At 44.4% G+C, this 68,703-nt stretch overlaps 1 long non-coding RNA gene and 1 pseudogene across 1 annotated transcript; one reads left to right on the top strand and one right to left on the bottom strand.

Moving 5' to 3' along the window:
- The first annotated feature begins 24,347 nt into the window (after window positions 1–24,347).
- LOC106724470 lies at window positions 24,348–37,154 on the top strand. The gene is made up of 3 exons (XR_001360274.1): window positions 24,348–24,357; window positions 25,821–25,825; window positions 37,123–37,154. It is a non-coding gene; the product is annotated as an uncharacterized LOC106724470 (long non-coding RNA).
- A 418-nt stretch (window positions 37,155–37,572) lies between these two features.
- LOC106724469 lies at window positions 37,573–38,105 on the bottom strand (annotated as a pseudogene).
- Between the last annotated feature and the right edge of the window lie 30,598 nt (window positions 38,106–68,703).

Raw genomic sequence — 68,703 nt, 5'->3', positions numbered from 1 at the left:
CGTGCGGCCGGAGCTGGGCACAGCGCCCTCCGGCGCCACCCTCGCTGGGCCAGATCCAAGCTTGGCCAGTGTCATCGCAGAGGCGACTGCTTTCGCGGTACATGCCATTAGGCATGCTCTGTGTGATGGGAACACTTCATATCGCCACTTCCAATAAAGGCAGCTGAGCCTGTGTCCGCAGAAAAGGCAGAAGTAGACATACTTGTCTATGTATAATGAATAAAAATACCCACATTGCCATGATCTCCAGAATATTTACTAACGTAGTTGCGCGCATATGCGTGGAATATCTCTGGAACGTCACAAAAGAAATCGGTTACAGGACTTCCCCTGGTGACCTAAGAGCCCCGTGTGCCTAGGGGACAGTGTGAGGTGGTGGTGATTCTTTGTACCTTTGTGCCATTTGCACCTATTTCCTGTTCAAAACGAAAGCGTTTACATTTAAAGATATATCTAATAAAAAGCCTCTGTGGCATGTATTGTGTGTAAATGTTGCTGGAGCCAAAGATAAGTACACAGTTGAAAATTCCAGGTCCCAGAGGGCAGGAATTCCAGGTCCCAGGGTACACAGACAAGCCAGAAAGTCACAGCATCAGAATTAACCCACCTTTCCGGTGATGCTTGGTGGGGCGGGGGTTTTCCCAGCTTGAAGGACCCTGTTCAGCAGGCGAGGCTCCTGCAAGATGTGACTGCTGTTCTCACTTTGTTGACCAAACTCCTTACACGGCTTTGCCTCAGAAAATGCTGGCCCAGAGCACTGACCCCTGGCTTACTTTAGAGGGCAGGAGTCTACTGAAGCTCTTAGAAATGACGCTCCATCTCCTTCCAAGCTGATCTTCTCTCCTCAGCATCCAACCCCATCTTCTAGCGTGGATTCCAACAAATTTCACCTACAGCAGCGGTTCTCAACCTGTGGGTCGCGACCCCTTTGGGGGGTTGAACGACCCATTCACAGGGGCCTAAGACCATTGGAAAACACATATATAATTACACATTGTTTTTGTGATTAATCACTATGCTTTAATTATGTTCAATTTGTAACAATGAAATTGGGGGTCACCACAACATGAGGAACTGTATTAAATGGTCGAGGCATTGGGAAGGTTGAGAACCACTGACCTACAAGGCCACTTACCAAGTTAGAATTGGGTACAGTTAACCGACTTCTAACCCCCACAGCCGTGACTCTGTGACATGTTTGCAGAATTGGGCTTTGTGAGATGGCCCCAGTCGTGCCTGACCCGGAGAGCATTACACCTGGCCGAGGAGCCGAGGCATGGGCACGGAAGCAGGGGAGCGCCTGCAGGCAGGGACCACACCAGCCACCGTCCTTGTGATGCCGGGGCGTGGCTCCGCTGCGTTGAACTGAACTTGAAACTTGTTCTTTACTTCCCCTGGGAGTGCTCTGCGGGGTCACAGACAATAAAGGGACGGGAAGATCGGGATGATTGCGGTTGGGCTGGATAGAGTATGGACAGCAGGGCAGGCCTTGGGGCCAAGAAGACTGAGTCTGCATGCTGCCTGGGCACAGCTGGAGTCCTGAGCAGGGAGAAGAGGGAGCCTGGGAAGAGAGAACCGGGGCTGGAAGGGCGTGGCCTTCGGAGGAAGAGGGGAGTGAGTGTGTGCATGCACGGCGTGAGTGTGTGTGTGTGTGTGTGTGTGTGCGTGCGTGCACGCGCTGAGCGTGCATATGTGGCTGGGTCTGGGCAGTGAGCACTCAGGAAGCCTGGTGGAGCCGATGGTCTGATTTGGGGAGCAGGTGAGTGAGAGCTTCTTGGAGTCGCAGCCTCTACTACTTTATTTCCATCCCCCAAATTCAAGTTCCTCCGTCCTTCTCCTGGAGCTCTGACAAACCTCTGAAGCACAGGCGGGAGGGACAGCGAGATCATGACCAGCGTTTCCTTCACAGTAAGAGAAGAAGGCACTACGGGGGTATCCAAGAACAGCATGAGGCATGAGGGGGTTAGCTGGTTCTCCTGTTCTCTCTTTGGAACTCAGGGTGGTGCATCCTTCCACAATCCCTGCTCCTGCCACTAGGTCTCTCTTGCTCCTGCCTTGGTCCTGCTTCCCGTGGGGTAGACAAGAGGAATCAGTCACAGCAAGGAGCCCACTGCCTGAAAAATCTGCCCAGCCGACCAGTATGTACTTACATCCTAAGGAAACCTTTGGAGCAGCAGTCGCCAACCGGTGGTCCGTGGACCACTGGTGGTCCATGAGGTCCAAAAGGTTGGCGGCCGCTGTAATCTAAACCATCACTCGGGAAAGGGGACCCAGTCGACATGCAGTGGACAGATTTTGTGTCCATTTCTTGGTACCTACTCAGTGTCCTGCACGGTGCGAGTGCTTGCAGGTGGGGATTCATCTTCCATTTTGTTTTCTTGGGAGCCTTGTGACATAGCAAGGGTGACAGTCGACCCCACTCTCTATAGTGCCAGCATTGCCACAGCACGATCAGTGTTTGGATGGACGGTATCCCTAGAAATTGCTTAGTGGTCAGGTCTTCGGCCGTGGTAAGTGGTTAAGATGCCTCTTGCCTCAACTGAGGCTGACTGGACCATGTCAGGAGCCGGCGACATCCTCCAGCTTCCTAACCAGGCCCAGACCCCCTTTCCTTCTCTCCTCTCAGAAACAGGCGGTTGTGCGGGGCTCCGTGAGGAAGACCTGGGCCTCCCTGCCTGTCTTTCCATTGGGGCAGCCCTTTGCCCTCTCAGAGGGGGAGCCATGAGGCTTACAGGCCTTGCTGTGCGCTCCCCGTGGGCTCCTGGCTCGGGGGAGGCAGAGGTTGGTGAGAATTAATTGTAAAGTGCATTGAGAGGCACAAATGGAAACCGGTCCCGTGGCGGGGAGATTATTACTGTGGCAATTTGGGTTTTCTGAAATAGCTCTTAGGATATGACAGTGGCAGCCCAAACCCCAGAGGTGAGCTCAAGGCTGATAGATTTTCAGAGTGGCCCCATTTTGCTACAGGCTTCACGCTTCCCCTCCCTTCAGAGTGGGGGTGAGCAAGACCGAGAGGGGCCTGGGCTGGGGAACCGTGTCCCCTCCAAAGGCCGCAGATGCGAGGGCAGCTGAAGGCTGACCCCCATGTTCTTGAGAGAGGGTCCCCAGACTTCCCAGAATAATCTCCTTCTCACTTCACTGTTCCCTTCCCTGTCTGAGATGGCAGGTGACCCAGGTGGGAGCGGTGTGCAAATTGATTTGGAGGCGATCAATGGCTCGGGGCGCGGCCCGGCTCGCTGCCGTGTCACTGATCCTCTCCAAATCGATTCACACGCCGTTCCTTCTCAGCACACCTGCCATGTCGGATGGAGAGGGATGAGTGAAGTGAGAAGAAAATTACACATTCGTTAAGCCGCCGAAGCCGCCACCGCCACCGGCCCTTCTCCTCCCCTCTCTCCACCACATTTCAGGCCACTGCCACTTGTCTCCGAAATGTGAAGAGTCCTTTTCCACCCTCGCGGAGAAAGAACCGGGATGCGATGGAGCTACAAGGACCCTCGAGTTGGCACCATCGCATTGAGGTCTAAACCAGGTGACTAAGAAGTTCGTCCTCTCCCACACACATGGCTTCTACGGTGTTTGTTCAGAGCTTGTTAATGTGTTCACTCCTTTAAAGACCATTGTGGACCAACTTGTAAACAGGCCACTTACTTGGTAGGCCCAGAGTCATTCAATATTTGAATTCAACTAATTTGAATCCATTCATTCATTCATTCATTCATCCATTCATCAACTCACCCAGTCATTCGGCAAGCCTCAGTGGAACCCACACCATGTGTCCAGCACTGACCAGAGACCAGGCCTGCTCCTCAGTATTCTTAGTTATCACCAAGGTGATCTGCTTTGGAGAAGAAAAAATATGCTCACAGGAGCACCCAAGAATAGCCCAAGCCAAAGGAAATAAAGAGAACAAATAAAATAATGGAAAGATTCCTGTAGCTGTGTAGGACAGACCTCATCAAATTACTGCAGTTCCATCAGTCTCCTGCTACTGGTTTGCTAGGAGCTTGGACCAGCATGTACTAGTAAACAGACTGTGTCATTAAGCACAGTTTTTTCATAGCAAGACTTTCTCAATGAAGGAAGTAGTGCAATTTTACATTCCGGTGCAACCTGTTCTTAGATCAGCACTTTGAGTCAAGACCAATTTATCCATCAGTCACAGGAGGCACAGTGTCTCAGACCCACAGTACTTTCAGGGACACCAAGGTGTCCACATTCTAATTCCCAGACCCCACAGCAAAAGGAACTTTGCAGATATGATTACATTAAGGATCTTGAGATGGAGAGTTTATCCTGGATTATCTGGGTGGGCCAATGTAATCACAGGGGTCCTTATACTAGTAAGAGGGAGGCAGGAGGGGAAGGGTCAGAGAAGGAGATCCGATAGTGGAAGCAGTGTTCAGAGAGTCCGAGGTTTGAAGATGTTAATCCACTGACTTTGAAGATGGAAGAAGGGGCCACAAGCAAAGGAATGTGGGCAGCCTCCAGAAGCTCAAAAAGGTGGAACTGGAGTCTCCTTTAGAGCCTCCAGCATGAACCAGACCTTGAGATGGATTTTGGACTTCTGAACTTCAGAATTGTAAGATAATAAATCTGTGTTGTTTTAAGGGGCTAATTTGTGATAATTTGTTACAGCATTGAAAGGAAACTATCACGAGGCCCACAAAAATGCTTTCATTTCATTTGGGGGGCAAGGGAGGGAATGAACTTTTAGGTTAATAAAAATGTTTTAACATCGTAATATAGTTATTTTTATGTTAATGCAGTTGTAAATTAGGATTTTTTTTTTTTTGATGGAGGAAGGGGCCCAGTAAGGCAAAAGTACCAAGGTCCCACAAAAGTCACAGTGAAACCCTGCTTCAAGTAGTAATGATCATGAGGCCCTCCCCTCCTTTAACAATTCTAGAAGGATCAGAAAGCACAGATCCTGGGAAGGGCAGATATGGGGTGGAGGGGGGGTGGTCAATGAGGGGGGAAAACACAAAAAAGGGGACATCTGTAATACTTTCAACAATAAAGATAAAAACATTTTAAAGGCACATATCTGATGTAGAACTAAGCAATCCATTTGAACACCCATCTTGAAGCAGCCTTTCTGACTGCTTATTTTGAATCCTTCAAAAACCAATATTTTAAAATAGGACTTAAAGGTGTACTAAATGTATTTGTCAACATCCATCCAGTGACTTATTTATAAGGGAGGCTGGGTCTGCCTTCTTCTCTCTCATGCAGTCTTCTGTAGTGCAGAGATGTACGTCCCTGAAAATCAGTGATGTTTCCACATTTATAAGTAAGGATTCCTTTTTTGTTTGAAAAGCCTCTTTGCAGATTTCTGGGTTACATGGAAGTTAAACAAAACTAAAAGTTTTTAATCCTGCTTCTGCCTGTTCTTGAGCCACTGAGATCGAGATTCTCCGGCAGGCATAGAACCAAAGTGATTCCTTTCAGCAAACTCTTTGACTTCCTGTCCAGGTTCTGACACATTCCTTTGCCAACAGCAAAATAAGTGAGAACGCTTCCAATGAGCAGTGACACTTCTTCTTGTTTGTAGAAGGGAGTGTCAGCCTGAAAATAGTGGCCAAGTGTTTTGACGCAAAAAGCAAGGATTTCAGGCCAACGGCAGCCAAGTGGGCTATTCTTAGATGTGCATTGGAGGCTGAGAGGTCTCCGTGTGGGTTGCTGGAAAATGGTTAGGGATTTGTGACTTTTAAGTGGCTCTGGAAACTATTTGGAGATGAATAAGCCCCTGCAGGTTCCATTAATGGCAGATGTTTTATTCCATCTGATCCTCAAAGTCCTTCTTGGATATCAACTAGTTTCTGAGGTCTTCCCAGTAACTCAAGGATCAATGTGGTCTGATCCCTCCTGACCACCAAGGATCAATGTGGATTGACCCCTTTATTCAGTACTGAATATGTGGATGATGTCTTAGTCTATTCAGGCTGCTATCACAAAATGCTGCAAACTGGAAAGCCCATAAACAACAGAAACTTACTTCTCACTGTTCTGGAGGTACCAGCATGGTTGCCTTCTGATGAAGTCTGTCTTCCTAGTTCATAGCTGGTGCCTCCTCTCTGTCCTCACATGGTGGAAGGACGTAGGGATCTTCCTGGAGCCTCTTTTGTCAGGCACTAATCTCATTCACAAGGGCACCACTTCATGACTTAAGTACCTCCCACAGGCCCCACTTCCTAACACCATCATCTTTGGGGGTCTGGATTTCAACATATGAGTTTGGGGGGGACATAAACATTCAGACCACAGCCGATGCCGTCCTAAGTAGCACTTGGTTGTTACCTTTGCAGAGTCATGTTAACACCATCTTGGGTTTTCAGAGATGTTTCATGTGGTTGCCCACTTCCCCCTCCTTTCTTCCCTAGACCTCTGTGCCCCCAAACTTCCCACATTTTCCTCCTACCTCACTGGCTTCTTCTCATTCTCCTTTGCTGATTCCTCATTCTCTAACAAACCTATAAATGTTGAAGTACTTCAGGGCTCTCTCTTTTTTCCTCTTCATCCTCTATCCGCATTATCTCCCCCAGAGGATCTTACCCACCTCCATGGCTTTATGAACCATGAGTACCAAATGCCTGCCTCCAGCCTGGACTTCTTCCTGGAGTTCCAGACTCATATTTCAAACCACTCAATAGCTCCATGTGTATGTCGTGGTGGCTTTGTAACGGGTCATCTAGACTAGACAGAGCCACAGTTTTCAGGACTCAGAGTGGGCCTCAGACGAAGTTCCTGGAAAGAAGCAATGCCTGGGTTTCGCTCACAGGTATTGTTGCTGATCTGCTGACTCACTTCTTGGCGTGAAGCAACAGCAGGGCCTGCAGCTGCTTTACCTTCCCCTGGATCTTCCTTCATCTTCTCTGAATCCTGAGTCAGGTACGTGTTTAGCTCCATGAAAAAGGCCACAGCTTTTGCAGGGTACCCACACTAGAATATACATACATGTACGTGTGTATATTCTAGTGGTTCTGCTTCTCTGGTTAAACTCTGAGTAATATAGATGTCTAAAAGTCACCTCAAATATCATGTGACCCAACCCGAATAGTTCTATGATCCCTCCTTCATTTGCTCCCCGAAATTGCCCCATCCAAATCAATAGCAAAAGGGAAATCACAAAACGAATTCATCAGTTGGTCCTATTAGCTCTATTTCCAAACTACCTTGCCAGTCTGATTGCTTCTTACATACTCACTGCTAAAACCCTGGTTCTAGCCACCTCCACATCTCACCTACAACAGTTCCAAGATCCACTCATTGCAGTCCATCCTCCACACAGTAACCAGAAAATCTTCCTACAGCTGAAATCTTTTCCCTCCTTAAAAACCCCAACAGCTTCCCATCACAATCAAAATATAAATCCCCAATCCTACAAGACCCTACATATTTTGGCCCCTGATGCCCCTTGGGCCTCATTTCCCCATACTCACCCACTTGTCCTCTATCTTTAGGTGCACACCACTCTTGGACATGCTGGTGCACACCCTCCAAGCCTTGGCACCAGCTCTTCCTCCTGCTTGGAACGTTCTTTCCCCATATCCTCACATGGCTTCCTCCTTCTCACTGTTATGTCACCTTCACAGAGAGATCCTCTCCACCCCCACTCTACCACATTACCCTTGTCTGTCTTCATGGGACTTCTCTGTACATGGAAGTATCTTGTTGATGTATTGCTGTCTGTGTATTCTGGAGGACCCCTTCACCCCTCCATCCCCTGCAATGTAAGACCTCTGAAGACTGGCATGCTGTCTGGTTCACTGATGCACTGAGATTCAGAAGTAGACCTCACAGAGGAGCATAATAAATACCTGTTGGCTGACTATATCTTATGTTGTTCTCTAACTGGTTCAATCTTTTTACCTCCCCAATGGGAATCAGAGTCATCTTCAGTGTCCTCCACAGTGCCTAGCACAGGGCTGGGAACATGGGTAGTAGGTTCTCAAAAAAAGTTCATCATAGAAAGAGCTGGGGTAACAACAGAAATTATTGTTGGTGGCCCTCTCCACCCCATGCTTTCATGTAGTTCTTTCTTTTCTGTTGGCTTTGCCCTCCTGGCTTTTTAAGAGTGCCTAAGAATGAAAGGCCAGAAGGACTCTAGGCTGAGCTCTATTGCTAACTAGCTGTATAATTCTGGGCTAGTGGCCTTTTGTGGAGCTCAGTTCCTGTAACTCTAAAATGGGCAGGGGCTATTTGGAGCATTTAGATGTGAGAAGAGGCCTGGTATAAATCAACAAGATATGAAGAGGACCAGTGGACTCCAGAGACCTCCAGTGTGCTCAACTTCCTTTATACGATCTCTAACATCCATTCAGGCTTTTATTTCCTTCTCTCCTTCTGCTTTAACTAGACAGAGCCCTTTTGCCATTTCACACTTTAGTTATCTCCTCCAGCAAGATTCTGCCAGCCCCACTTCCTCCCTCATGTTCTCAGGAACGGCTGGAACCTTCAGTTAATGCCTATTCCTGTGAACAGTGCCAGCACCTGATGTCTGGGCCACCCTTTTGAACACCTGCTTTTCTACTCCCCTGTAATGCTCTTGTGTTCTGGTTTATAAAAAGGCAACAGAGGGTGGAGAGCTGAGGACTTGGGAACTCTCCAGACAACTCAGGGCAAAAGCACTATTATTTCTGACTTAAACTTCTCAAATAATTACTCAACTACATACTTCAGAATGTAACAGCAGGAGTGTTTTGTCTTACATCCTTCAAGACATGGCTATGAGATCATCGCGGCTCAAAGCCCTTCAAAACACTATTTGCTGAGTGCAGGCGGCAAGCTGAGCAGATTAGGGGTGGGGGGAAGAGCTGCTACTCTATTTTGGGAACCCCCATGTTCACAAAGAACCGGTCTCTGAGGCACAGCTGTAGATCTGATGCCCCGATGCCTCTGACACCTGAGCAGGAGCTGTTGGAGCCCTATCAAACCAAAGAGTCACTTGAAAAAAGGCCTCATGGTTTAGAGAGATTGTGCTTCCTTTCACAAGTACTTTCAGCCTGTCTGAGGCTCATGTTGGCATAAGGGCTATCAAGACCCCTGAAGGCATTTTTTTCATCATCTCCTGGGGTCAGTCCCTGGCAGACTAAGCAGAGAGAAGAGGTAAGCAAATAAGCATAGCGAGCAGCAACCAAGCGGCTGGTTGATGTCTCAACCAAGTTGCTCATCATTCTATTCTGGAAACTGTCTCTTTGGACAGGCTGGGTAGAGCCAAGGCAACATCCTTTTTGTGACGGGGGTCATTGAGTAATTCTAAAATATCATAATTCCTGTAATTATGCAGACTAATTCATACTATGAAGTTCATGTATGTTTACAGTAACATAAGGACAGGAAGATGAGCCTGGTAAGGATGGCCCATGACATTCCATGAGGTCTTTGTCACGCTGATCTGCCAGAGACTGTGTAGACCAGCTGCAACTGAAATTCTCATTTCCTCATCACTTCCTCTGAAATTGAACTGAACTCAAAAGGAATGAGTTGCCCAAAAGAAGTGTCCAGAGATGTGGCTGGTGTGAGAAGAAACTCAGGAGAAATCCATATTGGATCTGAATCTACATTGGGGTCAACAAAGACCAACATTCCCTTTCTTTTTTATTAGGACTATAGAATGTTAGGGCTCACAAGAGCATAGGAAATGGTTGTTATGGGTTGAATTGTACCCTCCTCCCCCAATTTACATGAAGTCCTAACTTCCAGTACCTCAGAATATAACCTTAGTTGGAAATAGGGTCACTGTGGATGTAATTAATTCCAAATACACTGGAATAGGGTGGGTTCCCTAATCTAATATGACAAATGTCTTTATAAAAAGGGGAGATGTGGACACAGACATGCACACAGGGAGAATGCCATGTGAATTCCAGCCAAGGAATGTCAAAGATTGCCAGCAAACCACCAGAAACCAGGAGAGAAACATCAAATAGAGGTTTTCTCAGAGCCCCCAGAAGGAACAAGTCTGCTGATACCTCAATCTTGGTCTTCTAGAAGCCGCCAGAGCTGTGAGACAATGAATTTCTACTGCTTAAGCCCCCAGTTCATGTCACTTTGTTATGGCAGCCCCAGCAAATAAATACAGATGGCCTGGTTCAACTCCTCAGGTTAGAGCAGTAGTTCTCAACAAGGGAGTTCAGACCCCACCAAGGAGCATCTGGCAATGTCTGGAGACATGTTTTGTTGTAGCATCTGATACATAGTACAGGCATCTGACATAAGAAGCCATGGATGCTGCTAAACATTCTGCAATAAACAGTCCCCACCCCACAACAAAGAATTATGTGGCTCAAAAGGTCAATAGTGCTGAAATGGAAATGGAGAACCCCTCTTTTAACGATACAGAAGCTGAAGCTCAGAGTGTTCGAGTAATTCACAAGATCACCAAGAACAGTAGGGCAAAACTGGAACCAGGATCCAAGCTATTGTCCCAGAGAGTGAGAAAGAAGAGATTATGCCTAGGAGACAGGCAGAAGAGGCAAAGAGGGAGGGAGGTGCTGGAAAGGAAAGAGGAGACTACAGAGGATGTCATCTCCAAGGCTAGCAGCAGAAGAGGGGCCTCACTAGGGAGATGTTGCACAAGGGGCCTGAGCAAGAGCTGTGCACAGGGCTCACGGAACTTAGTGACAAGGATGTTACTGAGAGCACTAAGGGCTCAGAGCTTTGCTTCCATGCTGTCCTGCCTCCCACTGCCTCCTCAGGATGGGTTCTTGGCCTTTTGCTCTCTCATCCCCACCCAGAAATGGCTGCCCTGCTCAGAGGGAGTGAGTGAGAGGGCATTGGCACGGGGAGAGTCAGGGGTGGGGCCCACACTCGAGTGCCTATGAGGGTCTGCATGCTCCCTGCACCAGTCCCCATGCTCAAGGGTGCACAGTGTTAAATAATAAATTAAAAAACCATCATGGGTTGAGAGAGAAGAAGAAAGGGAATGGCTTTTTTCCTGCTTTTTCAACAAGGGGCCCTCATTTTCATTTTGCACTGGGCCCACAAAATAGGTAGCTGTCCCTGATCACTAGTATAAAAGAAGCTGAGAGAACTAAGAGGCAGACTTTCCATCATTATTTATCTAACTATTAGTTATCAAGCACCTCACTGACCCTGGGGATAAATGGCTAAAGAGACACAGTTCCTGATTTCAGTACGCTTAGACTGGTGAGGGCCAACTGGGCTTATATGAGAGTAGATCATTGCGGTGCAGTGTGGCATACGAGGAAGTTAGCCAGGGTCTGTGGGAGCACCTCAACTTGCCTTTGGGAGGTCAGGAAAGGCTTCTCGGAGAGCATCTCTTTTGAGCAGAGTCCTGAGTGAGGATTATTCAGAGGAAGAAAAGGAGGCTGCTCCTCTGAGGAGGCATGGAATTCCCGGAAGCTGCCAGTTGTTCCAGGAATACCAGGAAGAGAGGAGCTCAGAGAAGTCAGCAGGACCAGACCACAAAGGGCCTTGTCATCCCTGCTCAGGCATTCCGGCTTTATCCCAAAGACTGGGGAAGCCACTGAGAGACTGACCTACTCAGATCTGTGCCTTAGAAAGATGGTGCCAGGACTGTATGCTGAATGGCTAAAAGGAACCCAGTGGGAGCCAGAGAGAACATTGAAGTTTGTGTTTCAATCCTAAATGCAGGCAAAGGTGATAAGGGCCTGAACCAAGGAGGTAGCAGTAGGAATGAAGAGAAGGGGCCCCCAGTTGTAGGACCTGGAGAAATATTTAGGAAGTGGACTAGAAATGGTAAGGTATGGTGATGGATTTGCTGAGGTGGGGAGTTAGGTGAAGGAGTAAAGGGCAAATCTTGTAATTTTAATGTGGTCCAATGGGAGAATGGTGTTGGGAACACTATTCACGGAGAAAATAAATTCACAGGAAGTGTAGTAGGCAGTTTTCTAAGATGGTCCCTAATGAACACTTTCGTACTCATGCCCTAGTGTAATCCCCTCTTCTTGAGGGTGGGCTGGACTTTTGGCTTGTTTCTAATAAATAAAATATGGCAGAAGTTACGGGGTGTCACTTCTAGTGTTAGGTTATAAAAGACTGTGACTCTAGCCTTATTGTCGCTCACTGTCTCTCTCTTTCCCTCTCACTCACTCAGATGGATGTCAGCTGTGATGATGTAAGTTGCCCTAGAGCAGTGGTTCTCAACCTTCTGGCCCTTTAAATATAGTTCCTCATGTTGTGACCCAACCATAAAATTATTTTTGTTGCTACTTAATAACTGTACTGTTGCTACTGTTATGAATCGTAATGTAAATATCTGATATGCAGGATGGTCTTAGACGACCCCTGTGAAAGGGTCGTTCGACCGCCAAAGGGGTCGCAACCCACAGGTTGAGAACCGCTGCCCTAGAGAAAGCCTACATGCCAAGGTACCAAGGGAGCAACTGAATCCTACCAACAATCACCTGCGTGGACTTGCCAACATACCCGCCCCAATGAAGCCTTAAAATGATTTTAGCCCCGGCCAAGACCCTGCATTCTGTGAGAGACTAGAGCTGGAAGCCCCTAGCCACGCCCAGATTCCTGCTGCACAGAGATTGTGAGATAATAAATGCTGCTGCTCCAAGCCACTCCATTTCGTGTAATTTGTTACACAGCAATAGCCAACCAATTCAATAAACAAGATAGGCTTATGGTCACAAAGAATAAGAGAAGAAAATTTTCAAGTACATGTGAAGAACTTCTGGAGCACTCATTTATAAACATGGATTTGCTAAGTATCACATATTTATGTATTGCCAGGTTCCTTAAGATCCTCTACTAGATTAGATTCTTATTTGTATATATTCTCTACTCCTATTATAACACTTCTCAGACAATGTGATGACTTATTTCTTCAGATGTCTGTCTCCACATTAAGCTCCAAGATCTTTGGAGACAGAAATCTTCCATTCGACTTAGTATTCCTAACAGTGTGACATGTAGAGCCAGTGGTGACAAAGTGTTGGTTGAATGAGATTTCAGTTATTGAATATTTTCAAGATGTCTACCATTCACACTTTTGTTTAATTCAAACATGCCATCATTAATTTAGTTCTACTCCCAGGAGGAATCTTGACATAAATTGAGTCCTGGTAAACTGAGACTAGCAAAGGCAGAAAGATTAATAAGAAAATCTTTACTTCCTCCAGTGCTATTATTTGAGATTTGTTAGAAGTAGGAGAGTATAGTTTCTTTATTTGCCTAGATATGGACTGTTTAAAATATGGGAAGTATAAAAATACCTAGACATTTTAAGGGAACTTGGAAGGTATACAAATATCTTTCTTCTAACTGCCACAGAAATTGCACAGATTTATGAATTAATTTATTTAGCAGGTGACTCCCTGTTCTGACTTTTCTTATGGGACCTTGGACAAACTGCTTCTCACCTTTGTAAAATAAGAGGAAAGTTGGTCAGATTATAAGGTTTCTAACTTCTACTTCATGGCTCACGTTCTATGAGTTCTATGAAATGTACTGAGAAGTTGTGTACATTTAGACCGAGGGCAGACCTGGGTTTGAATCTCAATTCTGCTTCCCCGTGATCTTGAGTAACTAACTCGGTTTGGTTCTGTGAATTTCAGTATCTCTAAGTATAAAAAGGGGTTGTTGGTAAAAATTAGAAATAAAACATGTAAAGTATCTGCTTTAAAAAAAAAAAAAGTAGCCTTGACCATGTGTCATGCACTAATGGGAAAATACAAAAGAAAAATGTAGGGCATTGGATCAACTTTCTAGAACTTTCCAGTCCAGCAGGGGGCCACTACTGTCTACAATGATCTTTTTAAATATCCCAGGTCTGCTATAATCTAATCTGGATTAACCATGAACATTTTTCATTAGCATGAAATTTTCCCAAAGCTTTTGAGAATCAGCCAGTATACCTTATTCTAACATTAAATTCCCCAGCCTCAATACCTGCGGAAAGCAGTGGTTTCTCTTTTCATTTCGCTTACATTCACTGCCCTGTAATTTGATTCTTCCTCTTCATTCCTGGACTCTGTCCTTTCTTCTCAAACAAGAGGGCCGCCTTTGGTTTTGACCAAGCCCTTCATCTTCCTGAATTTTTCAGCTAAACCATTTCTAACGCTTCCCTTTTTCCAACATAAATAGTCCTGTTCGCTCATTGTCCCACCCTGCCTCACCTCTGGCTCCAATTAGAGCAATATTTATTTTTCCTTTTTAAGAATCTCTCTAGCCTCTACTCTTCAGAAATGAGGCAACCCAGCTCGTGTTAAAAGCCCTTTATTATGGTCACAGCAAATCTGCTCTGACAAGATCCACCTCGACAAGATTGTATTCCTGGAGACCCCTCCCTCATTTCATCTGTCATCTCACTTTCTAGGTCACATCATTTCCTAGCATCGAAAGTGTTGTCTGTTTATATATATATTAAATAAACGGAGGAGTGGAATGTAGAGTGAGTGCCTGTGCTGCAGGAATGTAGAGAAGTCTGCTAAGGTCAATGTAGAGCACTCTGCCATTTTCCAGAGAAGGAAGAGGGAAAAAAAACACACACACATAACCTTTTCTCCAATGAATCAGTCAGTTTTGAAGGGGATTTTAGTTCTCTGAGACATACAGTGACAGCCCAAACCCAAACATAGACTCGGGTTTGCTAAAGCTAAGACTCAAATCAAATCTTCAGGGAAGTGAATGTGAATATATACATATATTTTGGAATCTTCTGGAAGCACAGACAGCATTGAGGGGCTTGGGCCATGAGAACTCCAGGTTGACCCTACAGGTCCCACTCGAAATAGCCAGTCACATAGTGAGTCAGCTTGCACCGGCCTGGCACAATACCGTCATACCAAGTCTTGTTTCTCAGTCCATTCTGTCACTTCCCTTTTAGTAATAATGTCATCTATGTATTGATTTCTCAATAGCTACCTGCGCTGCATTAAGCATGTAACAAGTGCTAGCACATGCGTTCTTTACAACCACCCTATAAAGAAGGTTCTGTTATTACCATTCCCATTTACAATGAGGAAAATGAGGCCCAGTGAGCTTAAATAACTTGCCTACAGGTACAAAGTGGGTAAAGAGCAGAGTTAGGATGTGTACTCAGGCAGTGGGACTCAGAGTCCAGGATCTTAGCTCAGCTTGGTTGGTATTACGGGTTGAAAAGATATGTGGGAGTTCACCATTAGTATCTCAGAATGTGACCTTTTTTGGGAGATGGGGTCTTTACATAGATCACCAAGTTAAAGTGAGTTCATTAGGGTGGGCCCTAATTCAATATGACTGATATCCTCATAAAAAAGGAGAAATTTGGACACAGACATGCACAAAGGGAAGATGATATGGAGACACAAGGAGAATATGGCCATCTACAAGCCAAGGAAAAAAGCCTGGAACAGATTCTTTCTCACAGTCCTCAGAGGGAACCAATCCTTGCCAACCCCTTAATTTCAGAATTCTGGCCTCCAGAACTGTAAGACAATCAATATCTGTTGTTGAAGCCTCCCAGGTTGTGGCACTGTCACGGTAGTCCTAACAAAATAATACAGTCACTGGTCCTCATTGTAAAACAAAGACACTCTAACATTCACTAAGGCTTTGAGTGTTGGTCTTCCACAAAATACCGACTTCTGCGCATGGGCCACGAACTTTCAATTGCACTGTACGTGCATGCCCGCACCTGGTATTTTGTGGTATTTTGTGGAAGAGCCACACTCAAGGGGCCAAAGAGCCGCATGTGGCTCGCGAGCCGCAGTTTGCCGACCACGGCACTAAGCCAAAACTCTTGGTTTCTTTTTCAATATGATCATTTAAACATGGCTGAGGGTCATTCAAATACTCTTAAACCCTAAGTATCCAAGGGCTAAACTAACAGGGGTTAGAGTAGTCTTCCACAGGAGTGAGTAGCATGCACCCAGATTCTGTGCATCAGCACACAGGGTCCAGCATGAGCCTGGGATTCCACTGAGACTGGGTGGAGGGCTGCCGAGGCCCCCAGAACACACTCACCAGCAGAGTCAAGTCACTCAAGTTTGCATAAAGGAGAATAATTTTGTGCAACTTCAGAGTCAGCACCCAGAAGGACACTCAAATTTTCCTCCTGCCTACCAGACTTGACTGTGTGAACAATGTAAGAGTGGCTTACATATGGTATCTTAGTAGTATGCTGCTTACAAATAAATCCCGAACTACTCAAACATATGACTATCATGGTCCAGTGTTTCCAACAGAATGTATGTTCCATCAGCTGAGGATTCAGGGCCAAATTCTTAGATGAGCTCATTGAGCCTTAACACTTTAACAAAGCAATATCTGATATCCTCTGATTAAACATTGTTGGCCAACTAGATACTTGTTCTTTCTCTAGCCTTCTTTCCTTCTTTCCTTTCTTATTTGTCTATCTATTCAGGGTACATTATTTGCATATTTTCATCCTGATATGCATATATTCACAAGAAAGTAAATTAATGAGGGCTGCCATTACATATTACCACAAACTTGGTGGCTTAAAACAATAGGAATTTATTCACTTGCAGTTCTGGAGGCCAGAAGTCCTAAATCAAGGTGTCAGTAGGGTTGGTTCCTTCTTGGAGGCTCAGAGGGAGCATCTGTTCAATGTCTCTCTCACAGCTTCAGGTGGTTGCCAGCAAATCCCCGGCATTTCTTTGGCATCATTCAAATCTCTCCCGTACTGTCACATGGCATTCTTCTTGCGTGTATCTGTGTCCAAATGTCCCTCTTCTTATAAGGACATCAGTCATATTGGATTTAGGGCCCAACCTAATCCGGGATGACCTCATCTTAACTTGATTACATCTGTAAAGACTATTTCTAAATAAGGTTACATTCACAGGCTCCAGGTAGACATGAACTAACTTTTGGGGGGACACTATTCAACCCAGTGCCAAAGATGACTACCAGCAAGCATGTAGCCAGTCCCCCTTCTCATTGCCATGGGCTCCCTTCAGAGTCCTTCCAGATCAAAACCAGTGTCAAGGTCAGAGCAGGCAGCAGGGCCAACTGGCATCCAGATTACTTGATTCCACAACTCAGAACCAACTGGTACCTGAGTTAGGCATTCAAGTCCCCAGACAATAACGAAATTTTGAGTCTGCTTAAGAAGTAATCTCACCATCTTGTCACCCTCGGATATCACTAGACTTCCAGGGGACACTTGAGCCTGCCCCAATGTATATGAGCCATTCGGATGCTCCTACAGACCAACTGCCCTCTTTTTGCATGGGGGCTGATTACCAAGTCAGCTCACAGAACCCGAATGTTATTGATTTTGCTCTCTTTAGCAATACTGAGTCATGTGATAGGAATCAAGAGGAGAATGACCTGCTGAATTTGTGAGCAATACTGAGTCATGTGATAGGAATCAAGAGGAGAATTGAATTTGTGGCATTCATTTTCAAGACTGGTTGAGTTCAACAAATATCCAGTATAGTTCATATTCATTTTTGTTCTTACTTTTAAAAATATATATATAGATTTATAGCTATTAACATAGAAAGCTGAAAGGTATTATGGTAAAAAAAAAATAATAATAAGTGGCAAAAGAGTAAAACTTGATCCCAATTGTGTGGAAAATAAATATGAAGATATTTTTAGAAGTAATAACAACAACAATAATAAGCAAATATTGAACACTTTATGCTACCCTGTGATAAGCATCTTACAAGTTTTAATCCTTACAACAGCCCGGCTGAGGTCCTATTTGTATCCTTACTTTACCACTTTCAATAGAGTTGGCTAATCTACTACATATTAAGTGTGATAATATTTACATCACAAATCATAGGGGAAAGGGAAGACTTTTGTTTAAATTAAAAAAATAGAAATTAAATCTTGTGAACCTACAGAATATCATAAATATAAGTTTTAAATATGTGTTTTGGCTTTATTGAATTTGGGATTTTGAGGGGCTTGCTTCTTCCCCAATTATAAACTATTTTCTTTTGGAAAGTTCCCTAGTTTTAGAACTCATTACTATCCTTTGATTCATTCAGTTTTTGGCTATTCTCTCATCAGCTTAAAAAAAATCTCTTGGGGGGAGAGAGGTTAAGAGTTACTCAGAGTTTTGTGGGGAACGGCCAACTTCTTCATTTCCAAGATCTGCCGTGTACTTCCTGCTGCTCTCACTTGGGGCAAATAAAAAACAGGAGATTTAAGAGACAAATTATCCCTGAGAAAGCCCCCTAGAACAGAGTAAAAATAATTGAAAAATGATAACAAGTGGCTGAAATGTTTGGAGAGATAAATGTGATTTATCATATAGCACATAAGCACAGACGTGACATTGTAACTGCAGACTTCCTTTAACATCTGCGTGACCTTCAGAGCATCCATAAAACTTCCACCACACGCAAAAACCCATGTATTTCTGGTCGGATATGAACCCTGGTTTGTGTTTCACTTTCTCAGGTGCACCTTAATTTTTCTTGCTTTGTATTTTAATCCATCTTGAGAGGCATTTCATAAGAACTTAAGAGAAAACTGAAAACAAAAGCGATTCCGAGTCATATGCTGTGAAGTCAAGGCTGTCTACATTGTCGAGTCTTCGTGTATGGAGATGCGAACGGTTGTTTTATGTAAGACATGTTTTCTTCTCAACATATTTGCTAAAGAAAGAGCAGGGGAGAGAACATATGCTTATTGCTTCGTTGTTATCAGTGAGTTAGTTTTAAGTTTCTGCCGTGGCAGTACTTTCTCTTCTTATAGCTGATTTTCTCACCATTCTGTGACAAAATATGAGACCAGCACTGCCCCTAAAGAGATAAAGGTTTCTGAGAGGAGCCTAATGCTCTTTGGTATAGAAATGGGGGTGGGGGCACGCTTCTTTGAGTTGTTGGGGTGTTTGTGTGTGTGTGTGTGTGTGTTGTTTTTTTTTAGTTTTGCAGCCAAGAATTCAAGAGGTAAGGCTGATAAAACTGCATTAAGATTATCTCACCTGCCCAAGTGTGGGAGAAAACCTGAGTCCAGAATAAATTGCTTTTCTCAAAATAGAAAGACTTTTCTGGTTTTATTTGGCCTGGGAACAAAGCTGAAAGGTAGGCGGGGCTTCCCCGCTCCGACATCTGCTTCTTGGATTGCTGGGAGCTCAGAAACTGGAAATCCCCCAAGCACCTTTATGGATGAAGCGAAAACTTGGGCCCCCCAAAGAGCAGAGGGCAAGAGATGGGCAAAGGCAGCGTCTGGGCTGCTCCTGCATCCCTGGATGCTCAGACAGACTCACATAACATCCAAAACCTTAATTTAAGACCTGGCACTTTGTCTCAAACAAAATAGGGCCCCAATCAATAAACAGCTGCTGAATTACAACCTGACACATCTATCTGTAGGTGTTTTAAAGACATCATACTTCCCACAAACAAAAATATTCTTTAGGTAAAACCAACACAAACCCTAACGAGTGTGCTAAGTGTGCATGTTACATGTAGTACTTTATAACCAAATGCTGTTGTCCCCATTGCAATTCATACTTCATGTGTGTGCTGTGGGAGACATGTTACTAACATGTAGTGCTGATCCTGCTATCATGTAGCCCCTCCAAACCCAACCGCTGATAGAACTCTTTGGGTTGTTCTTATCCAAGTCGGCATCTTTAAATTCCCTAACTCTGCTGGTCAACCAATTTCTCGGCTTCCAAACTCACCATCTTCCCAAATCAGGCCCATTCACCAGAAATCAGTTCTGAAACATTGCTTGTTTAAAATTTTAAATTACCATTTAACAGCACATGCCATGGGATCATGGACCAAAAGCCCAAATGGAGAATAATAATTTTTTTAAAACAGCTCTGGGTAAGAATGACCTTGTGGAAATGTGTTTTGCACATGTTCCATTGGTGAATTTTTGTTGTCCTCTCCCTCTCCTTTTGTTTAATAGGAAGCCGCTGTTTTAGGAGATAATACAGTAACCCCCGTTAATTTGTATGCCGCTGTTCAACTGCAGTCTGAAAGCTGAAGGCCACGAGGTTGTGCTGTAATGGAAAAAAGCTTTTTAACTAAAAGCCAGGAGCCCTGGGTTCCAATATCAGCTGTGCTGCTGCCTCACTGTGCGACAGTGGGCAAGTCGCTTAACCTGCCTGTGTCTCAGTCCCTTCATCTCTAAAATGGGGATACTAGCCCTGTCCTTGCACACCCGGGCTTCTTGTGAAGATGAAAAGCAGTGCTGGCACTAGAAGCCCATTGTGAATTAGGAGCACGGTGTATCTGCCCTGTGTTTGCCATTTTATGGTTTTTATCCACGCCGCCTTCAGACACCAGGCAGCCTGGCTTTGCTTCAGGGCACTTCAAAGTGGCTCTGTGTAGGGCTTGTAAGCCTGGGCATTGAGTCTGACCAGCCTGACACCTGAATCCTGGCTTCACTATTTACAAGCTGAGTGACCTGGGGCAACGACATAACTTCTGAACCTCAGTAGCTGCATCTATAAAATGGGCAAAATGATATCTATCTCTTTGGGTTGTCATGAGGCCTAAACCAGCCATGGAGACTAAGTTCACACAGTGAGGGTTAATAAAGTCATCATCATACTTCTAGGGCAAGGCACTGAAGAAGATAGGCTTCTACAGAATTAAACTCAGTCGTTATCATGTCCCAAGCTTTCTGGTCCCTGATTGTGTTTCAGTCGCTCACCTCTGAGTTAAGTTTAAAATAACTGGAAACCAGAATGTCAACTGTTTCGTGATCATGTTATCCAAAGAATTCAGATAGTATTCAACTTGGGAAGTACCCACGTCCCTCCAAAGCCAGAGGTTCCTCAGGAGAGATGGACAGGACAGCAGGCAGGGGAATCGCAGGGCGTGCACACACTAGAACGAACTCCTCAGTCCCAGCACTGAGCAAGTCTGTGCAGTTCAACTGAAAAATGGAAGCATCCAGAGCCACCCAAATAGTTTTTAATAGACTCTGGAAACAAAACACAAATATAGAAAGTTTGAAAACAGAAAAACTTGACACTTCCTTGCAATTGCTTTAAAAGTCTGAATATAGTAAAGTATTCAGATTTTTAGTAAGTACATATATTCTTATTTTAATACTTATACTTATTTGTAGTATATACAGGGTGGGGCAAAGTAGGTTTACAGTTGTTTGTATGGAAAACATTACAATAACTAATAAATATAATACAAGAATAAACTCTATATTTCGCATACTCACAACTGTAAACCTAGGTTGCCCCACCGTATATTTTATAGACTACTAATATATACACTAATAATATACCTACATACTTATTTTAATAAGATATACATTCAGATTCAATAAACATTAAATGTAATTCAATGTTCCAACTGTCTCCTGCATGCAGTTAGTTCTCAGATTTCCATTTAAATCTCCAACCTAGTGTTCTCCATCAAGTTCCAGAGCAACAGGCCCAACTCAGTGCTAGAAAAGGTATCACAAATGTATGCGGCCAATATATATTGAGGACATACGTGTGCCAGGCAAGCACACAGGGAGCTTGCATTGCTGTGAAAGACTCAGAAAGATGAATGGGTAATTATGGTCTGAGCAGAACCACAAGGCACTTGGGAACAGTTGCAGGGGCTACCCACCCTGCCTTGGGAAGTAGCGGGAAGCCCTCTGGAGGAAGTGAGGTCTAAGCTGACATGGGTGGGGCAAGTCAACCAGGTGTGCAGAGGAGATTTAAAGGAACAGTCCAACAGAAGCAACATCCTGCGTAGTGACTTTGAGGCGAGAGCAGGCATGTTGAAGTGACTGGAGAACCAGTCGTTTAAGGTGGGACGCCATGATCAGATTTCATCTTTCCAGAAACTATTAGTATTTGAAGGAGGCGAGACTGGAGGTAGGGAGACCAGGTAGGAGGCTGTGAGGTAATCCAGGCAGGAGATGATGGATGGTGCTGGTTAGTGAGAAGTTTCCGTTTACTATTAAGCTCTCAAATAAGCACATCAATTTCTCTGTATTCTTTTCACTTATTCAGGTGTTGGAATTTTCTTAGATCCCAGAGAATTTCTTCATAGAGATACTTGGACCAGGCCTTCCAGGAAGCAGTCTAGGATACCAATGTGTACAGGGCACTTCAACATCACAGAATAATCTGTACATATGATGTCAGCTAACTCAGATTTTACTCAAGACTCGCCATATCTTGAGAGAATATAAATTAGTCCTCGTTATGTATCACCCCCCCCCCTCATTTATATGAGTCCTAACTTAATTGGAGTTAGGGTCGTTAAAGAGGTAACCAAGTTAAAATGAGGTCATTAGAGTAAATCTATTAGGGTAAATTTTAATCCAATATTATTGCTGTTCTTATAAAATGGGGACATCAGGACATGGATATGCACAAAGGGAGAATGTCATGTGAAAATGAAAGCAGAAATTGGGTGATGTGTTTACAAGCCAAGGAACACCAAAGATGGCTGCAACCCACCAGAAGCTGGGAGAGAGCCATGGAGCAGACTCTCCCTCCCAGCCCTCAAACGGGACCAGGCCAGCTGACACTCTGTTGGTGTTGTTGTTAATCCTCACCTGAGGACATTTTTCATTGATTTTTTAGAGAGAGAGAGAGGGAGGAAGGGAGGGAGGGAGGGGAAGAGAAAGAGAGAGAAACATCAATGTGAGAGATACATTGGTTGGTTGCCTCCCGCAAGCACCCCAACCAGGGCCATGGATGGAACCTGCAACCCAGGTATGTGCCCTTGACCAGAAATCAACCTGAGCCCCTTTGGTGCTCGAGCCGACACTCTAACCACTGAGAAACGCCAGGGCACGCACCTGCTGACACTTTGATCTTGGACTTCCAGCCTCCAAAACCATGAATCTGTAAATTCCTGTTGTTTAAGCCACACAGTTTGTGGCACTTTGTTAAGGCAGCCCTAGCAAATGAATACAGTATCTTGATTGCAGTGGTGGTTACACAAATCTATACATGGAATAAAATTGCGAATAAAATTGCACACAGACACACACACACACACACACACACACACACACACATGCAAATAAGTGTAGATTTTGAAAAAATTGTGAGAACTAAAAGTCTGTGTCTAGTTAACAAAAATATACCAAAGTCAGTTTCCTGGTTTTGATATTCTACTTACAGCTACTAATGCATAACATGTCACCTTTGGAAAAAGCTGGGTAAAGGGTACACAGGAAGCTTTTATGGCTTTTGTAAATTCTTATGAGTCTCCAATTATTTCAAAATAAGAAGTTTTGGGAAAATGCCATTCCTGATCAATGCTGCCCTCCTGATATTGAGTATTTCTGCACTGCTCCCCGACGAGCTACACACCAGCAGAGACACACGGAGGTCAGCCAGCTGATGGGGGCAGCCAGGGAAATGCCAAAGTAAACAATAGCACTTAGTAGTACAGTACTGCTATCAGGGACAAGTGATGTGTTTTATCTAAATTTCAAACACTCTACTACTCCTCCAGAACATGGGCAGTTTCAGAAAATCGCTACAGAAGGAACAGAAAAAAGGACAAGAACAGAAGGGTAGAAAACATTACGTTGGATTCCTTTCAGAACACTGATCCTACTTCAGCCAGTAGAAGTGAATCAGTAAGAAAACTGGCCAATGACTACAATTTTTATTTCTAGAAAAATCAGTGCCTTTCACATCCTCTTAAATTCCAGGTAAGCAATTTCTTTTTAAAATATTGATTCGAAGGGAAGTCAAATTACTGACATGCCTGGGGTGCTTTCATGCTTCTAAACCCAGCACTAGACCTACTTAGAGGCTTTCAAAACAACATGTCTTCAATAAAACAAGTTGGATGTGGGTGCAAAGGCACATGAGGATAAGACTGTTGAGAGAGCCTGGCTCCTCGCGGCTCCCTCATCCCAGTGCTGTCTCTTAGCTACCCCTTTCTTACTTGCTCCTGGGGCTGTGTCTTTAGTCAAAGGTAGCCATTATCTTGGGACGATTAACTCCAGTGTCTTCACTGAAAACAGGTTCTTCTCCAGTTGTCTGATGGAAAAATGAAATTCTTCCATTTCCAAAAATGGCAGTTACTCAGAATACTTTTACCCAACAAAGTGATTTTCTTTCTAACCTCCTGGGTCTGGAGGTTGCACGAGCTGCCTCATGGGGTAGCCGGTTCAGTGGGGAGAAATCGCTCATCTGTACCTTTGTTGCTTTCACACTTGGTGCTTTGTCTCTTGGGGGCCTTTGATAGAAACAGGGCCATTGTGATTTCGGTGTAGATAGATTTATTTTTTCCTTTGCTGAATTAATTTATCATGAATGGTCTCCGCAAAAACACGGTGTTTGTTGTGGCTGCACCTTTTTACAGAGCTATACACCTTCCTAACTATGAGAACGGAAAACAATGGTTCAAAGTAGTTATTTCATACAGGAACAACTGTAACAATAAAGAGAGCTTTAGCAAATATATACCAAAGTATATCAGCTTAATTCCTGCCTTCACAAGCTTTGTCTCTGTCCCTAGCCTGACGACATGTGTTACATATCACCCAAGTCCTTATTAGTTTCTTAACATAGCCCTCCTGGTTGAGACACCAACATTCATTTTGACTTGGCATAGTATGTTTCTGCAGCCAGTGTGGGCTTCCAGATTTAGCCTAAATTTGGAGTCCTGACCTTGCTGTTAACCTACTGTGTGACCTTGAATAAGTCACTTAGCATCTTTAGGCCTTTACTCAACAAACACTTATGGAGCACCTTATACCAAGAACCATGATAGTGAAAAAGGCCCCTATCCTAAAAAAGCTTCAAATTTATTAGGAGAAAATTTAAGGAAGGGAGGGAAAGAGGAAGAAAGAGAAGAAGGAAAGAAAAAGGGAACAGGGATAAGTTAAGCTTTGAGAAGGAGACAGGATATAGTTCCTTAATCATGTTGTATCAACCAAAAGGAAGACACAAAGTAGACTCTGCTGTCCCATGTCCCATGTCCCAGACCAGTCTCTGCTTTCCATGTCTGGGAACCTTCCTCCTCATCTCCCAGGGAAGCATTTGAGCATTGGAGTCAGCTAGAACTGGAAACTGAGGCAGAGGGAATGGCTGGGTAATACCCAAAACACTTCAGGAGGTAAGTTAATAAAATGCATACATAGCAAATCCATGATATGTTATTTTTATGAGTATTATTTATGCGTATTATTTTGTTTTATGTGAGTACTATTTTTCTTTTTAATATCCCTTACTTCTTTTTATGAAAAGAACAATTTATGTTTCTTAGAGAAAGAGAGGACAAGTAAAGAAGAAATCAGAAGGCATTCATGATCCCATGTACCAGACAACTGTTATCAACACCATTTTTGGTGTCGATACCTTCCCACATTTTAAACACAAATGCAATTGTTTCAATTTAAAAAAGTGGGATTATACTGTTCTTACTGTTCTGACACTTATTTCATCCTATATAGAAAAACAAAATTTATATTTTAGACACATTGATAAAAAATAGTCTTTTGTGTTGACTTTTATAAATCATTGTTTTAATTATTCTCAATGACCAATCTTGCAAAGCATGCAAGTGTCTATTTCATTGGATGATACATTTTGCTCCTACCTTCAAGGAAATGTATTTAGAAAACTAAAAGATCCTAATATATGGTGACAGGAGAAGATTTGACTTTGGGTGGTGGGCACACGGTGTAATATACAGCTCTTGTAACATAGAAACACATACCTGAAACCTATATGATCATGTCGACCAATGCCACCCCAATAAGTTTAACTTAAAAAGAAAAATTAATATGGAAAAGCTACAGTATAGTGTATGCATTTGCTTTAGTGTCACAGTTCCACGAATCATGGTCCTCACTGCATTGGTTCTTATTCAGTTTTGAGGGTCAGGAAAAAAAAAGACTTTATGAACTAAGAAGATGTTTAATGATTACAAAAACTGTATCTGTTTGCTTTGTAAGTTCATCACCTTGAGAAATTGTTTCCAACCTTTTGAATTAAGGGTATAAAGAAATTTGTTCTCATCAGGCATGAGCTTTCACTGAGTAAAAATACATACTTCAGATTTTCAAAAGATGTTAAAAAGTTCTTCATTCTATGAGTGGCAAAAGCACACCTCATACAAAAAACGTCTCTCCAAACTGACATGAAAATGCACTGCTTTGCCTACTTTTCACTTGTGACAATCAGGAAACATTGTCTGGCCTTCAAAGACCTGACCTTGGAACATGCCAGCTCTCTGTTCTCTTGCATTTATATTTGAAGAAATAAGAGAAACTTTTGAGATTTTCCAGAAATATTTCAGTTTAGTTCCATCACGGTACCTTGGTTTCTCTTCTGAAAAGGAAGACTTAAAGGGGCCACAATCTGAGGCCCTCTTAAGGGTCCCATGATTCTCTTTTGCTTATGTGCCTTTGGGTAAAGGAATTTATCTTCACATCCCCTGACATTTCTATCTCATTCGTTAGTTGGAAAACAGAAGTAACACTTTGTAGGCAGGTCTTGCCCAGTCTCAAACCTGGTGGCCTCTGTAACCTGCATGGGAATGTTGGTGATTAAAAAAAAAAAAGAAAAGATGTAATTCAGAACGCCATTTACACACATTGTAGTTGAAGACAGCTCCAAGTTGATCTTGTCTGTTTTCTGTCTCTTTAATTTTACAGAAGTTGGACCCTCTGGATGGGGTTATCCTTCCCTCTGATATTTAAGCTCAATTTAATTCCTCTGTCCATCTGTTTTCGTGCAACTACTCTTTCTCTAGAATATCCAACATCATACCGCCACCTCACTATGGCTTACGCTTCCATCTAAGGAAAACAAACCATGGGAGGCTTGTTTAAAAAGGATTCAGGCCAGCCTGGCTGGTGGGGCTCAGGGGTTGAGCGCCGGCCTATGAACCAGGAGGTCATGGTTGGAGGTCAGGGCACATGCCCAGGTTGCAGGGCATGCAATGATGATTCTCTCTCAACATTGATGTTTCTATCTCTCTTTCCCTCTTCCTTCCTCTCTGAAATCAATAAAAATAATTTTTATTAAATAAATAAATAAATAAACAAACTCAGGCCAGGGACAGAAATGAAACATCTCTCTACTTGATGCTGGAAAGCCGCTGTCCTTGGGGACTCTCTCATGCCCTTCCCAACAGTACAAGTGCAGGTGCCTCTAGTCAGGGCTCCTTCTGGGATACACTGAGTCTGATCTAGAAGTCAAAAGAGCTCAGGAGGTTATAAAGACAGCTCCAATTGCACAAAAACAGTCCTTGTTTTTGATAGACAGATGCAGAGAGCTTGGATTTATGCTCATTCCAGGAAGCTGGCATTTACCTGGCTAAGCATTTCTCACCTGCCTCCTCAAGCCTGGTCCTAGGGTTGCTCACCGGCCTGTCTTCCCCTATTCCTCAATGTTCTGGGAACATATACCATGTCGTTCCCATTGTTAAGTATTTGTAACATAGGTCAAATGCTAAACATGATCCATATGCTGCTCGCCAGACTCTTACTACTATTTGTTCAATGGAAGAAGAAATGTCAAGGCCTCATTAGAGCAGATAAAGAAGTGTGAACAATGGGCAATGCGACCGTCCAACAGTCAAGGTTTCGTTATGCATGCTTCACACAGATGCAGCTTCTGTTACCTACTATCGTACCTACTAGTCTGTCACTGAGACTACACCTACTAGTAAGTGTAGGATTGCCAAGGTAGTTAAGCAATAGATTACTACCTTTACTCCCTTTTTTTATTTGCCAGGGCTTATGATATCCATTCATTCAACAAATATGAATCAACATCATAAGACACTGAGCACCTCCAAGGTGCTAGGTGCCTCCTGCACGCCCTCCACTGGGGATGTGCCCGCAACCAAGGCACATGCCCTTGACCGGAATCGAACCCGGGACCCTTAAGTCCGCAGGCCGACGCTCTATCCGCTGGGCCAACCGGTTAGGGCTTTACTCCCTTTTTATATTTGCCAGGGCTTATGATATCCATTCATTCAACAAATATGAATCAACATCATAAGACACTGAGCACCTCCAAGGTGCTAGGCACTGTGTTTAGCATTGAGAATAAGCTCTAAAAAGACAGACTTGCTGTTCTGGAGGGACATGTGCTATTGACTATGAAAGCTGATTATTACATGTAAGAAAAAAAAAAAGAAGAATAGGTACATTTTGGAAAGGAAACCCCTCACGGTCTTTCAATTGAAAAACTAGCCCTCTGAGATCATGCCTAGAGTTTTGGGGTCCAGTGGTCATCCATTTTATGCAAATGACTCTAACCTCACTCATCTTTTTGAAACACTCTTTTCTATTCTGGTCAGGCTTTAAGAGATTTGGTTTTTTCTTTTCCTGGCTGTCTCATCCTGTCTTTTAAACCATGACAGAAAAGGATTAATAGCCAGGAGAACAGAGGGCCTGACAACTCAATTCTGTCACCCACGAGTACTTATTAAGCTGCCACCTGTACATAGCCCTGTGCAGGACGCTCTTGCTAATCACATGTGTGTGTCTCTTCTCCCGGCAGGACCTTGGCACACACCAAACTTAACAGGAAACTGCAGCTCGAAGGCTCATGGTGAGTGTGAGGTCAGGGCCTGGGATGAGACGTGAAGTGTGTGGAAAAAAGAGGCAGATACATGTCTAAGGTTAATTACATCCCAGGGAACTCAACACTCACGGAGACATGGTGGGGAGGGGCTGCCTGGTGACCACATGAAGGTTAATGGCACCATTATATATTGAAAGAGTCTATATTGTATCAATAAAGAGACAGACTTCGTTTCAACAGTGATATAATTGACCATAACCACTCCTCTGGTGCACTGACATAGAGCAGTGAAAACGCGGGTCGTTATGAGGAGACACATACACTTACACCCACACACGTGTGCACACCCCAAGCACTGTACCAAGGAGACTCACTCCACTGTATATGAGCTCTCAAATGACCGTGGCATCAGTTAAAATCAGAAGGACTTAATTATTCTTTTTTCATTATTGGGTGACCCCAAAATGCTGAAGCTTAACATGGAGAAAGTTTGATTTTCTTAGAGCAGGATTTTTAAGGAGACAATACTTTCTGAACTGGACCTGGGGAAGGCTTGAGAGTTCAACGGGGCAGGCTTGAAAACTGTCCACCTCACCATGTCCTGGGTGTGGAGTACATACTGTGTGGATACTTGCTAAATGATGACTCTTCGAATCTAAGAAAGGTGGGCAAGGCCGCTCTCCATTGCCCTGAGGGCAGGATGAGAGGAGAGTGAAGACAGGAAACTACTGTTTTCAGCCTCAGTTTTCTTCTCTCTAAAATGGGACTACTGCTATAATTTTGAGGATTATATGGGACAATAACTCTGAAAATACTCTTTAATTATTAAGGGGATAATCAATGTAAAAAATCATTTTGTTAATAGGTTAGCTATTTGTTTAAATGTTTCAACTTATTGAGGGTAAGAGTGGACTGCTTTAAAAGATGTTCTTGGTCTGAAAATTCAGTGACGCTCAGCTCACCGAGGTAACTTACGTGGGGTTTAAGGAGGGCAAAGGCAGGAGAGGTCTTAGGGTCACCATTCACGCCAGTTTCCCGGGATGCAGGACTTTCAATGCTAAACCCGGGACCGATCTGGGAAAACTGGGCTGAGTCCGTTGCCCTAGTCCCTCCTGTCCAACCGTCTAAATTTCATGACCTCTAATTTTAGTCCTCTCATTTATAACAGAATTTTAATAAACCTATGAAAATAAGGGTAATATCCTTTAACTGAGTGGAAGCAAAGCTGTCCCCATGTTTTTTTGTGACATTTTAAGAGTGTCAGGGGAAGAGAAGGAAAAAATATTCTATTTCATTCCATCCATTCCATTCACTCTCCCCACCTCTGAAAGGAGCTGCGAGTTGAACAATGCACACCCAGCACTGCCCACCTGAAATCAGTCACCGTGTGACTGCCAGGCTTCTCCAGCCACAAATGTGCAGGAATAATGTTTCCAGCGTGTCGGCGGATAACGTAAGTTCCACCGAGCACAAACTTGGAGGGCAAGTAATCAAGGTGTTTACCTGATGAATGAGGAGGGGGGAGAAGGCAGTATCATTTCAAACAGAACTAGCATTTTCCCATTAAGCCACGAAACTTGCAGGTATTCATCATCAAAATGAATGCGCCCTGCCTTTAGGTGCGTGCAGCCTTGCATGAGAGAAACCACCAGTATAGCACTTCCTTTCATCAAATTACCGAAGATGAAATGAATTTGGAAACAATATCCCAGGTGAATTAGACGTGAGGCTACTTAAGAGGAGGCTTTGCTAGGACCCTCGTTTATTATTTTGAGAAGTTAAGTCAGTTCCTGCCAATAATTCAGTACCGTCCCGCTCTCATCTCCATTATTTCACGGGCAGGAGATTCCGTGGCTAATGGCCAGAACCTATTGTATCTTGAGTTTGGCTTTGGAAATGGTTCTGAGAGTTTCCCACCGAGCCAAGAGTCAAGTTAGAGATCTCCTGTGCAGAAAAGGGTGGGCAGGCCATTATTCTGCAATATAGCAGAATAAAATAAGTAGGATTTCATTTAAGCTGTGTTTCTCTTTCAGATTAGGTTAAATGGCCAAGATGCTAAAAGCCTCTATCTTGTACAAATCGAGTGCCGCTGTCTGCGGGCTCTGACCATTCCGGCTGTAAGTCATATTCTGAAAAGCTTTTGATAAGCGTCTTGAGTGTAGGGAGACATCTCATGTGTCTTGCTAAGTAAGAACAGGCGCATTTTTATATCGAAAAGGTACCGCTCCTTCTGTAAGTGTCTTTCTCCCTTCAGGGGTATTTTAAAGGCAAGATTGAGACTTTTAAACCAAACTGTAAATCTGAGTTTCAAACATTAGTCCCCAGTTTCTTTGGGGGGAGGGGGTGTTTAGAGGAAAAATCAAAATATCAATATTTCAACTTGTACCCCCTAGAAAAATACCTGTTTAGGAAGGGAGTTCTTGAAGCAGAAAAAGCTCATTTCCAGTAAAAAAAACCAAAACAAAACAAAAAACAACAACAAAAAAACAAACACACAACATGGAAAAGGAAAAAGCACTATTGGGTGTCTATCTGCTACCAAATCTCCCTCCACTCACCTCTGGTCTAACCGTGGCCACTGTGGACACCCCTCCTCTCCTATCAAGGCCGGACGGAGGGTCCCTCTGGCAGCAGGCAATCCTCTTTTACCCACTGGTTGATGCTTACAATTCTACTATTAGGACTTAATCCCTTTAGTTTCAGCTTTGATCCCAGTTAAAATGCAAATACCATTGGGTGGGGTGATACTGCTAAACTGTTATCAGCCCTGTACAGTCCACTGAGAAGGCAGGCGCAGGGCACATTTTGCTAGGGGTGCGAGGGCAAGACCTGGAGGCCAAAGAGCAACGGAGGAGGAAGTATGAACACAGAACAAGGGCTCCCAAGCCCTGTAATCAACCCGCCTCTCCCAACCCCCCATTCCTGACAGAATCTGAAAACAGAAATTTTATTCTGACCCATCAGGACAGTATAAGTTTATGTAGCGATTCCCCCACCAAAGAGTCTGAGAAAAGTATTAGCTGAACAATGGAACAAGCTACCTTTCTACTAAAAGATAATTCAAAGGTTGGGGCCCATTCTGGGATAAACCATAATGGTTAATCCTTAGGGTTCAGCCTTTCTGTTCTAACTTTAACTAAGGAAAAAAGTTTAGCCCTGTTCAAGCCATTATCTGTTCCTAAACTGCATAGTATATAAAATGTAAATGTGATCACACTACTCTTAAATTATTATAACAATACGCCGTTCTGTTTTCTTCCCCTTGACATTTACAAAATTCATTTGGAAGAGTGGGATCTACCTCACAGAGATTAGTGATAAATCATGTATTTTTAATGAATATCAATAGAAGAAACCCCATGACATAGCCCACCATCTAATTTGATTAAACTGTGCTTAAGGCAACACTACCTCTCTGGCTAGGGAATAGCTCCATAATGACTTTGTGAGCATTATTGCAGGCTGTTTTAATGATTTAATGAACTGCCTCTATATTTAGTTCAATAGCCTTAAAATGATTAGTGTTTAAGAAAAATTAGCTCACTTTGATTTGATTCTATTTGATGGTAAGTTTAAATAACCTAACCCTTCAAAACACAGTGGGGGAAAAAAAATCCTAGAATCACAGCCAGCTAACTGCTAGAAAACATTATGACCATCATTAATAACCGTTCATTTATGTTTAGCTACAGTATCCAGCCTGACGGGCTCGCGGAGGAGCCGGGCTGTAGGAACAAGGGCTAATGCTGCATTTCATCTTCCCTTTCTACAAATGGGAAGGGGAGGGAGAGGGAGGAGATGAGAGAAGCATGAAAGAGTCTTCAATTTCACGTGTTGGGGTATAAGGAATTTTCTCTAGTTCAGGTCTAAAGTGGGTATCTGTCTACACTGGGGAGAAGTTGCAGGTTTCCAGAGGAGGAGGAGGGGAAAATTGGTGTGAGGTTTTGCGCCAGCCCCTCCTGCTGTGATGTGGGCAGCCGGCCTGGTTAGGTTTGAGCAGTGTGGTCAGGAACACCCTGGGACACCCTGATGGGATTCGGGGAGGCTTTCTGCGAAGGGGGCTGAGGCAGATGGCATTTGTTAACAAGGGTAAGTGATCTGAGAGTTGGTGTGACACAGCGGGGACCAGAGCCAGCTCCTTGCCACAAAATAAAGAGGGTCACAGCGCGCACACAGAGGTCTGCTCTGTATCCCCGTGGGTCACCACGCCATGTCCTCACCCCAACACGTGGACAGTAACTGCAGTACTGGGGAGCCGAGTACTGCACGTCATCTGCAAACACTTCTGCCAATTGTCCTCTGTGCGGAATACAGTGGGGCCTTGACTTACGAGTTTAATTCGTTCCGTGACGGAGCTCGTAACTCAAATTACTCGTATGTCAAATCAAAAGTGAACGAGTGAGACACGTGATGCTGGGCTGATGTTGTGGCGTTCACTGTGACGTTCGCTGCGCCAACTAGCGGTGGGGTATCTGAAGCTGCTCGCAATCCGAATTTTAGCTCGCAACTCAAAGCAAAAAATCGGCCGAGAGACGGCTCGTATCTCGAAAAACTCGTTAGTCGGGACACTCGTAAGTCAAGGCCCCACTGTACAACGTTAAGAAACCATCTTAGAAGAAAGTCCTACATTGGAAAGTCCATTTCGCTTTGAACTTCGATACAATGATAGAGAACGTGGATTGAGCACACACCCAATGCCAGGCACTGTTTACTCTTCTCATAAACTCGGAGAGGCTTATGACTATCCCCGCTTGCAGCAAAAGAAGCCGAAGCTCAGAGAGATGAAGCGGCCTGCCCAAGGTCCCGCAGCGAAGGCAGCGGGAGGGAGGGACGACCTGATCCCAAGACTGAATCAGCTCCAACGTCCTTCACCACAGTGTCATGTTCCTTTCACTTCTCCACCGGTGCCATGTGATGTGCTGAGCATATTCTAGTTAGAAACAGTCCGATTTAAGGAAAATGGATGTCAGAGGAGGGTTGGTGAGCATCCAATGATTCACTAAATGCGGCTGCTCCCCCCAGCCTTCATTACTCAGAGCTGTCACTGTGGCTTCCTGGGCCTTGGGGGCAAGAATGCAATCCACTAACCATCAGCACGCCTCGTCCTTGCAAAGAGAGGGGAAATATTTCTAAATGAACCATTGTCATCCGAAGACAAAGCTCTGTATTTCTTGGCGTGTATTATATAACCCCAAGATGCCTTTCTCCTCTCTCCGTCTTCCTGTTAATGTCCACTGCCCCATCCTGCCCGGTCCCACACTCAGGCATGTACACACCCATGTGCATACACACACACACACACACGCACACGCACACACATGCACACGCACACAGGTACACCTTTCAGTCCCACTTCAAGGCCATTGACTGAGCCCCTGGTATGGGCCTCTCTATAACACAGAGATGAATGAAACAGGACCCCTTCCCACGGTCTGTACTTGAGGAAGCCCAGTCTCCTGAGGAGACGGGACTAGTTCATATCGTCACATACAATGTCTGTGGCCATCACATCTCCCTTGGCAGCATCCCAGACATCCCAGTACTTTTTCAGAGTCCTCTTTGTAAAGGTGTCAGCCTCTTCCTGTATCACCTTCCCTGGGTCTCAGAGCCACCTCTTGTCTTTGCTACCCTCACTCCAGACCTTGACCTTCCTCCCCCATCACCTCACCAAAAAAACCTACCCCATGCCTCATGACTCATTTTCTCAAGGCCAACTGTTCTGACACACTCGTTCTGGACTTGCACATAAAAAGCTGAGAGTAACGTGTGTCTTTTCCCCTCCTGCAGAATCTGGAAGCGTTTGTCTTATGCTGTGGAAGAGTATCAGGCTGTTTTGTGTAGAACGTTTCTTGGTGGTGAAGTGGCAAATTCTTGTAATATGGAGCAGGAAATGTACATGAATGGAGCTAGCTGTCTGGGGACTGGCAAGCTGGAGATCCATGTCCCATCCAAAGGGGGCAGCACCCTTCAGCGACGGCCCAGGGTCACCACGCAGGGATGCCAGTGTTGCCAAAGCACCGACTTTTCAAGAAAACCACAAAATCCTGATTTTTGTATGAAACATTCTAATATTTTATAGTTGGCTCATTAAAAAATAAGTACATGAGCGAATACTGTGCATGCTAAATAAGACACACCTGCAGCTCAAATACAGCCCACAGCTGGCTGTTTGCAACTTTGGCCCCACAGTCACGCAGCAGCATGGACAGACCCAGCTAAGCGAGGACCAAAATACGAGGGAATTTCAGCACCGAGGCCACAGCTCAGCGTGGAGGAATGCTCTCCCCAGATGTTCATGAGCAGCACTCTGGACACTAAAATAAGCACATAGTGTAAGATGAAGCTGACATGTGCCTCTTGGGGTGAGCCAAGGACTCTCGATGTTGCTGCTAATGACTTTTCCTGTAACCCACCCAAATCTCCCTAACTCCTGATTGAGGGAGGGAAAAAATGCTCCGGGCTGCGCATATGCAATATCCAATCGGAATGAGAAATTACCTGACCTACATTCACATCTTCTGACTCTGGTTTTGAGCACCGTGTTCGTGAAAGAGCTGCTGTGGAGTTAAGGATTCTAACCTTACTTGTTAGTTGCTTCTGTCCTCCCTCTGGAAGCTGCCTGTAATCACAGAGTCCGTTGTTTTAACAAACACAATGAAGTTTCATGCAGAAGACAGGTCTTGAAATTTAGAAAGCTTAACAGGAAAGTGGGAGACAGTAATTTTCTTAGCATGGGGAATCCCATAAATTTCCCATTTTGAATCCCATCCTTCCTGGCGAGTGGAAAACTTGCCCTGAAAACTGGGGTAAAGGGATGGAACGGCGGTTTTGGACCCCAAAGGGAACATCTCCACAGGTTTCCGTGTGTGGAAAGCCGTTTGAAATTGAGTATGTGTCAACACGGATTTAATTAACTCCCAGCCAGGACATATTGGAAAGGATCCCAGAAAGTTGGGACAAAGGAGAAGGTGTTAATTTCTCGGCGGGAGAGAAAGTACCTTTTAACTGCATTGGATTATGGCTCAGGGCCGGGTGAATTTTCAAATGATCCATTTCAGGTGGGCTGGAAACAGGTGGCAATAAAAATCAACAAGTCAGTCCCTGGCAGTAAGGCTGGGAGATATAGGACAGGATCCAGTGATCAACACCACAAACATTCAATTATTCAATGTACAGGTCGTACGAGAATCCCTGACTCTGGAAAGGACAACAGTGGGGTGTCCTCAAGAACTAAAAATCATGTTTCTTGGCAAGAGTTAAACCCATTTTTAAAAAATTTTAAATCCCACATACTGAATGTGATTCCCTATCTATAGGAGAAAGCCAAGAGATTGAGAAGTTTTGGGAATCTCAAACCCCAATTGATAATGGCAGCCCCTAACCCAGGATCTTCCCTTGCATCCTCTGAAAGCCACAGAGATCCACAGGAGAGCATTAATACAGCACACACAAGCCATGCCTTCAGTGTAAGTAGGAGACTGAGAATACTAGGAATTTCAAATTACCTCTTGATAGATAGAGCACCAACTGATGAGGTTGAGTATATTCTTAGTGCTATGGAATGAATGTTTGTGCCTCCCCCCATTCCACAATTCATGTATTGAAGCCCTAACTCCCCAATGTAATGATATTAGGAGGTGGGCCCTTTGGAGGTAATTAGGGCTAGATGAAGTCCTGAGGTTGACTTGATAAGAAGAGAGACTCCAGAGTGTTCTCTCTCTTTTCTCCCCCCACCCCCCTCTCTCAGCAAGACGACCATCTGCAAGCCAGAAAAATGTTCTCACCAGGAACTAAACTGACACCTTGATCTTGGACTCACCAGCCTCCAGAACTATGAGAAATAAATTTCTATTGTTTGTCACCCAGTCTATGGTATTTTGCTGAGCTAAGACACTTGGGGAAGCAGAACTGAATGTGATTGTAATTTAAAAAGCAGACACAAAATCAATTATATTGTATCCTGTTAGGAGAAAGCCTGGAACATAGAAAGGCAAGTCTGCAGAGTGGGAAGTTGACCCTGTTTATTCATTGGTGATCAAGTTGGAGAGGCACTAAGTCCAGAGAATGGGAACTCTCTGTTCCCTGGACAGGGAGGCTCTGTTATGGGGCAGAGGTAACTCATAAAGCCACATGGTGGACAAGACTGACTATTCCTCAAAGGGTCCACTTCTCCACACCAAGCTCACCAACCAACCCTCTCAGAATGATTCTGGCCTCCCAGGCATACGGGTACCAGGAAGGGGGTAGGCAGGAAGCATGCACTTCAGTGATCAACTGATGAGGTTGATACTCAACCTCATCAGTTGGTGCTCTATCTATCTGCAGTTCCCCCCTCTAAAATAACAAGCTGATGTCTACTCTTCTCTGAGCTTGTCTGATGTGAGTCTGCCTCCCCAACTCTAATCAGCTCCTGATAATATGTCAGAGAGCTAAACCCAAGGCAATAGTGCATTTGCTAACAAGTTATCCTTTGTTGGATAACCATCTCTATGCCCTCTAAAATGCTTCTGTGTGCCCAGTCCTGTTCTAGATGTCCAGAGATTATCATACATGGCCCTTGCCTTCTAGGACCTGCCAATTTACTTAAAACTTGACATATGAAACAATTAGAGAACTATATACAATAGCAGGTGATTGAGTACCAGATGGCCAATAATGCTAGAAGAGGAGCACAACCATTGGAGATCAGGGTAAGTTACTTGACCTCTCTCGTTTCCATATCCATAAAACAGGGATGAAAATAGTACCCACCTCATAAAGCTGTTGTGAAACTTTACTTAATAGATGTAGAGTGCCTAGACCAGTGATGGCGAACCTATGACACGCGTGTCAGAGGTGACACGAGAACTCATTTTTTTGGTTGATTTTTCTTTGTTAAATGGCATTTAAATATACAAAATAAATATCAAAAATATAAGTCTTTGTTTTACTATGGTTGCAAATATCAAAAAATTTCTATATGTGACACGGCACCAGAGTTAAGTAAGGGTTTTTCAAAATACTGACATGCCAAGCTCAAAAGGTTCACCATCGCTGGCCTAGACCATGCTCAGCACAGAGTCAGGAAGTAAGTTTAGGTCATTACCGAGCATTACCACATTTTTTTTAGGGTGACACAAAGTTTTCTTTAATTATTCTTTGGGGGGAAGGGATACCACACTTCTACTCAATTAAGAGAAACATTTTTATCAGCACAGAAGTCTTTTCTATTTTTTCCCACTTATCATGCCATAAATTCATAGGGAATGGGTTCCAGCAGCTCAGGCTCCTTTCCATTGGTTCTCATAAAGTGTGCTTCTCTAGGTGGAGCAGGCTGACGCTTCAGTTGAACCCAGATACCTTTCTCTTTGGCTTCCTTCTTTTTCTGATCATTTTCCTTCACACGTTTCAGGAAGCTGTCTCGGCTCTTAGAGTGTTTAATATGCTCAATACGTACATTAATTCTCTTGGCAAGAATCTTGCCCTTAACTTGCTTGTTCACAATAATGCCCACTGCATGCTGGGTGACATTGTAGACTCTTCCAGTTTTGCCCTGGTAACATTTGTGGGGCATTCCTTTTTGAACAGTGCCCATTCCCTTGATGTCCACAATATCACCTTTCTTGTAGATTCGCATGTATGTGGCCAAAGGAACAACTCCATGTTTTCTCAAAGGCCTAGAGAACATATAGCGGGTGCCTCTCCTCTTTCCCTTTGTGTTAGTCACTCTGGCGAATTACTGGAAGATGGCGGTTCCGGCCGAAAGGAAGGACATACCACATTCTGAATGAATGAAAGTTGAGCCAGTGTGGCAGAAACAAGGGCTGAATTCCAGAAGCTGATTTTAAATTATAAAGCTCCTCCCCCATGAGTGAAAACAGGACCAATCCCTCTCCTCCATTATATTCTTCTTGGGTTTGGGGGATCTCCCTGGGACATTCCTTTCCTGATGATGCAGAGCCATGCTCCACGTGCTTTTGTAATTATGCTCATTAACAGAACGAGGAGCGAGGTTATTTTTGGTGTGTCTGGAGACAAATCAGAAAGTCCATAAGCACTAAAATTAATTTCTCAAAAGTATCCACTGGCGATCCGTGTGTGTTTATACAGACTCTCTGAGCATGATGAAGACATAGCATGTGTTGCACACTTTGCTGAAATTATATTTCATTCATATAAATAGTTCACCCTCCAGCCCCACCACCTCTTTTTTTACTTGAAGAGATGAAGCAGCAAAGATTCATTTAAAGTTGTGAGTATGCTTCCCCAGGTCCTCTCTTGTCGCTTCCTGTTCCCATATACAGCTCTCCTCACCATGAGCGGTAGAGTGGGGTTTCTCCTCCTTTGGCTTGTTAATAGTCACATCAGGTTCTGAGGGTCTCTCCCACCCTTTTCTCTGCCTGTAGGTCGCTGACCAGAACTAAACCCCAGAGTCCCTCCTCACATTCACCCATCCATCCAATGAGGGAATAAAAGTCAAGTCCTAGAAGTGTTGGATCTGGAGGGAATCGTACATGTCATCTAGAATCATCACTTCAAGTTACTAATAAGGAAGCTATGGTCCAGAGAGGAGACAGGACTTAGACCAAATTGTAATGACTGATGTTTCAGACCCAAGAATGTCATTTAGATCCCAAGACTTTCATGTGTGCATGCATGCATTCATCCTTCAACTGGGGTATTCGACACATATTTTTGCATATCTATGATTTGAGATAGATGGAACCCTAACTTCACAAAGCTTTTATTCTCTTAGGGGACATAGTTCAGTAAATGGACCATTTCCACATAGATTTATAACCCATAATTCTTTCCCCTAAACCTCACAGCTGGTATTGGGACAAAGAATTTGACTCTCCTCATCTATAGAAAATGGTATCTCTGCAGTTGAGATACACATAGCTTGTCACTTTAATCTATCTGACCTGTGATGACAAAAACAAAACAAAAATTTACAACCCCAAACACCATCCTTCTCCAGAAAGATTGTGTGCATAAAGAAAGAGCATGGACTTAGGAATCAGGTAGACTTAGACCTGAAACTTTGATCTGCTGTTAATACTTACTGGCCTTGCAATGCTGTGTAAGTGACTTCACCTCTCTGCGCCTCAGACATCTATAAAAGATTTCCTCATGTATAAAAAGGAGGTAATAATTCTGTTATATAAGGTTATGCCAGATTAAATGAGATCATGGATGCAATGCACATCACAGTGCTCAAAATATATCAGCAACTTTTCTTTATCACTCCCTCTTCTATAGTTAGCACTGGCAGTTCGTGACTGGTACCTTTGAAGAAATTTAGCACGAGGCACCAGGGAGTGGGTAATCTGATCACAAACAAAATCTTTGACCATCTTTTCTTTTACTTCCTGGATTTGTTTTGTTTGTTTGTTTGTTGAAAGCTACTATTGTTGCCCTAGCTGGTTTGGCTCGGTGGAACCTGTGGACTGAAGGGTTCGATTCTGGTCAAGGGCACATGCCTGGGTTGCGGGCTCGATCCCTAGTGGAGGGTGTGCAGGAGGCAGCCAAGCAATGATTCTCTCTCATCATTGATGTTTCTATCTCTCTCTGAAATCAATAAAAATATATTTTAAAAAAAGAAAGCTACTATCTTTGCACTCTTATTAATAAACTAGAGGCCCAGTGCATGAAATTCGTGCATGAGTGCTGTCCCTAGGCTTGGCCAGTGATCAAAGCATGAGCATCTGTCATAGAAGGGCAGGTCCCAGCTGATCTCCGGGCCCTGGGCAATACCTGGGCCCCCACGCACCCCCTTCTGCCTGAGTCACAGCACCTGAGTCCCCAGGCAGAGATGCAGTGAGCGCAGCTGAATGCCGCAGGCCAGGGCACAGCGTGAGCCTCTGGGCCACCCAGCAGCTCTGCACAGAAGCTGGGCCAGGGCACAGCGTGGGCCTCTGGGCCACCCAGCAGCTCTGCACAGAAGCTGAGGGCGCAGCACACTCTCTCCCAGCCAGCCTCACAGACTGGCTCCTGCATGAACCCATGGGGAGCCCGAGTGGCAGATGCAGCCTGGCTCACCTGGAAGAGGCCGCACACAGGTGCAGGGTGGGCTCCTTGCGGGTGCCCAGTACCTGAGCGCAGGGGCTTCCTGGCACACGAGCCCTGGCATCCCAGGGGAGGGTAGAAGGGAGAGTGAAAGCAAACTCAGCAGACACCCCCGCAATCTCACTGCACCTCCGTCCATGTCACCCCTGCCCCCAGGTAGCCGGAAAGAGATTGCAGCCCCCCGCCCGGGGGCCGGGTTGCCAACCCCGCCATGTTCTGTGCCACCCCCTGGTGGTCAGCGCACATCATAGTGAGCGGTTGGTCTCCCAGCTGAACAACCGCCAAGGAGACAATTTGAATATTAGGCTTTTATTTACAGGATGTTAGAGTTTGCCCCCTAGTGGTGGTGGCAGACAGTGCCAGTTTTGCTACTGAATTCAGCCCCAAAACTTTCCCCCTATCTGGGTTAAATTAACCTTCAGTGGTGCCTAGTCACAACAGATTGTAATCTGAACAGAAAAATTAAACAGGAACAACTGTGACTACAGTTAATAACATTGGTTCTTTAACATAAAGGTTAATCCTGGCTGCTCACTCAAATAAAACACATACACTCACACAGACACATATAGAAAATCAGTGCCTAAGCCCCACCCTAAACCAGTTGAATATAAACTTCTAGGGAGAGGTCTGAACCTGCAGTGTTTTTAAAGCTTCCCAGGTGACAATAATGAGTAGCCAGGATTCAGAATCAGAGCTTTCAAAACTCCAATAGAATTTGACAAATGACAGCAAAGACTATGCCATTGGAGGCAGCCCTCCCAGACGCCTCCATGCTCTCTGGAGACGTGGTCCCTGCGCAAAATGGTCTTGGTCTCCTCCTGGGGAGGTGCTTTCAGATCACATGGCTTATATTCTGGAACGACAGCAATACTGGAAAATTTCTGTCTTTTGACAGTGGATTTGAGTCTGAATAAAATCCTAAAGTGATTCTAAAATCAAGCCAGCTGAATATGCTGGGCCATTTTGCAGGATAAGTTGGGTAAGCCCGTTTTTGGTCAAAAGCAACATATGGCCAAAGGGATGGATTTCTCTCATGTGCCTCATAATTGACACAAAAGACAATTCCAAAAGAGGGCCACGTTTTTATTAGTAACAGCTGTATGAAGCCCGTGTGCTGCTCCCCAAAGTACCATCTTTAGAAGACAACGCTCATCAGACGTGTGAGGTCTGCTGGGACTATTAAAAATCTACCTCATTACCTAAGAGTCAAACCTGCATTTAGAAGTGAAGGGAGGAAACTGGTGGGAAGGGGTCAGAACCGACAGCCCCTGGGCTTTATGGAGCTCTGTTCACCCTCCCACACTGGATCCAACTGGCCACGTCTAGGACGGACCACATTCCCGGCGGGCAGAGCGCTGGCTGGCCGGGGGCCGAGGGTCTGCGTGCAGGAGCTCCAGCACCTTGCTTCTCAGGAGCCTCCGTGGCTAAGTGCGACGACAAAACATCGCGCTGAGATTTTCCTTTGCCCTCTAAACCCTCCTAATGAAATTCCCTAAGATTTTATCCGATAAATCCTAACTGGTGAGAACAGAGACCGGTAAGCCCTAATCATCAATCACATATCAAGTAGACTTTATTTCCAGCTCCAATATTTTGCAGTCAATTCCCTTTCCCGGGTGAGACTTTGTTCCTCTCTTATGCCCGCTCCGTCTAACATGAACATTAACTATTAGGTCCTCCTGTTGGGAGGCTCCTATTTCTGCGACGGTGTTTCCCAGTGAGCATCCCAATGAACAGTGGTTCTGTGGTATCCGTTGGCTCATTTATCCAATAGTTACTGGTCAGGCACCTCGTGTGTTCCACATAGGGGCAGATCCAGGTTGTGTGGGGCCTGAAGTTCATAACAACCGCGGAGGACCTCTTTGAGGGGAAGAACACAAACCTGTGAATACAAAATTAGGTACCGGGCCTGGGAAGGGGCATCCTGAAGCTTAAGTGCCATTGTTCACAGTGCCTTTGTGAACAGTGCCGGCCCCTGAAGCTGACATTCTAAAGCAGTGGTTCTCAACCTTCCCAATGCCACGACCCTTTAATACAGTGCCTCATGTTGTGGTGACCCCCAACCATAAAATTATTTTCGTTGCTTGTGTGTGAGCATGTATGTGTGTGAACATGTGTGTGTGAGAGAGCATGTGTGTGTATGAGCACGTGTGTGTGTGGCGGGATCTTCCCATGTGACGGCCTCCACTGCACTTGGTGTAAGTACAGTGACCCTGTTGTGAGTGTTGGGTGCCTCCTCAAACCCCCACGCTTTAGAGTCTTCACACTTTACAAACCGCTCCACCTCCATTTCCCCCTGTGCCTCCTGGGAAAGAAGGAGGGAGGCCATTACGACCATCTCCACTTTCTAGATCAGGAAACTGAGGCTCGTAGAGAGGAAGGGAGCTCTCGGCGGCACCGTGCTAGCCCCTGGCTGAGTGGTCTTGGGTACATGAATGTCCTGGCCACCGGGCTCACTCTTCCTGAATGGCCGGTGGGAGCACTAACGTGAGTGCCACTCCTCCCAGGAGGCGAGGCCAAGTGGGAGAGGCCCCTCAGCTCCAAAGACCCTGGAGACCCAGGCCTCTGTGGGGGGCCACGCTGATAAAGGTGGAGAGGGAGATGGACAGGCGGAGTGTTCAGCTCTGGCGTCCCCACCGCTCAGAGATCCAGGTCTTTGGCCAAAGCAGAAGTCTGCCCTGTGCTGAGTGGGTCTGCCCTCCCACAACTCAGTGGGCATTCAGACACACGGTCAGACCCGGGGCACTGAGCAGAGGCTATGGCCCCAGGCCTCTCTGCTACTCTGAGACACTGCCCCCCGAAGGTTCCTCCTCTCTGGCCCCACTTCCTGGGCACTTTCTGTGGCTCACTTTACTTCTCATGCTCACTCTCTAAGACTACAATTATCTCCATTTCACAGATGAGGACCTGCCAAGTCCCCACGGCGACTAGGTGTTTGGACTGGGCCCATATGCCTGTCCGCTTCCATGCCTGGGCTCTGGCCCCAGCGTGAGCGCCAGCCCGGGGACCAAGGTTGCTCCTCCTCCAAGGAGCTCTGCTACGCACTCCACGCTGCTCAGTCTGTGCTTGACAAGACAACTTATCTGCCTGGGTCATGACTGAGAAAGTCCACAAGGGGATCCGGTGAAGTGCTGGCCATTCCCCAGGCCCGGCGCCCTTCCTGGGAGGACCAGTCACCAGTCTCCTGGCGGCGGGGGGTGGGGGGGGCGCTCATCTTGGAGAAGCAAATATCTACGTGTCTTCTCCCTGCCACCCCTTAAAAACCAGAAAACGAAAGCACTGTACACACACTAGCTGAACCTTGATTTTTCCCCCCCTCTTAATGATATATCAGAGTTTATTCCACTCAAGACATAAAGAGCCGTTCCATTTTTAATGGCCACACAGAATTCCAAGGTACGGACGAATCGCCTGCCCCCACCAGGTGCTGTTCTAAGGTGTGAGGCCCTAGTCCAGGCCTCCCTCCTGCTCGGAGTGATAAAGTCGAAGCCGCCTCCACATGTCATTACTGCACACAGTGGTGCAGGTCACCTGTGTCCTGGCCACACCATCCCCGTGTGGGTTAGCCTGGAGAACACACTCGTAAAGGCAGAGCTGCTGCCTCACGTGGGCCTTGGCCTGCTGATACGTGCTTTCTGGGTTCACTCCATCTTGAAGCCCTCCAGCAGACAGATCACAATGAGGGCGTGTCCCGTATTTATTTCTTCTACCCTCACCCCACCCACCCACCATCCCTCCACTCCCCCCACTTAGCACACATTTATACACCCAGATGTCCGACTTCTCCATCCATCATTGATCCAGCTACATGCCTGTCCATCCACCCACCCGTGCACACATCTTTGTGCCCACTTGCCCATCCATGGCTGCTTCCAACTCTCCCAGCAAGTGCTCTCCCGCACCAGTCCTGTGCCGGTCCTGTGCTAGGGTCACGGGGCATGCAGAGATTAAAATGAATTAAGTTTACAATGTTCAAGAAAATCTTGGTCTAAGTCTGTATTCACTCCAGGTCACCTTCCAGGTGACTATTTGTTGAGCTCCTCCTATCAGTCAGGTGTTTCAGGCACTGGGCACAGATAGACACTGTTACTCTACCCCCTCCCACTTTACAGACGAAGAAACTGAGGCTCAGAGGTTATAGTGCAGTGGTTCTCAACCTTCTTAATGCTGCGACCCTTTAATACAGTTCCTCATTTTGTGGTGACCCCCAACCATAAAATTATTTTCGTTGCTACTTCATAACTGTAATTTTGCTACTGTTATGAATCGTAATGTAAATATCTGATATGCAGGATGTATTTTCATTGTTACAAATTGAACATAATTAAAGCATAGTGATTAATCACAAAAACAATATGCAATTATATATGTGTTTTTCGATGGTCTTAGGCGACCCCTGTGAAAAGGTTGTTCGACCCCCAAAGGGGTCGCGACCCACAGGTTGAGAACCGCTGTTCTAAAGGGAGAGAAAGGGGAGCTGGAGATTAATAGAATCTAAGGGGTGGAGGTGGGGGGAGATCCATGGTCATATGGGGACTAAAGAGCTAAACAAAATGTAACATGTTTCTTCATCTAAGGCAGCGATTCTCAACCTGTGGATCGAGACTCCTTTGGAGGTCGAACAACCCTTTCACAGGGGTCACCTAAGACCATCGAAAAACACATATATAATTACATATTGTTTTTGTGATTAATCACTATGCTTTAATTATGTTCAATTTGTAACAATGAAAATACATCCTGCATATCAGATATTTACATTACGATTCATAACAGTAGCAAAATTACAGTTATGAAGTAGGAACGAAAATAATTTTATGGTTGGGGGTCACCACAACATGAGGAACTGTATCAAAGGGTCGCGGCATTAGGAAGGTTGAGAACCACGGATCCAAGGGCTTCTTAGAGCCATTAAAATGCTGATGTGTGCCCCTCGACACTTCAAGAGGGGAACTGTGTTTGCATCATTCCCCGGCTCTATTTATCGGAGAATCCCTCTTTGCAGGGACGTCCTTGTGGGCTACATTCTGTGAAACCCAGTCTGAAGAAATCCTGCTCTGTAACGTACTGGAAGCTCAGCATGTGAACATCATCTGTCATCTGCCGTGAAACTGGGTCCCCTTCTTGTTTGGTTCCTGCGTTAATGAAATAATTTAAATCATTTCTCATTTGTGTAGTTTTCTAACGGTTTTAGGCATTTGGAACGCATCTCCTCTGCTTCCAACATTTCAGGACTATAAATCTCAAAATACACATTTCGAATCCTTTCCAATCAGGCCTTGAATTTTATGTAGCACGAGTTCCGCTGAAAGTAACGAGAATTCACCTTATGAGGGATTCTCAAATTTAGAAAATGCAAAATACCAGGACACCTCATGGCGTAAAAATCATCTGTTATCCTCAAGAATCACAGAAGAGTCAGCATTTGGGGTCATAAATCTGTCTTTGCACCTCCCTTCCACCCCTCCTCCGGGGTGAGAAGGCTCTTGTGGGGGGCCTGGCTTTCCAGTGGTAAGAATTATATTTGTCTCGGGTGCTGGTTGCAGAGACATCTGTGATGGCAGCCCATCCAGCTCCGTTCTCGGGGAGCTAACTTTAGCAGCGGATTCTGCATCTGCTGGCGGGGTTTGACACAGCATATGTTTTCCGAAGCAGCCCTCCCCGAGAGCTGACTCCCTTCTCATGTGAGGACATTTAATATATCCTGAGAACTAATCATCTCCCCCCTCTTCCCAAACGTTTCAGTTATTTTTAATTTCATCCGATTTCACCAGCAGTCCTGTCTGGAGCCCATCTTTTGATTTTGAAATAAATTTAAAAAGAGTTTCTATGACTCACAATTTCCATTTCACCTCTGGGCAGGCCAGGGAATTAAATTATCCACACCTTTCTCCAAATAAAGACCTTCCTGACACTCTGGTTAACCCTTTCACCTCTCGGGGGGATTAAATACAAGTAAACCACCACTGTGGTGATGTTAAATTATGTCCACAATTTCTTTGACACTGCTCTCTTCAAAAGGCAAAGCTCACTACCCTATCCCTTGAGTGTGGACCGAACTTAGTGATTCAGTTCTAGCAACGAGAATATAGTGAAGTGGTGGAGTGTGACTTCCGAGGCTGGGTTATAAAAGGCACTGTGGCCTCTTCTTTGTTTTTGTTTTTTTTCTTTTCTTGGAAACCAGCTGCCGCATCATGAAGACATTCAAGCAGATCTATGGAGAGATCCACATGAGAAACTGAGGCCTCTTGCCAACAGCCAACCAAAAACTGAGGAATGTGCCCACCGCCTGGTGAGGAAGCCGTCTCGGAAGTGGACCCAGCCCCAGTCGAGTCTTCAGATGATGCAACCACAGCCAACTTCTCGAGAGTCTCTGAGACAGAATCACCCAGCTAAACCGCTTCCAAATTCCTGACCTACTGTGTGAGATATAAATGTTTACTATTGTTTTAAGCCACTAAGGTTTGTTACACAGCAATAGATAACTAATACAACTATCCTGTGGGTTCTTGTCTGATGTCCCCACTGTACTCCTCGAGGAACTTGTCTCTTCTGTCTGCAACAGTTGGGCTGGATTGGCCAGGAGTGTAAGTACTTGACTAATGGGAAGGAAGTCCATGGACTTTACCTTGTGGGTAAAGCTAAGTCCTATTAATATAGTAGCGCTAGCTTCTGTCAGCCCCAAGGCCTTCTTTCAAAATTCCCACACACTTGTCTGCTTCCCAATGCCATACAACTACCACCGATCATCTCTGAGGCCCATCTTCATACTCCCCCAGACCACTGCCCAAGCCACCATCATTGTCCATTTCTTGGCTTTTAAGTCACACTCCCTGGGAACCTGTTGTTGTCACTGTATGCCGAACTACCTAGCAGATGTCCTCCTCTCTGTTAGTATGTCCTGAAGGTGTTCCACAGCACTGTTAGGGCGCCTCGAACTTTACACACACAGCCACCACTAGGAGGTCACGTGCAGTTAGTGACCAGCACACCAGAGAAGGACCACTGCCCCCCTTTGACCCCCAGAGCCTGGTTGTTGAATTTGGCTAATGACATTTAGCACTTTTGTTTTTTAGAGTAGATTCTCTCCCAGACTCAGCAGGCCCCTCCTTGCATTTTTTTCTAAGACTTTATTCTTTTAGAGCATTTTTAGGTTCAGAGCAAAATGGAGGGGAAAGTAAAAGGATTTCCCACATACCCGCTGCCTCCACACATGCATAACCTCCCCCATTATCAATACTCCCTCCAGAGGGGCATATTTGTTCCAATTGATGAACCTACATTAACACATCATTATCACCCAAAGTCTATAGTTTACACAGGGCGCACTCTTGGTATATATTCCATGGGTTTGGGAAAATATATAATAACATGTATTTCATCATTATAGTACCATATAGAATATTTTCACTACCTTAAAAATCTTCTGTTCATCTTTTATTTATCCATTCCCCCCCCAATCCCCAATCCCTGACAGCCACTGATCTTTTTACTGTCTCCATAGATTTGCCTTTTCCAGAATATCATATAGTTGGACTCATACACTATAATAGTATGTAGCCTTTTCAGATTGGCTTCTTTCATCTAATAATATGCATTTAGAATTCCTTCGTGTCTTTTTATGGCTTGATAGCACATTTCATTTTAGTGCTGAATAATATTCCACTATCTAAATGTGCCATTCACCTACTGAAGGACATCATGGTTGCTTCTAGGTTTTGGCAATTATGAATAAAGCTGCTATAGACATCTGTATGCATGTTTCTGTGTGGGCATCATGAGTTTTTAGCTCCTTTGGGTAAATACCAAGGAGCACAATTGCTGGATTGTATTGTATGAGTATGTTTAGTTTGTAAGAAATCACCAAACTGTCTTCCAAAGGACTATACCATTTCGCATCCCCACCAGCAATGAATGAGAGTTCATATTGCTCCACATCCTTGTCTGCATTTGGTGTTGTCGATATTTCAAATTTTCGCAATTCTAATAGATGTATAGTGATATCTGTTTTTTAAATATACTTTTACTGAATTCAATGAGGAAAGAAGAGGAAGAGAGAGATAGAAACAACAATGGTGAAAGAGAATCATTGATTGGCTACTTCCTACATGCCCCACACTGAGGATCGAGCCTCAATCCAGGCATATGTCCTGACCAGGAATCGAACCATGACTTCCTGGTTCATAGGTCAACGCTCAACCACGCCAACTGGGCTATAGTGATATCTTATTGTTGTTTTAATTTGCATTTCCCTAATGAATATGATGTGTCCATTAAGGTCTTTGGCCCATTTTTAATTGTTTTTCTTATTGTTAAGTTTTAAGAGTTCTTTGTATATCTTGAATACCAGTTCTTCATCCCCTCCCTGAATATTTAGTAACCACCACCATCAGCAAACACAAATAAGTCCTTCAAACATTCCTACACAAACATGACTGCTAGCGATTTATCTTATTTATTTTCCTAAAAAGCTCCTTGGCCCTCATAACAGTGAAATAACTCTTCTTATGCATGATGAAAGTTCTTAATTTTTTATCTTAATAGCCCTATTGAAAAAAAATGTTCTAAGACAAGTGCATATGTGTATATGTTGTGTGGGGACCTGGGGGTGTTGCTAAACAGTGATTGGCCTCTCAATGTTCTCTTTCTGGAAAGAATGATGACTATATTTATAAATCACCAAAACCTCAGTGTTTCAAAATTCTCCCAAATACACTGTAGAACACACTAGTTCTGCAGGATGTTGGGAGTGAGGTGGGCTTCTGTGATCATCTGTGGGAAATGCTATAGTTAAGGTGCTTCTCTGCTGTTGGATTTCTCAACCCTTTAACATGCTAATATTCATCATGAGGTACTAAAATAAGGGCTTAGACCTAGCTGGTTTGGCTCAGTGGATAAACCATCAGCCTGTGGACTGAAGTGTCCTGGGTTTGATTCCCAGTCAAGGGCACATATAGAGAATGCAAGCTCAACCCCTGGCCCAGGTCAGGTTATGTACGGGATGCAATCAATCGATGAATCTCTCTCACATCAATGTTTCTCTGTCTCTCCCCTCCCTCCACTCTCTCTAAATATCAATGGAAAAATATTCTTGAGTGAAGATTAACAAAAATAAAAATAATATAAAAAAATAAAATAAGGGCTTAGATTGGGTGTGCAATGTTTCCCAAACTCACTTCACCACAAAGCATCTCATGGAACACACTTTATAAAATGCTGGGCAAGACCTAGCCCTGCCAAAAATGGAATGTAGCTAAATCAAACATTCTTTAATGTGCTACCTGTCTTAGATCATCCAGGTCACCCAAGCTTTGATCTGCTCCCAACAAGTCTTAAGAATGTGCAGGGCACCCGAATGGCATGGCTCAGTGGTTGAGCACTGACCCATGAATCAAGAGGTCACTGGTTCAATTCCCAGGTAGGCCATATGCCTGGGTTGTGGGCTCAATCCCCAGTGTGGGGCATGCAGGAGGCAGCCGATGAATGATCCTTTCTCATCATTGATGTTTCTATCTCTCTCTCCCTTCCTCTCTGAAATCAATAAAAATATATTTTAAAAAAAAGAACGCGCCAGGAAAATCATTTCTTAAAGACATTGATATGAGGTCCAAAGAATCTCTAACCCAAAATAAGTTTGTTTTCTATCCAAGAACAGAAGGAATACAAGGGTACTCAATAGATATTTGTTGGTAAGCCAAATCCAAAATTGCTCTCCGTCATTAAACTAGGACCAAGATCTCCCACCTCAAGCCCCATACTAAAAGTCAGGGATGCTAACGCAGAGAATCATCATAGTCAAGGCCCATATTCCATCCACCCCTCCCTTTCAAAACACCTCTATAAAGAAGGTGGGAGATGGGGGAGGGAGAGAGAGGGGAAAAAAACAAAACACCTTGATTCTTTCAACATTGACCCATTTTGTTCAGGTCTAACAACTCAAAAGCAGCAGAGTCATTGAAACATGGATTGTAAAACTATAACACTCCTCAATTACTTCTTGTTGGCCAGACAAGCAAACCTATTATTTGACAATGCATCATGCTCCAAGATAGTAAACTTTATCATACAGAGGTCATGAGAAAAAGACCACGGGTACAGTTTGCTAACCTCCACTAGATAATTTTTCACAGTTATCATCCAAGCACTGTAAAAGCACAAAAGATATGTTATCTTTGGGCTCAGTTTATTATAACGTGTGGGTGAAACTCCCTATAAAACCACTTACTAGGTAACTGTTGCACGTTTTCCTGCACAGAAAGTCAAATCAGTAAAACATCTTTTTGACAGTGTCTTTTTAAGTGTCAGGAATAAAAGGACGTGCTCTTAAAGGAGAGGTAGCAACTATTTATCATCCCCCCTCACTTTCCCACACGTACACACACAGATCCCCATCGCCTCTCTGCATGCCAGAGCCACTCAAAAGAATTCTTCTCAGTAGTCTCATTTCTTTTACAGCTGAGTATTTCACGGCAGAATTGTTCCTGGATAAAGCTGCAAGTAACATTAACTCAAGATACTATAGGTGCCAACATTTCAAGTACTAGTCATGGTATTTTTTTCCCCTAGAGTCACAGCATTGAGTAAGACCCAGGAAACACAAAATAAAGGGATGATGGATTCCCTCAGCAAATGCTCTCAAGAGTCTCCGATTTAATATTAGAGCCTAAGAGAGGTCATCTAACTATATAGCTTAAAACTCTGATTTTTAAAAGAGCTTACCTCTCTCTCACAGTAATGTCTTCATGGTCCCTGAGGATGTGTTAGGGGTTGGGAGGAGGCAAGTCTTGGATGATTAAATCCCAGGATGTATAATGACATCCCAGGAAACTCAAGGTTCACAATTCTATCCCCAAAAGGACAGACAAGTTAAAGAGTGTGAAATGGGGAATTCCTCCCAGAATGCAATTCCCTTTAAAATTCACTTCTTCCAATAGCCCAAGTCTAAGAGCATCATTGATCCATGGAAGAGAAGGAAGCAGCTTTGCAGATTGGTACGCACAAAAGCAGTTTTGTTGTTTGGGGGCTTTTTTTTTTGTATGTGTGTTTGGTTTTGTTTTCAAAAGAAAGTGACATAAATTTGGGGGGGTTGTTATATCTCCCCACAAAAATCTGCTGAATAAATATTGAGGTGCTTATTCCCAAATTAAAATAGGGGTTATGAGAGAATCAGGAGAGAGAAAATACGCAGTCCCAATACTTGAAAATGTATAAATCTGTTGAAGAAATAAGATTTTTACACAAAGAATAATTATCAAAATGCTAAATTGACTGTCTTCTGCCTAAAACGTTTTTTCATTACCAAAATATGTAGGGGCCCAATGAAAGGGTATTTACAGAGTTCTTTTACCTAGAACCAAGCTCAAAAATTAACTCATGGAACCTGAAATACAGCCCCAAACCTTAAATGGCTAAGCAAAAACTTATTTCCAAATCCTTTTCCTACAAAGCCATGTTGAAAGGTCTTTGAGATCTTTCTAGTGAGTTCCTGGTGTATTCAACATTTAGTCATTCAACAAACATTATGGAACACTTTCCATGGGCTGCATACTAGTACATGGGGTGCAGGAGTTAAAGATCCAGGCCATGCCCTCCCACAGCCACAGAGATAGACAAGGGATCTATTCTGAGCCCAGGGTAATCATACATTTGGATATTTAAGCCAGATCAAGTGGATCACAGAAAATTCCTCAAAAAAAAAAAAAGATATTGAGTTGAGGTACGAAGTTTAGTGTGAGTTGGCCCACTGGAAAAGGGTGAAGGAACAACATGTAGCATGCACAAGGGTATGGTCACAGAGCTGCAAACCATTGGTTTGATTGGAGAAGAGGTAAGAAGAGTTTGGAGGAAAGCCAAGATCATTTTGGGCTAAGGGACCTGGGAAGGCTTCTTGGAGGAGGTGTGTTTGGAACAGTGAATAATCTGGTATGTAGGAAGAATCCTTATGGAGAAGGCATAGGAGATAAGGCAGGAAAAGTAAACTGAGGCCATATTAAAGAAGTCTTATCTCTCAGTTAAGGCATGTGGGTAAAGGCTCTAAGCAATGGAGAGCCATCAATGAATTTGGGGCAAGACCAAAATTCGATACAGAGATCATCTGGTAGGATGGAGAAAGGGAGGACTGAAGTCCAGAGGCAAGTTAATTTGCTAAGGATGTGATCCGGAGAGAAATTATTAGGTGCCCAGCTAGGTGGGGGCAGGGGGATGGGAAGAGACTTATGGACTAAACAGTTAGAGGCAGAAAGAGGGCTCTGAGGTGAGCGAGAGGAATTACAATGCTCTGAAGGTTGTAGGCTCCGAGTTTCAGATATCTAATGTTGTATTAAAAACCACTCCAAAACAAGTGGCTTAAAACAACAATCTTTTGCTTAAAAATGTGCAATTTGGCAGGGCTCAGTAGTGAAGGGTCTTCTGTGCTCCATGCAGCATCGGTCTGGGCAGCTGACCAGGGGACCCTCTTCCCAGATGGCGCATTCACACAGCTGGCACCTTACTGATGGTGGTCAGTCAGTGGTCAGCTGGGGCTGAGGGGCGGGAGCCCTTAGTTTTTCTCCATGTAGTCCCCGCCATGTGCCTGGGGTCCTTCACTGAATGGTGGCTCATTCTAAGGGCAAGCATCACAAGAGAGAGAGGCAGGCGGAGACTGTATGTATGTCTTTAATGACCTAGCATCATTTCTGCTGTTCTCTATTAATTAAAGCCATTAGAAAGGGGAGAGGGCATAAACTTCACCTCTTAACGGGACAGTGACAAGGTTCCAGAAGCACATATGGGATAGGAAATATTGTTGTAGGCTGTATTGGGTTAAATGGTGTGCCCACCCCCCTGCGCCTGACACCCCCCAAAATAGTTCATGTCTACCCAGGATCTCAGAATGTGACCTTATTTGGAAATAGGGGTTTTGCTGATGTAATTAAGTTGAGGTCATATTGAATTAGAGTAGGCCCTAAATCCAAAGATTGATGTCCTCATTAAAAGAGGAGATGACACACAGACACAGAGGAGACAGACACACAGAAACTCTCAGAATGTGACCTTATTTGGAAATAGGGGTTTTGCCGATTTAATTAAGTTGAGGTCATATTGAATTAGAATAGGCCCTAAATCCAAAGATTGATATCCTCATTAAAAGAGGTGATGACACACAGAAATGAAGGCCATGTGAATACAGAGGCAGACATTGGAGTTGCACCGCCACAAGCCAAGAACACTAGGAGCCACCGAAAGCTGGAAGAGGCAAGGAAGGACCCTCCCCTAGAGCCTCTGGAGGGAGCTGCTGATACCTTGATTTTGGACTTCTGGTCTCTAGAACTGTGAGAGAATACATTTCTGTAGTTTGAAGCCACCAAGTCTGTGGTCATTTGTTACGGCAGCCCTAGGAAACTGATACATGGCGCCTCTTAGAGAATACCACCTGCCGTGCCCGGTGGCTTGATGATTGGAGCTATAGCCTTGAAACATAACACCAGGACGAACACCTAGCCTAGAGGGGTAGGTGCTAGTTTCAGGATTCCCTGGGTGCAGTTTGTCAGGTGCAGCAAATGCCAGGATGGTGCTAGTTTGCAAGGAGGAGCTGCTGCTTAGAGGACTGGGCTGGGACTAGAGATGCAGTTTTACTAGTAAAATCCTGGCCATCAGCAAGAAGCTCGGCACAAAGTCAGACATCCTCTGCATTACCACTTCCTCTTGGGGCTAAATCAGGTGACCGCACATGTTTCTACGTTTTAATTATTTATAGTGCACAGTCTAAAGTGGCGTTCATCCAGCCTAATGACTCAGGGTGATGGAATCAAAGGGGAAGGCGATTCGCGCTCTACATGGAGAGTTTCTAATAGACTTCTCCAGAGTTTACAGCTGAAGGGAAGAGCCGCTCCCTCTGCTTCCTAATAGACTAACAAACCTCTCTAAATCTTCTTCCGAGACCCCAAAGGTACCCGCCAGTTGCTCTTTCGTTCGAGAGCCAAAATGAGCACAATAAGTTTTGTGGCTGGCGCAGATGAAATTAGGAATTTGTTAGTGAAATGTTCTTTACGCTGATTTTCCTGACAACCCTCTCACGGTCGTAGACAGCAGTCCCTGATCAACCAGATGCCAATTAAAAGAGAGCAGCCGTTTCACTCATCCAAATATTTCCACTTTGCTCAAAATGGATTCCAAACAGTCCTGGGGTTCTCGCAGATGCTTTCCATCTTTCTTCCTAGCTAGACGGCATTTTTGGTTTTCTGTTCATTGCAAAGTTCAAAAAAGAAATTATATCTTGGGTTTGGTTGCGCCCCTCCCCCCTTGGTAGGGCACTTATTAATTTAGATTTCCTGGGAACTCTGGTCCCTCCTGGCCCCGGCTGGTAACGAAATCCCATTAAAGATAATGAATTTTTTTCCTAAACTTTTTGGGCTGATCGTTTTCCTTGAAAGGTGCAGAGGGACAGAATTTTGTTTTGTTGGTTTTTTTGCAAGGCACTAAGCTGAGACCAGTGCAGATGAGTCCTTGGAGGACTCTTTGGGGATGAAGAGAAAACAATGGGTCTGGGGGAGGAAAATATGGAGGACTCTTTGGGGATGAAGAGAAAACAATGGGTCTCCGGGGGGGAGGTAAATATGGGGGGGGGGCACCTAAGAAAAGGGAGAGGAAAGAGTGAGTGTCGAAAGACATCAAGATCCCTTGCTGCCACAAGACCACTGAAGGTGCCACAAGTGCTCCACAGGTTCTGGGGTTAGGCAAGCCAGAAAGCTGCACACAGTCGGGCCACTGGCGGGCAGAGTGCCTGTGGGCTCCAGAAAGGCAAAACAGGAGCAGATCATGGGCCAACCTCAGGAAGGCTTGCTGCAGGGACTTCCAAAGAAGGCCCTAGCCTCATCTTCATCCTCCCAAGTGAAGTCAACACTCTTGTAAAAACCTGGGGTATGAGGGGGTGCTAGGGGAGGGAGATTCGACACCTCTCTACACCAGTCTCTAAATAAAGACTGATTTTTTTTGAAGGGGGAAGTGGTTTGCTGGTTATATTTGCAAGAGAAATTTAAGCCCATAGTTCTTCCAAGTTGTAGAGAATAAATTTAATAATACAGCTAACATTTAGTATTTAGGTATACCAAGAACTGTGTTAAGTAGTTTATGCATATTAGCTTATTTAAATCTCACAAGTTCACTATGAGTTTGGTACTACTAGTACTCTTAGATGAGGGAACTAAGGCATATACAGGTTACAACATTTGCCCCACATCACTCATAGCAGGGTTTGAGCTGGATAGTTCAACACCAGAGCCCACCCTTTTAACACTCTCTACCAGAGCATTGTCTGTGCTACTGTGAAAACATTAGGAGGCATAACATACTGAATAAAGTGAGCTAACTGTGAGATTCTTCACTGAGGGCCTCTGCATGTTGTGAAGCAGAGATTGCAGAATAATATTTAAAGCTGAAGGGACTTGAGCAATCATTAGTCCCACCTGGGGAAGCTGAGGCACTAGGGATGACTTGCCCAAGGTCACACAACTACCTTGTGGCAGAGCTGGGTTAGAGTCAGGGCTGCTTTGCTGCAAGGATGGCTCAACATCGCTCATGTCCCAGAATTGACCAATGGCGCCATCAACCCAGCAGACAGTGTAGGGAAACGCCCAGGCGTGCTACCCCAGAGGGAGGAGGAGCCACAGAGGCCCACGGAGGAGATACTGGAGAGAGCGCACCTTTGCTTTACCCTCACCTTCTGTGGCTGTGAACCCCAAGCCCCAGGTCTGTCGTTGGGAAACACAGAGAGAAAGAAGGTGTTGATGAACGGACTCTCTGGAGGCTGAATGGCTCATCTGAACAAATGGTAAAGGAATTGGAGCTGCACAGAGAGTTGAGCTGCAGAAAGGCTTCTTATTTGTGTTAACAAAACAATCAAACCTTTCCTTAGATCCCTTTATGGCAGATTAAGAAGACTTTGGGGGATCCCGGCGTACCTGTCACTGAGCATTTGCATTTCACACTGCAAAAACCCTTTAGATTAACGACCTCCCCATCTGCAAGATATTCTTGTCTTAATAGTCGAGTTATGTGTAATACCAATCCCACCAAGATTAAAGAGGAAAGAATTTCTGGTACGGAATTTTGCTAATGACTGACTAAGACATAAAATCTTGCTGTAATAAATTAACACGTGTTTTCTAATATGAACCTACTGATTTACTCAAGGCAGAATGACTCCGGAACCACACACCTGGGCATCGTTGCCCCCCCCCTTAGAAAGGGGGGGCTTCATATTTATGCTCAGCTGCAGTGAACCCTGAGGACAGCCATCTGGCGCTGCAAGTACCAATGGCCCTGAAGTGGAGAGTGGCGTTTCTGTAATGCTGCAATCAATAATCCTGCAGGCAGTGAGCACTGGAGAGAGAAAGGGACACCTCCGTAGGCCCATCATTACCATCGAGGCACCCGACAATCCCCTTTACTGCCCTCCATGCTGTAGACATTTTTACCCAATTTGTGTTACCTGCCTGAAAAACAGTGCCAAGTTCTGTGGGCGCTCTCTCCTGCTTGTACAGCACAGCAGGAGGCCAGAATGGCCCCTAACCACGAGGACTCTGACCTGATGCTGACTTGCTGAGATCCCGGTTCTGCCACTGTTATTCAGATGGCCTCAAACGATGGGCCTCTCTATGCCTGAGTGTCCCCATCTGTAAAAAGGGACCATCGTACCTACACACATCACTTAGAACAGTTCCTGGCAGACAGTGGGACAGTAGAGGACAGCTGTAGAGTGGGGCTCCTTCTTCTTTCTAAGTGGTCAGGCCGGGCCTTCATGCAGAGAAAACAGTTGACCCTCAATGCTCACCAAAACGTAGCACTCTTCGTGAGGAAATGTAAGGCCACGAGCTGTGTGAGCTGCCACTCTACTGAGACATTTATTTAAGTCTAGGCCAGCGGTTCTCAACCTGTGGGCTGAGACCCCTTTGAGGGTCGAACGACCCTTTCACAGGGGTCGCCTAAGACCATCAGAAAACACATATATAATTACATATTGTTTTTGTGACTAATCACTATACTTTAATTATGTTCAATTTGTAACAATGAAAATACATCCTGCATATCAGATATTTACATTACAATTCATAACAGTAGCAAAATAACAGTTATGAAGTAGCAACAAAAATAATTTTATGGTTGGGGGTCACCACAACATGAGGAACTGTATTAAAGAGTTGCGGCATTAGGAAGGTTGAGAACCACTGGTCTAGGCACTGCAAGGAGGGTGTCTCTTATCACTAGTGATTGAGCTGAGCCACCTGGCCAGCATTGGATTGTACCCTCAGCAGACTTTTGCACGGCTCCTGTTTTGTAAGCTCCCAATGCAGGTTGTTCCTGCAGACTCTGGTATGTCAGAGTTTTGTTGCTTTTTTGGTTCCATTGAGACCTTTTTCTGACATCTATGGCATTCTGTCCATCAGCTTTGTGAACATGAGTTTAACTGGTTCATCCCATGGGATAGTGGTTGCCAGGGACAGTCTCAGAGAATGGAACCTCAAATATGATGAACTCAAAGTCCAAGTCTTTATAGCTGGATTTATCTAATTGGTTCCCATGATTATGAGGATCCCTGATCCACTCCTCACCCGTCTCCCCTGCTCCAGTCCGGCTGAGCAGGGCATCTATTTAGAACTGGAAGGGCCCTGACAACCCACTCCTCCCTTCTCCCTGGATTTTGACCACTGAAGGAATGTAGATGTTTGTGATGATGGAGCTTAGCAGCTTAATATTTGTGAGATAAAATGTAGTTCTGTGTAACATGGTGACCAGTACTCCCAGAGCTCCACTAGGCCCTTCACTGACCCACCCAAGAGCCTCTGGCAGTAAGAGGGGAGCAGGTCTGAGATCAGTTGCCTTTTCAAATGCAACATCTTGAATGTCTGTCCATAAAGAGTGAGTGTAGAGGTTAAAGATGGGCACCCCTTTAACCCTTTTGGGTATTAAATGTTAAATTGAATTCTCAACACCTCCCCATCACCCTCACTCCCACACACCCCTGCATGGCTCCAGAAAACACACACCATCCTGACATTCCTCTGCTAGGAGCTTTCTCCCTGAAGAACTTCTCTTAGGGGCCCTGGGTATTGCCAGTGGCCTTTAATCTGAATGGTTGCTCAGGACTAAACTGGCAGTCATATATAATGAGCTCCCTGGGCCCAAGAGAAAGAACTGGAATTCCATCCCCTCTCAAACCCTACCAGACTCCCCTTCCTCTGTTGCTGCCTCAATTTGGAACGTTAGCCAAAGGGATGGCCCAGTGTTACAGTTCCTGGAGATTTTTGTTCAGCTGGTCAAACGTTTGTAATTGTTATCGCCTGAACATTGCATCGATAGGCATTGTGTTTACTGAATTCCTATTTAAGAACCCAAATGACTTTAAGGCCCACAACAAAAATGTTTTTCTATTTTTGGTTTAGCTCATTGTGGCAAACAGAATTCTAAGATGTCCCCCAAGATTTCCACCCCCTGGTATACATACCCTGTATAACACTGCCTCCTTCAGTGTAGGCAGGACCTGAAGATGATGACTACTCATTCCTGCGAATATGTTATATGTACGGAACAAGGGATTTTGCTTTGCGGATGCGATTAAGATCCTAATCAGCTGCCTTTGCTTTGAGTTAATAAGAAAGGAGATCACCTTGGGTTGACCTCATCTAATCAGCTGAGTCCTGAAAAGAGACAAGAAGCAGCAACAGACACTCTCCTTTTGGCCTGGCAGAGAGCACAGCCATATTGTAAATTGCCTACAGAGTGGGCCACGTGGACTCGAGAGCAGCCTTGGGAACTGAGATCAACCCCCGCTGATGTCCAGCAAGAAAGTGGGGTTCAGCCCTATAACCACAAGGAGCTGCATTCTGCCAACGACCTGAAGGAGTGTGAAGTGAACCCGGAGCTCCAGGTGAGAACGTGGCCCTGCCAACACCTTGGTTTCAGCATTCTGAGACCCTGAGCAGAGAACCCAGCTATTCTGTGCCCAGACTTCTCACTTACAGAAACTGTGAGACCGTCAATGGGTGTTAAGTCACAAAGGTGGGGGTGATCTGTTACACAACACCCTGGGGCTTCTTCCTATCGTCAATTTTAAAGCAGGGCCTAATGGAAGCCTGTTTCTGCTCAGTTTGTTCGTCTTTAGCCTTTTCCCCCACGTACTTCTCACATCTCTCTCCATTTTTGCCTCTGAGCTCTCTTTATCTTTTTACCAAGATGCTCTCAAGTCTTGCCTCATTATCTTGCTTTGACACCGTTCTTAAATACTCAGTCCTTCCGGAAACCCTCAGTATCCCACACCACTGACCTGCTAGGTTCTCTGTGTGGGAGCCCAGCACCAGCACCAGCATCTCAGCACAGCTTTGTTTCTCTGTTTGTCTTCATCTCCACAACACTCTCCAAGAAGCACTGTTTTGGAGTTCCCAAATTTGGAGATTGCAAAGCCCTCTTGACTATATCCCTTGAAGATATCCTGGGGCTAGTGTGCGTTGGAGTTCCACGTGGGATATAATTGGCAGAAATTGGAACCGATATTCTCAATTAAAGTGAAGTCTTGAGCACTGTAAGGAGGGTTTTGAATTAACATCATCTGAATGAATGACACCAAACATGAATACAGTAAATGTCCTCTACTGAGCCAGTGGCATTCGATTAATGAGGTTTTACGACATTTGATTTAGATTGCAGAAAGCTTCTTGATGACTGGCATTGAGTGTGAGTAGTAGGTTGTAAATGAATGAATGTCTGAATGAATGAATGAAGGCAACATTTTACTCAAGCAGCAATGGAATTAAGGGCCAATAAGAGTGGTACCTAATTAAGCATCCTCATTCACAGTTCTTCACCTCTTGACTAAATTGTGTGTCACCCATTGGAATAAAATTGTCAGTAATATTAGTTTATGCTTAGTTGTTTCAATAAAAAGTCTCTTTTAAAAATATCACTTAATTGAGGGGGAAGACATGCTAACTTTTCTCTGCTTATGCCCATAGGGAGACTAGCTAGCCATCCCACAAGATCATAACTGAGACCCTGGAGGTGACAGACACATCCACCATGGAGGGCAAAGCACCTTCAAGAAAATAATTGGCCACTTCCTTGTTTTGCTTTGACTAGAAGACCGCCAGTCCAGGCATAGGCAATGGAATGAGTATTTCGTATATTGATGGAGAATTAGGGGAGTGACAAGAAAGGTGGAGCTGGTGACCTGTAACGTTGAAAGCAGAAGGGGAAGGACCAGGCTGGTCTACAGAGGGTCCGGTGTGCCTGCTGAGGAGCTTCACCTGTGCCCAGGAGACAGGGGCCACCTGGGAAGGCCAGCAAACGGGCCCCTTCAACAGATTGTACTAAAGGTTACCTGGAATGGGGGTTGGAGGGCTTGGGTGGTGCTGGGGAGATCAGTGAACCCCCACCCCAGAAGGCAGTGGGATCTACTGTGAAGCTATTGAAGTTTAAGCTCCAGGGCCCACCCCCAGCACAGTCCCCTTCCAAGGCCTGTTTCTAATTTCATCTTCATCATTTGTGGTCTTTCTTTCATAAAGCCCCCTCCCCAAACTGATTAAGCTCCTGGCCCCCAAACCTAGACCTGCCCCCTGTGAATAGTATTTGTTTTCTTGTGCCAGCTTCCAATTCCCAGCGCGTTAGTAAAATTCACTTTCTTTAAATGCCTCTTTTGACTTGAGTTTCTCTTCCTCTTTTTTTTTTTTTTTAAGAAATACCCTGTTTTTCTTAATATCCTAATCTATTCTTATCTTCTTGTTTTCATTTGGCCACCTCGGTATATTTGCTACTGTCAAACTCCGGCTATATTTCATGCCATTCCTCTCTCTCTGCTGCACCTCATAATATTTTAAAGCTCAAACAACAACAGTCGGGAGAAATGGAAATAGAACTCTGTGCAGACCATCCATCACGCAGAGGGCCTTGTGCGGGCCAAGAGCCCCTACTAGACCCTCTCTGCCCCTTATTGCCCAACCTCGAACCAGCTTCTCCTCTTTCTGGGTTTCTTCTTTTCCTCTTAGCTTCTGTCCCCAGATTCTCTGCTAACCCACTTTCCCGCCAACTCTTTTCACTTAGCCTCTGACAGGCCTACAGTCACCACCCCAGCTCCTGTCTTTCCACCAAAACTGAGCTTTGTCTTCTCAGTGTGGCAATCACTGTGCACTCTAGCAAGTCGGTGATTACTACAGGGCTCCCAAAACACGGGGCCCTTTGGGATGGGTGCTAGAGAAGGAAGCACATGCATTTTGGCTACATAGGCAAGGCAATATGCACCTCTCATCCCCAGATCCTGCTGCTCAAGCTTGCCCTGGGTGCCCATCCTCAGTGTAGAAGCACCTGAATTTTATCATTATCTGTGTCCTTTCCACCCTCCCCAGACCCATACCTTCTGAACTTTCCGGCAGCAGCTGACTTAACTAGTTAGCACCGATGACCATAAATCTGACAATGCAACCAATTAGGTGTCCCCATTAGCAGATTAGTTAACATGCTCACCTTACCCATATTTCAGGATATAAACTCCTTGAGGGAAGTGGATAGTTTATTTTCTTTGCCGTCTACTAAAACCAAGTAAATCGTTTGTTGAATAAATGAAACCCCAATGAGATGGTATGGCCTCAAAATGTGCTTTCGTCATCCTTGCTCATGCAGTGCAGCCCACTTCCTGGACAGTCCACCCATCTCCCTCTGCATCGCTGGCCTGGAGAATGTGCCTTCCTGCGCCTCCCGCTCCGTGCTCCCACCAGCCGAAAAAGCAGGTCAGAGAGCAGAAGAGACGCGCACAAAATTGCCTCACTAACAAGTTCTAGGCCATTGAGTCTCCCGGCAGGTCAAACACTATTCCACTACTGAGTGCATTTTTCACCCTCCCAAGTCAAAGCAGCCAAACAAATGACCACAGGTCCACACTCACAATGTCAGATCAGTCAATAGCAATTAAAGGTCTCGCTTAAAAACTGGCTGGTTGGTCCACAGAGCTGGCAGGATTCTTGCTCGGGCCACTGAAGATCAATGTCAGCATATGTATCATGATGCCAGACTGGTTATAGTTAGAAAGATGTGTGAGCAGAAAGGTCATGGGTGCCATCTAGGGAAAGTCAGTTGCCAGGCCTTTGAGAGACCTCATAGCATGGATGGTCTCGATGAATACATCACTGTCCAGCATCGGACTTTCAACCTGAAGTGTTTGACAATGGACCTAATCAACAAACCCAGAGATGATCAGTTTAGTACTGAGAGTACTAAACTCCAGTTAATTAAATTCACAAGAAACTAAAATATGTATCCAAACAGCATTTTATTCTTTTCACATAGGTCATCTCCACAGAAAGTTCCAGTTCCCTAACCCAAGATCCACCCTTTCTCTGTGTCCAGCTGAATTCCTCATCTGAAGGTTGCTTGGTGAGATAGAAGCAGAGCTGGGTCAGCTCATAACTTTATGTTTAACTCCTTGGGAAACTGCCAGTCTGTGTCCCATTTTACATGCCCACCAGCCGGGCGTGAGAGTTCCTATTTCTCCACATCCTCACCAGCACTTGTTAGTATCTGACTTTCTGATTGTAGCCATCTTGTTGATGATGAAGTGGTAGCCCATGATTTGCACTTCACTGATATTGAGCATCTTCATACACTTATTGGTCATTAGTATATCTTCTTTGGAGAAACGTCTATTCGAGTCATTTTTAATTGGGTTATTTGTCTTATTATTATTGAGTTGTAAGAGTTCTTTATATATTCTAGACACAGTCCACTGATCAGATATACATTTTTTATATGAATGGCACATATGTACATGGCACTAAAATATTAAAGCATTCAATCTCCTTCCCCTTGCACTATATTTCCTTGTTTCTAAAATTCACTTCAATATTTCTGGCACTGAAATAATTTTCTGAACAATATTTGTACATGATTCTTTCCCCCCCATATCCAAAAGCTGGGATTAAAGCAATGTGTATCTTATAATTCATGATGACTTGTTAAAGGGCATCTCAAGGTTACCACTGGATCGTTATGGTTTTGTAGACAGAAGAGGGAAGAACTGATGGGAAGAAAAAAAACCAGAAGAGGCAAATACCATCTTCAGATGGTGGACTAGGAACTACTGGACACTCCCCACTGGGGATGTGCCCGCAACCAAGGTACATGCCCTTGACCGGCATCGAACCCGGGACCCTTGAGTCCGCAGGCTGACGCTCTATCCACCGAGCCAAACCGGTTTTGGCAAATGTTTCTTAATATAGAAAAAATCTAAATGATTTTTTTGGTCAGGTACAAGGAAGCCCCTAATTAGGTACCCAATGACCAAGTGTTCACCAGAGAGATCAGTGGCTGTTGTGGTCCTAATTAACCAGAAATCAAACCACAAGGTGTTAACAAGAAAGTGGAGGCTTTATTTCAACAACCTCCTCTACACTGGAAGAGGATAGAGGGGATTCCTTGTAAACTAAAAGGACAGATCTGCCAAGCCAAAATACACAGCTGTTTTTACTACACAAGATGGGCTCTCATCTTATTAAGGCTATTCTGGGTGTTAAGAATAGAAACTCCTGCCCGGCTGGCATGGCTCCGTGGTTGAGCATCGATCTATGAACCAGGAGGTCACAGGTTCGATTCCCGGTCAGGGGCACATGCTTGGGTTTCAGGCTTGATCCCCAGTGTGGGGAGTGCAGGAGGCAGCCAATCAGTGATTCTCTCTCATCATTGATATTTCTCTCTCTCTCCCTCTCCCTTCCTCTGTGTAATCAACAAAAAATATATTTAAAAAAGAATAGAAACTCCCAACCCCAAGCTGGCTGGATACAAAATGGTGGGATGGCAGTCATCATATAGAGATGCTGCCCAGCCAACTGACTGCCAGCACGCGGAGAGCCCTGGCAGACCTCGGGGCAGGGGCGACCAGTCTCCACCTTATGCTCTCATGAAGTTAGGGGTATATGGCCTCCCATGGATTGGTAATCATAAGAAAGGGAACATGTACTGAGGGCTGGCTACGCATCAGGCACTGTTCTAATCACTTTACCTTAGCTCGTTTAATCCTTAGCTCATTTAATCCTCACAACAACCTCTTTTTTTTTTTAAATATATTTTATGATGCCCCTTTTCGAGAGAAGAAAGCCAAGGCATTGAGAGGTTAAGTAACTTGCCCAGAGTCACACAGTTGGAAGTGGAGGAGCCGGGATTCAAATCAACACAGTTCGGTTCCAGACTCCATGCTTTTAACCACTGGGCTTTGTTTTACTTTGATCCAGGGTCACAGACTGAACCCCATGTTCCAGACAACTGCACACAATGCACACAAAGAGGGACGAGCTGTGAAATGTAAGGGAATCTATACTAGTATTTGTCTTTATCTTAGATTCTTATAGTTGAGCAGGACCTGCAAGATGACCTAGTCCAGTGGTCCTCACAGGGATGCCCACAGACTCCTGAAGGTCCCCAAAGGTTATTTCAACCCATGTTCCAGACAACTGCACACAATGCACACAAAGAGGGACGAGCCGTGAAATGTAAGGGAATCTATACTAGTATTTGTCCTTATCTTAGATTCCTAAGCTGAGCAGGACCTGTAAGATGACCTAGTCCAGTGGTTGTCACAGGGATGCCCACAGACCCCTGAAGGTCCCCAAGAGTATTCCGGTGGCATCAGAGAGGTCAAAGGTTATTTCATAATAATACTAAGACACTATTTGTCTTTTTCACTGTGATGACATTTGCACTAATGATACAAAAGCAACGGTGGCTAAAACTGCTGGTGCCTTAGCATGAGACGAAGCAGTGGCACCAAACTGTTAGAGAGTAGCAGTTAAAAAGGATAGAGCCCATGTCCCTGAAGAATATCCCTGATGAAACTGCAAAAATTATTAATTTTGTTAAATCTCGGCCTTTGAGTTAACATGCTATGGGACGAAATAGGAAGTACGTGCGCCACATCTGTGGAATTCCTAGGACAATGGTCCTGAGCAGAAGCCCTTGGAAGACTGCTGAGCCTTAAGCCAACCCAGCTGATCTCACCATGAGGCATCATCTGTATTCGTGAGAACACCTGATGAGCTGTGGTTCTTCAGACTTGGGTCTGAGGCAGCTATCTTCTCAAAAACAATCAAGTCAGCCTACTGCTTTAAGGAAAACAACAGACATATTTGTGATGAATGATAAAATTTGGGCTTTCAAATAAAATGGTGAAGTTTGGAAAAATTGTACCACAGTGAGCTTGACAGCTTCCCAAAACTTAAAGACTTTTCTGATAGATATGTAGTGATTTTCGCAAATGTGGATTTTTGGTATTGTATATGTAATAATGTATATTTGATATTGTATAATGGATGTGTCAACAATTGGAGGCACATATGCATAACTCAGTCAACCACCATTTTCTAATTGATGAATATATGATGTTATAAAATCCTGTGGGAGTAAACAATCCATTCAAAATACAAGGTGGACTGATGGATTTTAATGAAACAGAACCTGAAAAGCTCGTTGGTATCATTTCATATTCCACATTTATCAGAATTCTCCTCCCTTTTCCAATTACGTATCTCTCTAACGTTGGATTTTCTTCATATACTCCAGCAAATTAACATATCACAACAGATTGAATGTAGAGCAGATATAAGAAACTGGATGCCTTCTACCTAAGCAGATGTTAAAGATATTTGCAAACATGTAAAACAATGTTATGCTTCTCAATACTTTTTGGTTTTGAAAATATAGCTACTTTTTAAATGTTATTTATATTTATATGCAATGTGTTTATTATTTTTATCATCACTGACTTACTAAATATTTTTAAATGTATTTTTAATGTATAATATGATAAATAACAATAGAATAACTCACATAAATATATGCTCCTTGGAATTTTCAAGAATTTTTAAAAATACATGTTTTTATTAATTTCAGAGTGAGGAAGGGAGAGAGAGAGAGAGATAGAAACATCAATGATGAGAGAGAATCACATTGGGGACCGAGCTACAACCTGGGCATACGCCCTGACTGGGAATCAAATCAATGTTCATGGGTCAACACTCAACCATTGAGCCACACGGGCCGGGCAGAATTTTCAACAATTTTAAGAGTCCTGATCTAGTTCAACATTTACCAACCATATTCCAGAAGCTAAGTTTTCTTTAGAAAAAAAGGATTATATGACCAAAAAAAGTTTAAAACTTCCTGCATTTGAAAAGACATGTACATATGTAAAATACATTACGTATGCATATATATATATGTTTCTTTACTATGGAACTCTTAAGAACCCTATCATATGCTAATGAACATCGGGATGCAGTTCTCAACCTGTGGGTTGTGACCCCTTTGGGGGTCGAACAACCCTTTCACAGGGGTTGCCTAAATACCTCCTGCATCAGATTTATACATTACGATTCATAACAGTAGCAAAATTAATCCTGCATATCAGATATTTACATTAAGATTCATAACAGCAGCAAAATTACAGTTATGAAGTAGCAATGAAAATAATTTTATGGTTGGGGTCACCACAACATGAGGAACTGTATTAAAGGGTCGCGGCATTAGGAAGGTTGAGAACCACTGGTTTAGAGGGAGATGAGATATGCAAATTTCTCAAAATGTACTTGATCTCCAATTCTTTATTCATGGAATTTTTATTATCATTTTGAAGAGCCAGGTTTCTTTGAACCACATTTTGAGAAATGTTGGTTTAGTACTACCTCCTCATTTTGCACAGGAAACTGAGTCTCAAAGAAGTAAAGTGGTTGCCATAAATAAGACTACGAAGTAGCAGCAATACTGAGATTAGGACTCAGGTATTCAGGCTGCTAGCCTAGCCTTCTCTCCTTCATTGTAACCCCGAGGCCTCCCAGGCCCCACCTTCACTGGAATGGGTTACAGCATGGACTTCAGTTTATTTGCACCAACCAGTCTTCCTAATCTGTGGCCTTTGAGAGATAATCCTACAAAATGTAACAGAATGTAGATTCCAAAACCTGCAGAGATTACTTTATATTGCGAGAGGATTATCTCTGTAATCCAATTAACTCAGCAAGCCTGGGAGAAAACACAGGCTTTAGATTAGCGTTGCGGGGAGGGGTTGGGACAAGAAGTTAATTCATATGAACAGGTTGGAAAATAAGTGCGTTTACACTTTCCTAAACCCTCATCATTCATCTTCAAGGTGAACTGGTAGCTTTGGAAAGAATCTCAGAGCCATGAGTCAAATATTTTAAATGCTTCCTTGCGAAGGTCCCAGTTTCCTTGGAGCGCTGAGTGCGTTACTCCCTCCTAAATGATAAGTGGGTAACCCACTCTATTTCTCTCTTCTTCTTGGCTGCCAGGAAGCTTTGAGTCAGGTAACATATGCATCCAGGTAACCAGATCAACATTATGATCCCACAGATGGTTCCCAAATTCCTGGAGACGGGAGATTATTTCTGTCACGTGGGATTAGCTATCTAATCTTTCACCTCACAAGGGGTCATTTTTGCCATCTGTTGAGCCAAAATGACGTCGACAGCCAGTTCCAAATTCCCTGAACAATCTACCCAGGTCTCCAGGCAACCTCCTGTCTAAACTCATGGTGATAGCTGCTGAGAACCAAAATGGTCATCAGGTTGTTACTCTGCCTTTCCACGCTCGTGTGATCAATAATTATGCAGAGGGCAATAACATTAAACCACTCCTATCCCCTTATGTGCTCACGACAGCCTGCATTTTCTGAGTATATTCCAAAAATCTCTGAGGATTTTATTCATGCAAGGTGAGTTTGACCTTCAACTAAACTCAAATCTATAATTTAAAGTGGCCTCTTTGACTCGAAATCCTCTCCATTTCAATGGCAAATGGGTCATCAGCTGCTCGCCAAGTAACAGTCACTCCAAAGGAAGGCTCCTGCAACTGATCGATGCCCATTTTTGCATTTCTACTCACAGACTTAAGTTCTCTCCGATGTGACTGTAGCTTAATTGATGGAGGAATGCAAAGAGATTTCGCAGGCGGCTGACTACTGTCGACTCACTGACTTCCCTCAGAGAATTCTCTCACTTGTCTTTTAAATTTTCCTTTTTTGTCAAAATTGCAGGTGCAGATAAATGCTGGAATCTTATTTCCATCAGAAAGTGCCAAGAACAAGAAAAGATGGAGAATTTTGATTGTCGTTGAGGACAGAGAGCCTCAAACAGCTGGAGGCCTTCCATTCTCTGCATCTTTAGGAAAAAAATGCCCTAAAGATTTCAACCCATTTGTGTGGAAAGATGAGGAAATTCACACTGAAATGGAGACCGCAC

Source organism: Myotis brandtii, unplaced genomic scaffold (genome assembly GCF_000412655.1).
Source record: "Myotis brandtii unplaced genomic scaffold, ASM41265v1 scaffold84, whole genome shotgun sequence".
Classification (NCBI taxonomy): Eukaryota; Metazoa; Chordata; class Mammalia; order Chiroptera; family Vespertilionidae; genus Myotis; species Myotis brandtii.
Note: the sequence above shows the minus strand (reverse complement) of the source record. Positions and strands in the feature narration are given on the sequence as shown.